The sequence below is a fragment of the Mytilus edulis genome, chromosome 13 (assembly GCF_963676685.1).
Source record: "Mytilus edulis chromosome 13, xbMytEdul2.2, whole genome shotgun sequence".
NCBI classification, from domain to species: domain Eukaryota; kingdom Metazoa; phylum Mollusca; class Bivalvia; order Mytilida; family Mytilidae; genus Mytilus; species Mytilus edulis.
Window position 1 is genome coordinate 34,792,569 of NC_092356.1, and position 72,089 is coordinate 34,864,657.

General features: G+C 32.7%; 5 protein-coding genes and 2 long non-coding RNA genes across 7 annotated transcripts in view; all 7 read left to right on the forward strand.

Annotated features, from left to right (window-relative positions):
* Positions 1–6,489: 6,489 nt before the first annotated feature.
* On the forward strand, positions 6,490–8,039 carry LOC139502347 (acetylcholine receptor subunit beta-type unc-29-like). The gene has a single exon (XM_071291797.1). It carries the CDS (start codon positions 6,491–6,493, stop codon positions 7,682–7,684), a length of 1,194 nt encoding a protein of 397 aa, XP_071147898.1. The 5' UTR covers position 6,490; the 3' UTR covers positions 7,685–8,039.
* A 17,417-nt stretch (positions 8,040–25,456) lies between these two features.
* Positions 25,457–26,668, forward strand: LOC139500259 (acetylcholine receptor subunit alpha-1-B-like). The gene has a single exon (XM_071289000.1). It carries the CDS (start codon positions 25,457–25,459, stop codon positions 26,666–26,668), a length of 1,212 nt encoding a protein of 403 aa, XP_071145101.1.
* A 5,996-nt stretch (positions 26,669–32,664) lies between these two features.
* LOC139500260 (acetylcholine receptor subunit alpha-1-B-like) lies at positions 32,665–33,876 on the forward strand. The gene has a single exon (XM_071289001.1). It carries the CDS (start codon positions 32,665–32,667, stop codon positions 33,874–33,876), a length of 1,212 nt encoding a protein of 403 aa, XP_071145102.1.
* A 6,105-nt stretch (positions 33,877–39,981) lies between these two features.
* LOC139501594 (uncharacterized) lies at positions 39,982–44,158 on the forward strand. Its single transcript, XR_011658611.1, has 3 exons — positions 39,982–40,704; positions 42,490–42,599; positions 43,094–44,158. It is a non-coding gene; the product is annotated as an uncharacterized lncRNA (long non-coding RNA).
* A 1,791-nt stretch (positions 44,159–45,949) lies between these two features.
* On the forward strand, positions 45,950–46,351 carry LOC139500261 (uncharacterized). Its single transcript, XM_071289003.1, has one exon. It carries the CDS (start codon positions 45,950–45,952, stop codon positions 46,349–46,351), a length of 402 nt encoding a protein of 133 aa, XP_071145104.1.
* A 1,310-nt stretch (positions 46,352–47,661) lies between these two features.
* On the forward strand, positions 47,662–48,222 carry LOC139500262 (uncharacterized). Its single transcript, XM_071289004.1, has one exon. It carries the CDS (start codon positions 47,662–47,664, stop codon positions 48,220–48,222), a length of 561 nt encoding a protein of 186 aa, XP_071145105.1.
* A 23,275-nt stretch (positions 48,223–71,497) lies between these two features.
* LOC139500641 (uncharacterized) overlaps positions 71,498–72,089 on the forward strand; it is a 1,799-nt gene continuing 1,207 nt past the window's right edge. Inside the window, exons 1-2 of the long non-coding RNA XR_011658324.1 lie at positions 71,498–71,548; positions 71,813–72,089. The exon at positions 71,813–72,089 is cut by the window's right edge and continues 1,207 nt beyond it. This is a non-coding gene — a long non-coding RNA (uncharacterized lncRNA). The remainder of the gene's footprint in view (positions 71,549–71,812) is intronic.

Sequence of the window (72,089 nt, forward strand, 5' to 3'; positions counted from 1 at the left end):
TATACACGGTCGAATTTGTGTTTTACAAACGAGCTTATCCTTAACCGATGTACGTATTCAATTTTGAGAAGGGCGAAAAGATATTGATTTCAAAAGCCGAAGAAAAAAGTTGACGTCGCCATTTTTATCAACGAAAGACTACGCGGCTTCAGATAACTAGTTAAAGTTGATGTATTTCCTACATGAATAAGGGGATATAATTGACTTCTCGTTCCAATGTATCAATATCAAAGCAGTACATGCGCATATCTACATAATGAATTAGTATTTCAACACGCTAGTTACCGAAAAGTAAATCCTCCTCTTTATTCCAAATTTGAAAAAAAAATCCATGTCATTTGGACTTTAGTAGAAAGTTGTATCACTGCCAATCAAATAAATTTCTAGCAATAAATCCAATAGTGATCAATAGTATCATTTTCAATTTTTACTTTTGAGACGACCCCTACCATCTTACCTGTCGTAGTAGTGCTCAACTGTAGGTGTAGACAATTGTTGAAAAGGTCTATTGGCACCACACCTTCAGCTCTGTTCCATGATGATGGTACCATGTGGAAATGTTGTAAATGTGATATAATTCCTCTCCTTGAAGAGGAAATTAGCTCTTCTTTCAATCTTCCAAGTTATGATAATATTTATCAAAGGTACCAGGATTATAACTTGATACGCCAGACGCGTGTTTCGTCTACATTAAACTCATCAGTGACGTTCAGATCAAAATAGTTAGAAAGCCAAACAAGTATAAAGTTGAAGAGCATTGAGGACAAAAATTCCATAAAAGTTGTGCCAAATCCGATAAGTTTTCAAACGGGAAATTAGGTATCGCCGTTAACATTAGAAGTGCATGTATCGCCTCATTGTATGATCCGAAGGGAAAGTTCAGGTATCTTCATGATGAACTTAACAAGCTAAGGGTGGAGTTTGCCGCCACAAAGGATGCCAGACTTGTGAAATTTCCCATTGTGAAAACACGTTTTTACAGCACATCACACATGCAATGCTTCAAACACAAGTTTGGATAAACTCTCATCATGCTCATATTGCTAAACTTGTGATCATACTTTCCGAAAACTCTGGTTGGTAAGAGTGTACAAACGGCTTGCTCTCGGTTTTTGTTGCGGGACCTTTGTCAGTAGATTTCCGTCAAAACCTTGTTTGTTCGTATACGGACAAGGGTAAACAGCTTGCAATAACAACTGTATATGCAACCAATAGAAATCCGCGTATACCAATATTTGTTCATGTGAAGGGTCTGATGGTTGTAGAAATTATCTAACTCACCGAGCAATATTGGATGAAGACGACGATATAAACGATGACTGATGTCAGGTTTTCGAAATTTGTCATGCCCTGTGTTTGTTAAAATACCCCATACAACCACTCTTTCTTCACATAAAACCTAAAAAAATTCATAGAGCTAAAATATATGCTGAAACTTTAGTCCATCATTAAACTCATTTCATTAATTGCCTTGGGAAATATTTGTGATTGGCAATAAATATACATCAAAGCAAAAACCAAATTGACTTCGATTCTTTTTATAAATGCCGTAAAATTCAGAAATATATCTTTAGAAGTACATGCGATGTATAAAAAAATGAATTGAGATTCGATTGTTCCATCTTCTATTTTGTTGCTAGCCTGAATTCCCTTTAAAATGTGCATTTGGTGGTTTCGTTATTTTCAAATTAAGTTGAAAATGAAGTGTCAAAGTTTATTTCATTATGAATTTCTTGTTTAGTAACAATTCAGATATTTTTGGAGACTTTTTATAACCTCTTGTGAAATAAATTGACAATAGTGAAAAACTCAATATCTAACCTTTGACCTTACTTAAAAAAAGATTGCACCACATTTCAATTCTACGACCAGGCAAAAATTATAGAATAAACATTTTTTTCCCAAAAAGTCATAATTTTGCCTTTACGTAGGGTGGTCCATTAAAGTTGCAAAATTGTTGGCTTGGTCACTTAACTAATAGCAGTGGTCATCTATAACACAGATTTACATTATAGTCAACCTACTCGTGATGGCTTTCGTTAACCTTTCGAATGAATGAATTCAACTTTCCCGCTTTGTAACCTTCATTAGATTTGCAAGCACCAATCCTCTCTTATGAAATCATGACAGGACATGCAAGCCACCGAATGTCGTACACATATAGACCTACTTCATATGTAAAGCGTACAAAATGTTGGTATATTGCGAGAAAACATTCACTATTTGAAAGGCTGTAAGACAAAATATAAAGCTTGACTGTAATTGGTTTTTAATATTAACATGTATGTCATGAATGAATAAATGCAACATATATAGTCAATATAAACTTTTATGAAGAAACAAAAATTGAAAGGAATATGCTAGCATCTTTTTAATTCATAAGACTTTTCTGCACAAATTCAGCCTAACATGAATAAGAGAAGAAGTCGTTAACAAGAGGATTGCATTTTGTTTCCATAAGAATGGCGTTTGTTAATAAAACACGTCATTAAATCACTTCCTCTAAATAGGAAAATATAAATATGCATATTTTGATTTGACTTCCTGTACATTTCTAAATGCATTTTATAGACGACTACACTGTATTTTATTTAATCGATGAAGGCCGTGTGGTTGACAATAATGCCAACATCCACTTCATCTGAACTTTGGAAGATAGTTGTCTCATTCCCAATCATACCACATCTTCTCATTTTTTCTATAACCAACAGCTTTTAATCCTAGTTCCAACTGCCGGGAAACAAGTGGGAAAGTTGACCATAAAACAGTTCACAACTGAAATTTGTTTTCCCTCAAATAATTTGTTATAACTATTCTCTAATTTAAACAGAAAATACATATTTTTAGAAATCTGATCGGACTGATTGAAGTAGCCATGGCGTTGTCAGTTTGTTTTAGTTTTATTTGTTTGACTGTCCTTTGGTATCTTTCGTCCCTCTTTTAATTTACTAAGATTGTATGAATTTATTTTCCATATCGGTAAAAATCAGGACATTGTTCAGAACATTTTCTAAATAGAAAAGATTTAATTGGTTTTGTTCTCTATTAAAAGGAGATTAATATTTGTATTATATTATGTTGGAAACAATGACTACAAGTTTGAAATTGATCTCAAAAGGTTTACACCAAATATGTCATGAATAAATAATAGATGACATCATAATCCGTACAACAAACACAGCAATATTAAACGAGTAAGATTTAAAACAGTTAAAAGGTAACACGTTCTAAATGACGTTAACAAATATAACAATAACACGAAACAATAACAAATGTGTTCCCCACCATAGCATAAACTTTGTGTTTGCTTTACAATAAAAATAAGACAATATGCGATGCATATTAAGAGTATAGAAGGTCGACAACAATAGCTCGTTTCCGTTTAAAATTTTTATATATCAATTGCCTTGCGTTAAAAGCATTCTTAAGTTAAAATTTTACTGAGAGCATTTAATGTTTCAACAATATTTACTTGATTACACAAAGATTTCTGCCGACTCTCTTTCGTTCAAACCAATTCTGCTTGAAATAAATAGTAATTAAATGTTATTTCGACCGACTATTCAATTGCATATAATGTGGAGTACTTTGATCTCCATACAAACTATAATATCGACTAAAGTCAACTTTTCCTAACGAGTTTCAACCTTAGTGTTAGCACAATTATGATGTATATCTTCAATTCTAACTTGAATTCACTATCTAAAAGCATCGACATCAATCATTTCAGACACGAATTTTGTATTTCTTTGGTGAACAAGTATTACGCCGATTTAATTGTTTTTTTATTTATTTTCAGAGGAATTGATTTACCTCAACAAACTACCAGTTTAAAATGATTTTACTCATCAACAAAACATTACACATCAATGTAAACAAACAGCATATTATATGTAATTATTATAACTCAGTAATCATTTTCTATATAAAATAAGTGCACAATATTTTGACTATTTTTTTCAAACTGTAAGCGTTGAACTATTGGACCGGTATGAGATTGGATGATTTTAGAAATACCGCGGGAGTAACGACGTCGTGTGTTACATATTGTTTCAAGAGTTAAGGTCAGGAGACAAGAGGTAAATACGTAGCCTTAGCATTTGAACATATTTATGAAGAAAACATTATGGTTGGGTTTCTGCTTTTCATATATTATAATAGTTGATTTCCATCGCAATTTATTGTCTGTTGTCTTTTTCGATATAATAAAACACTTTCCGACTGGATATTCGTGGAATAGTAAGTTTATTGTCCCTCGGATACAACTATTGCCCTAATCTACGCATTAAGGCAATAGTTGCTCCTCGCGACAATAAACTTACTACTCCACCCATACCAAGTCAATAAATATACAATATGACATCAGTATACGGATTACAGTTATATCTCATATGTTTAAGCATAATGCCTGTAATATGATTGAAAGTACAAATTGAGTCAACGGTAGTTAATCACGCACATTAATATTCGGAATTCTGAGCCAACAAAAGTTTACCAAATTAAAAGTTCATAAATCCATGCATCAAAATAATGCAAAAAAAAAGTAGAAATACAAATATATAATACAATTAACGGTAACAATTTTCTTGCACCAGATGCGCATTTCGACAATACATGTCTCTTCAGTGATGCTCGTGGCCAGAATATTTGAAATCCAAAGCTTATATAAAATACGAAGAGCTATAATCCTAAAGGTCCAAAAAGTATTGCCAAATCCGTGAAAGAAATCAGAGCTTTGCATGAGGGAGATACATTCCTTAATTTATAATAATTTCTATCATTTTGTAACGTAAATATTAATAACACAAAAAATCCGTATTTTCATGCCAGTACCGAAGTACTGGCTAATGGGCTGGTGATACCCTCGGGGACTAATAGTCCACGTAGTTATAAAAAAACCCAGCAACATTTCAGTTAAGAGTATCATCAGTTAAAAATCCTTTGCAGATTAATGAACATTTGTATAACTTAGAAAAATAAGATATGACATTTGATATATTAAACAGTGATTATTTTTATTATGAAAGTACAACATGTACAAGAAGGTCACAGAAACAGATAAGACAGAACAGTATTTTTTTAAACCGCAAATTTGAAACTTGAATAAAAAACTTGCAAATTAATTTGTTTTTATTGTAAAGCTAGACAGATTTGGGGCTTGATTGGGGTTAAAAAATACACACTATTAAATGAAATATATCATAAGCGTAATATAAACTTATTAAGACAGATCATACTGAATCAGATACAGATACAGGGTGTCAAAACACTTGTAATATCATCTCAAAATACTTCATATATTAATTTCACAATAGCAGATTTAAAATTACGGTATAAAAAGTATTTTAAGTTTCTGCAAGATACTTTCCGATATTTTCCAACTGATACATACTTGACTAATGTACATTTAATGTGTTCTTTCTAGTATTAAATGTAAAATGATCTTGTGTAATAACAACATTTAAACATTGATCAATTAAGCCGGATAACTCAGTAATAATAAATATATTTTAATTTTTGGCATATTATCTGTGGTCTGATTTATTGTAACACAGCTAATACTATTATGTATATCATTAGTTACGTAGAGAGTGACAAAATTCGAAATACATAGGACCAATAAATTAAACATTTGGTGAGAGCAAATTTAAGGTCACTTGCACACCGTGTGACGAATCTATTCTACCCACTATCTTAACATGTGGCAATAAGGCTTCTAAGACTACGTTTATTGGTTTAGACAGACCAAATGCCAACAATTAAAATTTTTTGGCTTGTAATTCGGGAGAGACAGGTTCACCTAAGACCCTCTTTTCAATATTGTACGCCTGAAATATAACAATTGTTGTGACCAATTTTTCCAATGATATTTCTAATAGAAAACTGAAAGGATATTACAATGTGTAATTCCTTCAACAATGACAAAAACCCATACCGTACAGTTAACATCATTTCTGTGTTTATCATGTCTTTACGGCATCATAGAAGCGAGCTGGACAACAAGGATTGTTTTCTTTTTACTTTTACTTATTGCATAACTATTGCACACACTTGTGACTTTATGTTTTAGTGTTGTTTGGGTAGAATCTGTACATCATACACATTTCATGTAGCCGAGTTAAAAATGTTGTTTATATGATGTCTACTTTTCTTGATAATTACCTCTTTAGACGTTTGTCCTCGGTTGACATTTTTAAATATTCCATTGATCGAAAGTGGTTTCATGTAATAAAATTTGATATAGTAAGCATAATATTTTATCCTAGTTTCTTTAAATCGTCTATATATATAACTGTTAATACTTTTATTTAGATAAATCGTAAGCAGATTTGATTGGATTAATATTAAACACTTACTACAAAAATGTAGGTCGTTATCGAGACACCATATTTAAATGCATGAAAATCATTGAAGGCTGCATTATTTAAGCTGTTTTCTAACGTTTATTCGTATATTTGTGAACATAACTTGTGTTGGTTGCTTAATTATTATGGATAATTGTAACATTATCATAATATTTCTATTTATTTTTTTGCTGAACCATGTTCATGGTCAGACATCGTCACATATGAGACAATTATATACTGATATTTTTACAAGTTACCAACCATCCATTCTTCCAAATTCTGATTTTTCAGCACCATTACAAATAACACTGTCACCCTATTTGATGACCATTACTCAATTTCAGGAAGTAGAAGAAACTCTGGACGTGGCTTTAGGACTTATATGCACCTGGGTTGACGATGGATTCTCTTGGACTCCGTCATCATACGGTAATGCGGAATATATTATAGTGCCTCACACAGATGTGTGGACTCCGAAGTTTGTTCTTGTAAATTCTGTTGAAACATATGAACCTTTAGCAGGAGATAACGATATCTTCGCTACAATTTATTCTAATGGAACTATGTCAATAGTTTATGGCGATGTTTTGTCATCGAAATGTACAGCAAATATTTACAAGTTTCCATTTGATTCTCAAACATGTGATCTGCAATTTGCCGTCTGGGGAATTACATCAAATGATATAACGATAATAGCAAACCCTATTAGCCTAGCGTTCTACACTGAAAATTCAAATTGGGAACTAGATTCCTATAGTACGAAATCTACAGTTATGAACGGATACTCTATGCTTATACTTACAATGACGATAAAGCGTGTACCGTTGTACTACGTAATAATGGTAGCTTTGCCAACAGATATGTTCTTTGTATTGAATCCGCTCGTATTTCTTCTTCCGGTAGAGTCTGGTGAACGCTTAGGACTTGCGATGACAATATTATTATCGTATGCTATATTCCTGACAATGGTCCAAATGTCCATACCAGCCTCTTCAAATCCAATGAGTGTTTTACTGATTATAATGATAGTGACTATTGTAATAAGCGGTAGCACAGCTGCCGTAACTATTTACATAGCGGCACTTTATCATAGAGAACCACACGTTAAAATGAACTCTTTTTGGAAGTTCATCGGAACAAGGTTACCATGGAGTAGAAGGCATACACCTGTACGGCCGTTGACTAAAAATGGTGCAAAGGGGGATATTATATCTTCGTCTATAGAGGAAAGCATAACCTGGCAGGAAGTTTGTCATGCTCTAGATACACTAATGATGGTAATACTATATGCCAACATTTTCATTATCAATTGTGCATTTTTGATAGCTGTAGCCTAGTGATATGAAACAGATTGATAAATAAATACTTTGATGTGTGTTATCTACATTGATTACATGTACATTAATTAATATATGAAATCTACACAGCTACGTGTAGCTATGTTATCAGTTATGTTGTAACTATGTTTTTATCTTTACACAAAATTTTATTTTTCATTTTGGTATTTCGGTGTTAATCTGAACAGTTGAATGTCGTGTTTTCCATTGTAAGTGGTAATTCTTGATAGATATGTAGTATATCCTGCTGAATTATAAAGCGTTTCGTTCTAAATGAAAGCACAATATCATTGAATGATGCAGTCAAATTATGTCAGATTTATCATTATATTAAAAACGGTTTCTCTTTTAAAAACTTGCTAAGATTATTTTAGTTGTTCTATCATGTGTAATATAATAAAAAAAAAGAGCTCAAATTAAAAGAAGAACCAGAGATGAATGCAATCTTTACAGTCAAATCTCCCATTCTTATTTTAATATACTGCGGTAAAGTTCTCAATTGTTAAAACGTTCGTCGAATATAAACACTTTATTTCTTCTATTTCAATAAACCCAACGCTTAAAATGAATTAAATCGATATCAACATATGAATGGAATTTCAGGCCGTCAGCGGCTTATATCATTTACGTGTTAAATCCTTTATAAATTGCATATGTACTTATGATTGTTATGTATCAAATTAAGTAGTTATAATGGAGAAAATATATCTAACCTAAGATGACCTTCGATCTTTCTTTTAGAACCATTTGAAACTTTGGGTTTTTAATTATTTTAAAATTCTTATTTAATTTGACTTTTTTAATTGTTTGAATCGAGCATCATTACTAAGTTTTATAAGACGAAACACGCATCTTGAGTTCAAAATCTAAGATAAGGTAATAACATTCAAAACATAGCTACGAACATAATGGTTTGAAACCCTGTGCTCTAAGTAAAACTGTTACAATAAAACGTATATTACAGATATATGTGTGCATCAAACGTATTTCTACGATAACCTTCATGAAATACAACTCATCAACATAAAGATAAGGAGATGTAGTATGATTACCAATGAAACAACAATCCACTAGTCTAGACTTACATCATAGATGTCATCAGCAATCATTGGTAAACATTCGGCTTTCAACAATTAGCAAAACCAATATAATATATTAAGATCAGACACGAACATTTCAAACTGGAAAATCAAAACGCCCGACTAATGTTCACAACAATAGGAAAAAGACAGCTATTCACGTCAACTACTTAATTACAGACTTAACACAAGTTGTGGTTGTCTGTAATATGCTTGCGCTCTTACCTTATAAATCTGTTACTAAGATTTTTAAGACAGAATATTCAAAATGATCAGAGGCTAAAACGTTATTAGGTCAATTTAGTTAGAGGGGGAAACAGTCATAGTTTAAGTATCACTACATACTGTATTGTTTATGATTGTTTATAAAACAGCTCAATTTCTGTATATAATAAAAAGTACACTTGCAAAAAGTCACTATCTTTACATGTTAATTTATAAAATACCAAAATTACACATACATTGCTTACAGTATCTTACAATAACTTTTGTAAGATTGCAAAAAAAAAAGGTCAAATGTGAACTGGTTATATTTCGTTTTCGTATCTTTGATGAGTTTTACAATTTAAGCGTATACTTTACGCCATAATTAATCGAAGACGTTTACGTAAAATTTAATATGCAGTACGACAGACCAACCAGCAATGCACCCTGAAGTATTATACACGATAAACCTAAATTATTAGAAATAGGAAGATGTGGTATGAGTGCCAATGAGACAACTCTCCATCCAGGTAACACTTTATAAAAGTAAACCATTATAGGTCAAGGACAGCTGACACAGAACAGCAAGCTAAAAAGGGCCCCAAAAATTACTAGTGTAAAAACATTCAAACGGGAAAACCAATGGTCTAATATATATAGAAACGAGAAACACTTATGAACCACATAATCAGACGACAACCATCGAACATCAGATTCCTGTCATGTCTTAGGACAGGTGCAAACAATTGCAGCGGGATTAAACGTTTAAGACTGACCCGCATTTCAGTATCTGGTATCTAAAGTATACGATCATATAACGAAACGATACACGATATATAGAATAATAGCATTTTCGCTTTTGAATATGACTGTATCAGCAAGATTAGCAAGCGCGCTGATGAAGATAGTATCAAGAATAAAAATGTTATTCTTCTTTATTTTTTGTTGAGAATATGAAGTAAAATGAAACACTAGGTAAAATCACTTTTACGCGTGCAAAACGTTGGAATAATTATTCGGGTGAATGATTGAAGTGACTTGGATTTTGTTGAGATCGACTTAAGCACGTTACGTAGCTGAAATGCTACATGTCATGTTTGCCATTTATTTTCGAGTATCAAGTCCTGGCAATGATCCTAAATATATTATGCAGTATGATCAAAGGGATAACGTACAAGTTGCCGATATGAGATATATAAATACGGTATTATAATGACACAAACACTATTGATGTTTGCAGCAATTTAAACCATACCTAAGAATACTTGCTGTAATGTTTAGTAAAGATATTGCAATAATTGGTCTGCAAAACTAGATAAATATTTTATGATCCAAGACTGCGATATGTCGGCGTACATTAAGTGCATTCTCGTTGCTTTCAATCATTTTATAACTTGTAAGCATTATCGATAAAAATGCCATTCGAACAAGTCGGTATCTATCCTTGTTTGTCATAAAAAAAATGCAGTTTATTTTCTTTATTCGTATAATTAATCCCATATTTCAACTATGTAAATCTGTCATCATTACTAGCTTCGGCAACTTCAGCTCTTTTGCTCTTACAACTGGCCATGACTGCTTAAACGTATCTGATAATTACAACATAGCAGACAATTTTACCATATGTTTTTGAAAATTATGATAAATTGCTGAAAGAATCCCGCTAAAATTTTTAGAAACCACCATTATGCATTGACAATAATATATTGGTGTATAAACTTTGATACACCAAAATGAGGCTAGCACAATCAATGCCCATCTAGTAAATATATTTTAATGTCAAAAATTATAAGTAACAAAACTATAAGTAAAATTATAAGTAACACACATTATAAGTAAACATAACTATTTTAAAGAGATAGTCAAACTCGTCATTCGTAAACAAACTAACAATGCAATGGCAAAAGCGAAAAATGACAAAACTGTCTACAAGACACAACATATACAAGCCAAGTCTGAGCAACACGACTATATCTTGTCGCTCTTTTTATTATTTTCACATTTTAGTCAAAGAAATGGCATGAACAGTTGTATATGTCCGCGATAGAATTAAGTTTTATTCAGTGTTAAGAATGATGATTGTTTTTGAAAAAGAAAATTACCTACAGAATAATTAAGATGAGATTTTAAACTGTTAAATCATATCAACTTTTTGTTTATCTCAGGTAAAAATGTGTAGAAAACATGCTACCATTAGACATTCTGTAGTGTGCAGGAGGTAACTATCGATAGCCATTACATGTGCAAACTATACGGTTTTAGGAAAGAAAATACTCTCACAAGTGAACAGACGAAAATATCAGCACATTTAAGAAAAAAAATATTCGTTTTTACAACAATTGTCCTGACCATTTTAAATATGTTTTAGCAAGTTATCTTGTAATTATGAAACACAATTGTAATTGATTAAATGCCTTTGGTAAATTTTGGTGTTGTGCCTTTGTCGTTTTTATAATCGCACTTTGAAGTTATTCTCAAGGTTAGTTAAGTTGATCGGGCAACCTTGGATTATATACTAATAACTTAATCACTCCAATCACGACACCAATAACTGCAAGTTATTAACCTCTTATAAAAAGTGACAACAAAGTTTAATCCGCTGGTCATAAATCAGAATATACACATGTACCCTGATATTTGACCTCAGAATGTCAGTAATTGGGCTAGTTCAGAAAATTACATAAAATATCATTTTGCATGTATAATGACCAATTTAACTATTAGGGTCTAGGGATTTGATTTCAAAACCCCCAATCACGTTCCTGCGATTACTATTGACGTTCTACATCAAAATTCTTGATTAGTTTGGAATTTTTCCATTCACATTTGACAACCAAGGAATCGCTAGATTTATAATATTTTTACTAATTCCACCTTATACATTAACATGTGAATTTCAACAAGCTTTTACGGAAAACTCATGTTAAATCATTAAATATGAGTTTCACGTGAATTTTTTTTTTGAATCTGACATGAATTTCACGGGAAAACCATATGAATATTTGTTCAATTGAAATTCACTTGAATTTTGAAAATTAGCATATTCAAATAACATTTAAATTATCAAACTAAATCAAAATAATCAAAAATACCAATTTTTCCTTTGGTAAAGTTCAGGTGAAAAACAACAGCTCAAACACATCAACAAATAGAAAACGACCGTCAGATTCCGGACTGGCACATGCATTTCCTTATGTATATAATGATAGATTAAGGTAGCAATACACAGTTAGAAGTTAAGTTTCGCATTATGGCCGTGGTAAATTTGTTAAATATGAAAGTTTTTGTACAATCATTTGTTTTGTTTAGATAATAAAAGAATAATATAGCCTTCTTAGTGGGTTTATATGACCATTTATATTGTATTTAGCATGTTTTATGTGCAATTTTTCTGTTTGACAGTCCGTATTTCCCTATCCGTACCGCCAATAGGTTCATAAATGATTGTAGTGTTGATCAACAAAGATTTGACGCTCGATTTTTTCAATTCAATTTTAAGGAAAAAACGAGCAGAAATGTATATGATTTTTCTGGACCTGTTGATAGATGTATGTCTATGGTTTCAGGAGAGATATCACTGTAATTGAATGAAATTTTGCTTTGGACCAAATTTTTAGAGACTTTTGTGACTTGTTCACCCTCCTTTTTTGCAATATTTTGTATCAAATAAAGGCAGATTGTTGCCATGGTTACACCAAAAAGAGATTATATTTCACCATTATAACTATTAGAAATCAAATCTATGGAATATTTTCTTTCTATAAATATACACATAGTACGGCGGCTTTGTGAAAAATTGTGCACATCCTGCTACAAGCATAGGCCTGTCACAACTATTTTTCTTTTATTTCAGATAGGGAAGCATTTGAAAAAAAATGTCTGACTTCCGGTAAAATCCAAAATGGCGGACCTCATACTTAAATTAGCCCAATATCGAAGGCTAGTATGTGAAAAGGTGTTATTAACATGCTACTATCATAATATTTCGTACACACCTTTGTTATGTACTACTTTTAGATATATGATATAGATTAGATGTCTTCAAAAACCCTACTTCCGGTAAAATCCAACATGGAAAAATTTAAACTGGTCATTAAACTTTTGGCTTTAAGTCATCCTCAAAACCACTAATTCTATTCAGCTTTATATGTTTAAATACAAAGTTAACACTTCCGGTAAAAAAAACCAATATGGCGTAAATTACAAAGATGAGTCCTCAATCCATATCTTCGATGTAGAGTTTTGGATAGATTGATTAAACCACAATAGAATCACTAAAGTTCTTAAACATCTTTAGAATGACTAATTTATGGCTGCAAATACAAGTTTATTCACAATAATCGGAGAGCTTATTTTCCAAATTTACAAAGATCGTGGTATTGTTTCAGACATTTATAATGTACAAGCTCCTGATAAGATGAAGAGGCCTTACAAAAAGTTTTTTTCCCTTCGCCATTCATAAGCGATGGACTAGTTAGCATAGGAACCAATACCAAGCTTGTTACTCATTCGCACCCACCATGGTATATTGCACGTTTTACTTGCTGAAAAAGACTAGACCGAGTCGTGGGAATAGCCTCAATAACTATTTCCTCTTCCAAAAACACATGCTTTCTTGCATCGTTAACCCCATCTGATAAGTTTGTTCGATCTTAAAACAAAACCACGTGTCGTTCTATCAGTGACTTTGTCAAATCCATATCTGGTGATGTTGGTGGATCAATCATCATTCTAAATGATAGAGTCACATCTTTAAACACCATCCATGTCACCAACGCAGTTCCTTTTCCAGCAAACGGAAATCTCTCAATGCCTAGTGTATTTGAAAGGTCATGGATAGATATATATCTGAAGCTTTTCCCACTTCCAAATGCAAGCCACAGTTCGTCTATGTCAATGAAAAGCGAAACAGCAATGACAGCAACATCAGTATCAACTGTTCGAGTCATGACTCAGTTAAGTTTGTGTTTCACTGCATAAGACACATGCATCTTGATTCAAGTGTCAGCCTCTTCATGTGAACATGGTGCTAAGCTTGAAACATCATCATGTTGTGGATAACACAGAACATCCTGAGTCATTGTTGCTACAACTACTTTTCCCCCAAAATCTATTGAGCAAGCTGTTGCGATTGAAAATCTAAAAGTTCTTTCTTATTGTCGTCATCTCTCAGAAAACTTTGTCAATTTTGAGGATTTTGATTTGACTCTGGATTTGTCTGTGTATTCCTTTTCCCCTAAATGTAGCTCTTGCTTCTTATAACAAATGCTCAGGATATTCTATCTTTTCTACCTCGAGATGTATTTCAAGTTTATCACCATGTTCACAGTAAGAGACTGACAATGAAACACGAACTTGCACGAGTCATGATTCGAATAGTCATTACTGATGATACTGTCATTACTGTTTCGCTATTCCGTTACAGGGGTAGACGAACTATGGATTGTGTTTTGGAGGGCAAAGAGCTTTGTATAACTACATATCAATGACCTTTCAAATGTACCTGGCAATGAGTGATTACACACACTTATTGTGATCCATGTCTTTACCGGTTGTGATATGGTTCTCTGATTGTTTGAAAAGGAAAAGAAAAAGACGTGGGAGACATTGATGACATTTGAAGATGTGACTTTAACATAAAGAATGATGATTGATCACGTTAAATCAGCGAGGTTTAACTGTAAGATCACACAAACTTATCAGATGGGGTTAACATGGTTAACGAATCAAGGAAATAACATGCATAACACAAATATTAAGCCTTCTTTGTTAGAAAGTAAGGGAAAGAGGGTGTTTTAAAAAATTATGAATGTCAATTTTAGTTTTTTCCTAACTGTGTATTGCTACCTAAACTTAATTCGATAGCTTGTAAGCATAGCTGTCTATGTAGTATTTTGGACTTTGATGTGGATTTTAATTTTTTAAGTTCTTTATTAATTGATTGACCGGGTTTATGTTTGATACGAAACATATGGATATTATGGTTGTTGTTAGGAGTAAAAACTAATGTTCATAAAATGTTGTATACCGTTTTAAAACGTATATAAAGGAATTAAAAAAAGGGTCTTAGGATTTTTTGTCAGTTTTTCTCGTTTAATCCATGTCAAGCAGTTACAACAGATTGAGTAGTGAATGATGTTATGGCACTTATTCCAATATTACAGTCCTTGGATGGTGTAAACTTCCCACTAACACCATACACCATAACACCATACACCATTACACCATACACCTTGTACCATTACACAATACACGTTACACCTTTGCACCATACACCTTACGCATTACACCATACACCATTACACATTCTATCTACACGATCCGAAATTACCCATAATGCAATTAAATTTCCAATATTAAGATTATTATTATTGTTTATGTTTACAATTTGAAAAAAAAACTAAATAAAAAGAACTTCGTTTTCAACTAATGAAATGTCGTACACCATCATTCATACCATTCCCGATCACACGTTACACAATCACACCATTCCTCATACACCATTACACCATTCCCATTACACCATACACCATAGCATCATACACCTTACACCATTGCACCATACACCTTACACTATTACACCATACACGTTTTTTTGGAGAGTTAACACCATCCAAGAGCTGTAAGTATCTGTCTTTGTAAGAATTAAGCAGGTTCCTATTGATGGTCGATTCATGACCCCTCTTCAAATGTCTTCATATTTTGTTGATGAAGAAGGTATGGTATGAATATAAGTTCCATATATTAATTTATTTATTTTGGTTGCCATGGAAACCATCCTTACAAAATTAAGAAATTTCAGTGAACGATATTACGGCCCTTTACGATGGAAAGATTTCAAATCTTCAACTGTCGGTCACGAAAGATGTTAATGTCTCCTGTTATATGGATTCCGGGGTCACAAATGGTTTCAAAAATAACTGCAATTTGATGAGACTATCATCAAAGTGAAAGGGTTAGCGCTATAAAGCCAGGTTTAATCACCATTTTCTACATTTGAAAAAGTCTGTACCAAGTCAGGAATATGACTGTTCTTGTCCATTCGTTTATGATGTGTTTTTTTATTTGATTTTGCCATGTGATTATGGACTTTCCGGTTAGATTTTCTTTTAAGTTTAGTATGTTTGTGAATATACTTTTTTTTATAACGTAGGTGTATTATCACTGATATTTACATGTTTACACACGTGGATATAATTAAAAACATATATCCGGGTAGATTTTTTGTAAACGTAACAAATATAGAGAGAGTTCAGTATTACCGAAATATTTAGGATACCTATTCTTACATCTTAAACATTTAAACCTTTTAACTAAATTTTACTGTGCGTTTGGGCGTATGCTTGTTTATTCCACATTATCGGGACACATAAGAGTGGGGTTGATATTTCACAAAACCTATCAATCCTTGCTGCAGATTTTACCTTATCACAAGTCAGTTACCTTTAGAGGGTATACATTTTGTGCAACTTTCAATTGGGATTCATTTGTATGTTTCGGAGTTAATGTGACGTACATTTGAACTAGTATGAATTATTGTATAAGAACCAGCTGGAGCCAGCCTCCGATTGATGGATTGTTTGCTACGTTGAAACCCATTGGTGGCTTTGGACGGTTTTTTGTTTTTAGTTCGGGTTGTCTCTCACCTCCTGTTTCCTCTTTATTCTATAGGGATTGTTGGCTTTTCCAAAATTATATATATAGTTTAAATAAAAGATATATATATATATACAGCCATGTATCACCATCATTTATGGCGATCCGATGGATACATCTGTTGTAGGGTTGTCACTGACTCAGACGTACTTATATATATATATATATGTATATATATATATATATATATATATATAATGTTTTTATTCCCTCAAATATGTCAATTAATAATTTCGTTTGGTGCGAATAGCTAGTAATTCATATGAAAACAGGAAGAGTGCACTGGTATGTTAGTATGGTAGTAGGCATAAGAAAATGTATACGGCATGGTTTTACATTATATGGTGAAATGGTTTATGGTGAAATGGTTTATGGTGAAATGCTGTATGGTGAAATGATGAACGTGAAATAGTGAATGGTAAGTATGTTAATGGTGCATGATTAGTAACTGTATGGACTGTACCATAATAACTGTTTTGTTCGATTGAATATTCCATAGCTTTAAAAAGTAAATATAAACATAGATCAGAATATTTCAATTTTGAGAAATGAAAAACACAATGTTTAGAGGTAAAATCATTAACATAAAAATTCATTAAAAGAATAACAATTGTGAAATGTTAACTAAGGAAGACAGATGTATGTTATCTGAAAAAAAAAAGATATTAAAGTGCCTTTGTCATTTTCAAAATCGCGTTTCGATGTTATTCTCGAGGTAGTAAAGTCTATCCCAAAATTTTGAATTATATAGTAATATCTTAATCAATACAATCACGACACAAAGTACTGCAGGTAATTAACCTCTTATAAAAAGTGATCCGCTGGTCATAAATCAGAATATACTAAATGTAACCTGATATTTGACCTCTTAGAATGTCAGTAATTGGGATAATTCAGTTGGTTAAATTAACTAGTATATATATATATATATATATATAAGACAAAATATAACGATCAGTGTCTTGGGATTTTTATTTCAAAACCTACCTACACGTTCCAATAATTGCTATTGACGTCATATATCATAATACTTGATTAGTTTGTAATTTGGAATGCCCATGTGACATCCAAGCAATCGCTAGTTTGATAATATCTGTACAAATTTTATCTCATACACTGACAAACATTGTATTCCGTTTGTGTTATACCAATTCTTACAGAAGAGACAGGTGATACCAATGGGTCATTGAAAGTTCATTTAATAAAGAAAAATATTCATTTAAGTGAAATAAATAGCCGGAAAACTTGATAGTAGGTTACACGTCTAAGGGTATACAATTATACACAGGCAAATTTTAGTCACATGGATTTCACGTTATCTTTAAATTTATGTTAATCTCACGGGAAATCCATCTGAGTTTCAACTTAAACAAGCTTATACGTGAAAATCACATGAGTTTTTGTTCACGTGAAATTCACGTGAATTTTGAAAATAACCTAAATCAATTAACATCTAAACTTTCAAGTTTTATCAAAATAATACCATTTTTTCTTTCAGTAAAGTTCATGAGAAAATCAACAGCTCAAACACATGTGATTGGAAAACGACTGGTACATGCATTTCATTGTGTAGATAATGATAGATTAAACCTAAGTTATTTTGTTTTGATTAACATAGACTGTTTTGATAACATATAATAAATCATGTCAATATCAAATCACAAACTACTGATCTTTTGTTTTGGATACCAGGGACTACTTTGCGCCTAACATTACATCAGCTTTCATTTTTCATTTGCTCGACATCAGCCTTTTTATGTTGTTCAAATTAATATTCTCCTTTCCGTTATCATGACAACCAGACAAGTTTCAGTATACTTTCCACGATAACATGAAAGTTAACATTTTCTGTTGGATAATGTACTGATTAAGAAATTAAAAAAAACAATACCTGTAACTAAAATTAAAACACATTCGCAATAAGGAGAAACATTGACAGATTTATGTATTTGTTCTGACTGTATTTAATTTAGCGGTTTTTATGTAAGAACTTTCAAAATTCTAAGCATAGTCATACAAGTATTATAGGAAATTTGAAACAAGATAAATTGCACCAGGTTAGACTACAGTTTCATTGATCAGGTGTTTGTTTTGTTTAAAATTAGACTAAAGTTTAACGCTTTGTAAACTGATAAAAATACATTTACAGATACAACACTAAGTCTTTATATTAATTGATAATTTGAATAACATTAAAATAAAAAAAAATACTGAAATCTACGGAAGCCGATAAGGGCCATTGAAAAAAAATTCATGTCGTAATTACGACATAGCATGTCGTTATAACGACACCACTATGTCGTTATTTCGACATAACATGTCGTTATTACGATATCGCTATGTCGTAATTTCGATCGTAATTTCGACATAAGATGTCGTAATTACGACATCACTATGTCGAAATAACGACATATTATGTCGAAATAACGACACCGCTATGTCGTAATAACGACATATTATGTCGAAATAACGACATCGCTATATCATTATAACAACCTTAGCTTTGTTACTTCGTGAGCATTGAAACAATACGAGAAAGAACATTTCCATCTTTATTTTCAGATCAAACTTGATATACGTGTGCGTTATAAGGTCCTATTCAAGTGTTGTAACTTATGGTTTTAAATTGGATAAAACACATGACAAAGTTTTCAAAATATTCTTCTCAAGAACACTAATTAAAGTGACTGAGTTAAAACTTAGTATAAATATACATTGTGTTCCTAGTATCCGATGTCTTTAAAAAGAGATGTTGCGTTTGACATGATCCGAAGTTAAATATGGCCGCCAGTGAGGACAAAGTGTGTATCAAAACCCTATTGTAAACATATTCATTTTCTTTTCGAGAATGTTAAACTCTGAATTCAATCAAGCTTGATTGATATTAAAGTTATTCACTTTATATGTCTACACATGATAGAACTTTATTTCATAATCAAGTCGAATAGGACCCTTATAAATGGTGATCAATTCAGGCCTCTATTATATTTGGCATGTATGTAGCAAGAACATGTGTTTAGTACTCGAGGGATAATGTGTGCCTTTGCAATTGCTTGTCGTCCGTCATCGTCTGTAGTTACCGTTTACTTTTATTTTTATTTTTACTACTATTACCTTTACTAAGTATCAGTTTCAATATTGTTCGTTGTCGATCATAATCGACGGACTCAAAGTGATGACAATACATGTAGCTATCCAAAAAAATGGTTTCGAGGACACAACTCAGAGATGGGTCAAGCTGATCATTCTGAAATTTTCGAAGATCAGGCGATCCATAAGCCTCGAGTATTAGGGTCCAAAATTTAACATACTAGGCTCTAATGAAAAAAGCTTTGAAAATCATCTTCATAAGAACTATCAGGCCATTTTGGACTAATTTTAAAGAATGAAGGATTCTTATATAATGAGGAGTAAATATAAAAAAGAAGATATGGTATGACGAGACAACTCTTCACAAGAAACCACATGACACAGAAATTAACAATTATAGGTCACCTTACGGCCTTTAACAATGATCACAGCCCATACCGCTTAATCAGCTATAAAAGGCCCCGAAAGGACAAATGGTATACAATTTAAACGAGAAAAACTAACGGCCTATTTTATGTACAAAAATAAACGAAAAACAAATATGTAGCACATCAACAAACGACAACCACTGAATTAAAGACTTGGGACTGACACATACATAGAGAATATGGCGGGGTTAAACATGTTAGCGGGATCCAAACTCTCTCCCTATGTGGGTACGAATAGTGTTCCTGGGGTACAGTTGTTAAAAGAACTAGGGGTACAAAGTTTAAATAAGGCTTCAATGGGGAGGACGCTTGAAGAACCTCATTAAGAACCAACAATAGCAATGCAGTTATAATTTGCATTAAGTCTAAGTAGTACATTAAGATTCAATTGTATACAAATGAAGGTACAGAGGTCCGTGGGTCTGCGCACTATGACCCCAAAGCTTAAGATATTAGTCTTTATTGGGAAAAGATTAAAATTCATCTTATTCAGAACCTGCAATGGAATTGGAGGACTTCATAATTTACACTAATCTCTACATGCCAAACATAAGTAAAGGCCCCGCGGAGCTTGAATTTCTCCCCTATTCAATTCGGTCTCATTTGACTTCATTACAAAATAAATTTCTTGTATGTGCAAGTCTCGAGGTGCAAGTAAATAACTTTAATTGAGCTTGATTCCATATAGTGTTCATTATTCTCTCTAAAAAAAGGTGAATTTGTTTACGCTACAAACTTTGCCTTTACTGACGACTATTTTGAATTACCTATCTCTTCAAAAAGTGAAAAGTTAAACTCTAAGGTTGTCGTTATTATCACATTGCGGCCAAGAGTCCGTAATTCAGTGGTTGTCGTTTGTTGCTGTGTTACATATCTGTTTTTTCGGTCTTTGTTTGTACATTATTAAAACCGTTACTTTTCTAGTTTGAATTAAAATTGTTAAACATCTGTCATTTCGGGGACTCTCCCTCTGGTATCGTTCGTCCCTCTTTTATAGCTGACTATGCGGGGGCTGTTCTTATTATTGAAGGCCTTATGATGACCTATAGCTGTTAATTTATGTGTCATTTAGTCTCTTGGCAATAACAAAACATATTCTTTTATATACATATATATATGGGTCATTTTCAAAAAATGTCGAATTTTGAAATTGATAAATTTATTAAAAGTTACTTATTCAAACAACCCTCTAAATAAGCAAATCAAAACAAACAGTACTTTAAGAACACCATATTAAAAGATGCAATCTTAATGATGTCATACAAGAATATCTTGAAACATTTTTTGATCGGCGGTACAATATTTTGTCTATTCTGTTACCATTTTCAAAAGAAATTTTGCAATTAGATGGTAGTAAGAGTATAAACTTCTATATATATTCATTCTGTAAAATAATAGATTATTTGCCAATTTTCCAGGTTGTACTGAAAAATGCCCCTAAAAATTGGTTTTCAAAGGTTGTAAAAATTACCACAAGTAATGCAAGTCTAAGATAGCAATTTATATTGTTCGGCATTTCTTCACCCTTTCAAACAAACCCAACATCAAGTAAATCCCTCATAAATTAGTTTACTTTTTCTCTTTATTTCATTGGTAACAGGAACGTACGTTTCTGATATATCACTTTATAAAAGTCTATCATGTTACCTTTTTGTGTTTCTGTTACTGGTATCAGTATTGCACATGCAAATGATTGATTGGGAAGATTATGACGTTATAACCTTAAGATGAGTTCAAACAACGAAATATTTCATTCCTTTTGCACCTATATGTTAAGATAAAAAATTTAACGACGTTTTGTCTATCCTGTAACTGTAACCATAGCAACCATAGTAACAGGATAGACACATTTCTTCGTTTTTGATTGCTGTTGTGAAATAACTACTCCCTTTGGTGAAGTGATTATGGTTTTCTATTGTGAATTTGGTTTCAAACACGTTATTGCACTTTATACAAGCATACTGTTGGTGTAATTAATCAAACATGTTTGTAACAGCATAGACATGAAAAAAAGTACACTCTATCTTTTTCGCTAAATGTCTTAAAATTTCTTTTCTCTACACTGTCGTTGAAGAAACAAGGCGTTTTAAATGTTAAGATTACTTTGCACTTTTGAAATCAACTCTGACTGATTCAATATTCAGAAAATTTAACGGCTGATTTAAGTAGCGGTAACAGGATAGACATGAACCTCCCGTACGCTGATCGAACTTAGTTTGCAGATAATATGTAACATACAATGATAAAGAAGCTACAAGTTTTCGTTAGAGTAATAATTAACGTTCTTAAAAAATCCCTTTTGCAGATATCAAGGCGATCAGAAAATCGGAAAAGAAATTATTTGAAATGTGTTTTTCTGATATGACACTGTACGCACATAAATACCCCCAAAATCGGACTTAAATGCAGTTTAATCTCATCAAAATAGATGTCAGTTGTGTTTATTCTTAATGTTCTGAATCACAAATCCGACAAGCTTTCATTTAAACCATTAAAACTGAAATTTCAATTAGAAATAAAAAATTTAGCATGAGTGTACTGAAAATTCGACATTTTTTTTAAAATGACCCATATATCGATGTCGTTATTACGACAATAGCGATATCGTTATTACGACATATTATGTCAAAATAACGACATAGCGATGTCGTAATAACGACATGTTATGTCGAAATTACAACATGCTATGTCGTAAGTACGACATACATTTTTTGTTGAATGGCCCTTATCGGCTTCCGTAACTCCGATGAATATTCAAAAAGGAAAGTCCCTAATCAAATAACGAAATCTAAAGTTCAAACACATCAAACGAATGGATGACAACTGTCATATGCCTGACTTGGTACCGGCATTTTCTTATATAGAAAATGATGGATTAAACCTGGTTTTATAGCTAGCTAAACCTTTCACTTGTATAAGTCATTGACAGTCGCATCAAATTCCATTATATTGACAACGATGCGTGAACAAAACAAACAGACACTATATATAAATGCAAAAATAAAGATACAGTAGTCAACATTGTGGTATCATTTTAATTACTATAAAAACAAACAAATGTAACAAAGAAGCACAAAAAGACATACATCAAATTTTAAATTCTTCATTTTGCTTTTGTATGAACGATTTTCTTTATCTATGTAAGATCAACCCATAAAGAATTTTAAAAATGTAGGCACCTGCGTAGAATTTGACTTCACCCAGGTAAATATAGAATAATTTTGTCGTTCAAAGTAAGACGAGATACATTAGAACAGAGTCACGTCAAACGGATATCTCAAAACATAGACTGAACAGTGAAAGTAATGTAAATAAAATGAAATAATTTTGTAATTTAAAGTACGACGGGATGCATAAGTACAGAGTCACGTCAAATGGATATCAAAAATAGTGGTTGTCGTTTTTTTATGTGTTGCATATTTTTTTTTCGTATATTTTTTATACTAAAACTATGCCGTTAGTTTTCTCATTTGAATTGTTTTAAATTGTCATTTCGGAGCCATTTATAGCTGACTATGCGGTTTGAGCTTTGATCATTGTTGAAGTCCGTACGATGACCTATAGTTGTTATTTTTTTGTCATTTTGGTCTCATTTGGGAGAGTTTTCGCATTGACAATCATACCACATCATCTTTTTTTTTATATCAACAGTAAAAGTAATATTAATAAAGACGAATAAAATAATACTATTACACCTTATTAAGATAATAAATAATGTCCGTACGCGGAATCTTTACCCCAAGACCATCGTGTATTATTTGTGAGGTTGATACGGAATATTTATCAACAAGGTTTTGGTATCTTCCCATGAACGTTTATTTTAGAAAAAGGACGAGACACTCTTTTGCATACCCCTGCTTCATACACTTTCTGCTCAGACACAGATGACGTTTAACAAAGTCTGAGTAGGAGATTCAAGCACTTGAATACTTAATAAGTTGGGAAATGTAAATCCCGTTTGCAGGTGAAGTTTGTGTGTTGCTACTAGGGTTGGGGAATTGATAATTTCAAAATTAAAATCGTCTCGTTTGTCATAGATTATTGTACTGTGACTGTGCAGGTCAATTTCGATGTATAAGTCTAAGAATAAGACCGGAATGCCGTGTCTGTTGTTTCTTTAATTTATAGTTATTGGGGGTATGTTAATGAAATCCAATCAGAAAAGTAACACTTTTTTTTAATTTGGATTTACTATGGCTTAAAATTAATATTTATACGACAAACGATAACTTTTAATGTTTTAAAAGCATTTTAAAAAAGAGTTGGTATACAAATAAGAGAGTGGGGTATGATAACTAATGAGACAAAATGACGTGGATTTCAAAATTAAATGTCAGCATACGGTCTTCCACAATGAGCAACGACAAGGCCCACAAATGTTTGATTTTGTTTAGCGTTATTATTCGTACATACCTGCATCTTTATTACACTAATTTGTTATATGCACAAACATATCTACAGATAAACATACAATGTACATTGATTATTTTAATTCCAATATATAAATAAACTCATCATAGATACAAAGATTGAAATTTAGTTTATTCGTCAGACGCACGTTTCGTCTACAAAATATTCATCAAATCAGAAAGTCATTGTAATTAAACACAACCACCACACTACCAGTATTACGAACCTGCTGGAACAAAATACTGATCAGTACACCCAAAGTGTTTTCGGCACTTCAGTGCTTCTTTATGAATAATGCCGACTTCAGAAGCATGTTCTTTCATTAAACAAAATATATATGCAAGTACCGTGTCGTTGCGAAAGACGAGTCAATAATTTTGTTTTACCTCGCATTCATGATATAATTGCATATTGTTTGTTCAATTCAGAGATATATTTTGTTATTGGTGATTGGTTTTTCAAAACATTAGACAACAGTTTGATGATTATTATTCATGGGTACCAGTTTAGGTTAGATTCATTACCGATTTTTATGTGTTGTTTATTTGCATCTTGTTTGCCATTTTCGCATTTCAGAGTCATTAAACATGGTAGAGCTTACTTATATTATGTAAACTTTTTATTACAGGTTTCTCTCTTCTAAACATTTTAATTACGTTATTAATAAGGTTTATAATGAAAATGTTTAACATTAAAATATATATACCAATCGCAAGTTAATCCAAAAAATTATATAACTTAAATCATACATAAAATATATGCAAATAAGCAAACAAGAAAAGGTCATTTTTCAGGTCATCTTACGTACATATAAATTACAAAGCCAATTATTACCTACTCATTCTGCAAAGAATTGATGTCACTGCTGGTAATACATTAGATTATTGCTTGTCGCTTTAATAAGTATGGACGATCAGATAGCAATCAGATATATGTCTTCATGGATTTTATTATGTATATCATTTAACGTTGCTAATGGTCAGACATCTACTGATATTAACAAATTATATACCGATATATTCACAAGTTATCAAAAGTCAGTTGTACCAAATTCTGATTTTTCTACAGCTTTGAATGTAAAATTGAGAATGTATTTGATGACAATATCTCGATTTAATGAAGTGGAAGAAACTTTGGACACTGCGACTGGAATGATAGCTACGTGGACTGATTCTGGATTCACTTGGGATCCTTCTTCCTACGGTAATGCAGAATATATCATAGTGCCACATACCGATGTTTGGACACCGAAGTTTGTACTAACAAATTCTGTTGAAACATACGAACCAATAGGAGGGGGTAATGATCTATTTGTAACGATAAATTACAACGGCTCTGTTTCTATTGCTTATGGCGATGTCATGTCATCCAAATGTACAGCGAATGTATACAAGTTTCCTTTTGATTCTCAAACATGTTATCTTAACTTTGTTGTATGGGGGATTGCAGCAAGTGACATAAACTTGATAGCAGATTCTATCCCGGTTGATCTATCCTTCTATACACCAAACTCTGACTGGTCACTAGAATCATATAAAGGTGAAACTTTACTTTGGAATGGATATTCTAATTTTAAAATGACTTTTACAATAAAACGTGCACCTTTATATTACAATATAGTAGTTGCTTGTCCTACCCTTTTGTTTAGTATACTGAATCCACTGGTATTTCTACTTTCGGTAGATTCTGGAGACCGAATAGGATTATCAACGACAATTTTACTATCATATGCAATATTTCTGACCATGGTCCAAATGGCTGTTCCGGCATCCTCTAATCCTATGAGTCTTTTATTAGTCATGATGATAGTAACTATAACAGTCAGTGGCATATGTGTTGGTGTTACGATCTATATATCATCACTTTATCATAGAGATCCTGAATCAAAAATGAACAAAGTTTACAAATTCATTGGATCAAAGACACCATGGAGACAAAGATTATCAGCTATTCGACCAGCGTCCTATGATATAGAAATAGTACACGTGAAATCCGCGACAGAGGTAACCATTACCTGGAAAGATGTTTGCGATGGGCTTGATAAATACATGATGTGGCTCTCATACTTGATGGTTTTTATTGTTAACGTAACATACTTCATTGTTTCTTCAGTGTGAATATTAACGATAAACATATGATATCATTTGTATTTAAATATCATGACTTGTTTGTACAAACCAATAATCGAAGACACATTGAAAATGACATTGTGTTCCGGTGTCGAAGTTATCGTAATCTTTGATCTGATGTTGTGTTGTTGCAGATGTAACGCACTTCAACACATGTTACTCTTACATTTACTATTTATTCTCATCGCATGTCAAATTAAAGGACTTTTATTCAGGCAATTGGTTGTCGTTAAATACTTTCAGTTATAATTATTTTTCGTTCATCGTTATAGCGCAGAGAAGAAAAAGTTAGATTTATTATTTACAATGTTTTAAATTCAGGGACCTTTATAGCTTACTTTGCGGTAAGAGTTGTGCTTGAATCTACATTTATTTATATCACCATTCTTTGTACTCATTAGTGAACGTATGTTAGTATCAATTATACCATATTTACATAATTGAATTATAATAGAAGGTACATTTCCAAATTATTAAATATCAATAAGCGATAAATCGATATAACTGCTGGTTTATTTCTGTTTTTAAGGTAATGGGTGTATTTTTTTTGGGCTCTAGTGTTGTCTCCTTATGTTTAACCTGATTTCCGATTGAATTCTTAAATATCTCCTGTCTCCTATATACATTTTAACCTACGACATGTTGATGAATTCTTATTCACACAGATGCATTTACATAGAATAAGGTATTAAATAAAACTGGAAATCAACATCAAGTTTAGAAAATCTGCATTACTTCTTGCATTCAATTTCGTGATGTAAGTTAGATTATTTTTTAATTTGAAGTATCTAACATTTTTTTTCTTCTTAGTGTTTTTTTTCAAATTCAACCTATTTATTTTGCCTGAAAGACATATCGTGCATTATAATTTACCGTAATATATAAATTGATATGACTCAACCATATCATGTTATGTAAACATGAAAGCATGGACGAAGTTAACGTTAATTGCCCTCGTCCATATATGCATGGACAAAGTCTGTTGTGTTACTCCATGCAAGCCTGGACTAAGTTAACATTAGTTGCATTCGTTCATGCATGCATTGACTAAGTTTGTTGTGTAAGTACAAAGTTAACGTTAGTGGCCTTTGTCCATGCATGCCTGGAAAGCTTATTTCCCAAGTTCTCATGTTTACATCTTTTCTTATATCATGAAATTAAGCGGTAGGAAGAAATGGAAGTTTTCTAAACTTGATGTTGATTTCCAGTTTTATGTATTACTTCTTATAGATACCTTTATACAACGTGCATAGTCAATCATTTCAGTTCAACAATAACATATAACCATGGTTATCAACACCACCACCTAATATGCAAACCCGTGTTTTATTTCGGAGTGTTGTAAAAAAGAGAATAAGACCAATACAGTAAATAATTTATGAAATTACAACTGCAATGATACGAAACTATAAAATTACAAAAATTTAATGTATATTTAAATCACTTTTCAAGAAGGGACAATCAAGCCAAACAAGTATAAAGATGAAAAACATTGAAAACCCAAAACTTCCAAAAAGTTGGGTCAAATACGGCTAAGGTAATCTATGCCTGGGAGTATTTTGAATAATTTATACCTTACAAACAGTATGATATTCATGTCATCACCGAAGTGCTGACAAACTACATTATAACAAATCAAAAACAAAAAACAGCGGTCAACTTAAAATCAACAATAAGCGCGACGAAAAACAAGCATTAAGCATTGGGAACTACATTACACTCTACGATGAACATTTGATTGGACAAAAGAAACCGTAAAATAAAATACGGAAAAAAAAGTTTAAACTTTATTTTAATTGCTATATCATAAAGCCGGTGATCAGTGCGAAATTGATAGTTGATTGATAACTCTGAAGTAACAAACGTTTGCGTATATCTGATATTAAGATGATTACATGTAACAAATGTAATTTGAAAATAAAATATACAGCTGCAGCATATTGTGAACATTACACCTTCATAACCTTAAACTATAATTTTTTTTAATTTTTTTTGCTTATTGAGAGATGTTTCACTGGCAATCATACCACATCTTTATTTTATATATATTGCAGGATTTGCTATCGTGCTGCGTGGGTGCAGTATAACGTGTCCCCGTGAGTGTAGTGTATGCCTTTATATTTCTTTTACAGTAAGGGTTTTTGTGCTTGTTAGAGAGATGTCTACATATTCAATTATCTTTTTGTGGAAAGTTGTCTCATTTGTAATCTTACCACATCTTCTTTTTATAATTACTGCAGGATTTAATACTCTTCTTGTGTTGACGAGTATAATGTATCCCCGTGCGCTTGTAGTGTATGCCCTTATATTTTTACAGCACGATTTTTTGCTTGTAAAACAACTGTCTACATGTACATGTTCAATATCTCTTTGTTGAAAGTTCTCATTGTCATCCACACCACATTTCCTTTTTTATTACTTTACTGCATGGTTTGTTACTCGTGCTGTGTTAATGTAGTTTACTCGTTCCCCGTGCATATTGTGTATGCCCTAATATTTTTACTGCTAGGTAGGATTTGTTTTTACATTTGAAACAGCTGTCTATATATTTGAATCATTAATCTCTTGTGGAGAGTTGCTTTTCCATCTTATCGGGTATGGCCCTATATTTTTAAAGTTATGTTGTTTTGCTTGTGAGAGAGGAAAGAATGAAAAAAAACATTCAACATGCTAATTAAACACAAAACTTACCAAAGAGGGATACATTAAGCTATACGAACCCCTACAGTTCGACATCCCTCCACAAAAAATGCGCCCAAAACACAACGTAGCGGGATTAAACGTTTAAATGGTACCAAACCTTCTCTCTTTTCTTAAACAATAGTATTACATCACAACATTGAAAAACAAACTATAAAATATCAATTGGAAGGCTTAACTCAATCAAAGTACGGATATTAGCACACAATGAACCAACAAATTTGATCTGTAAGACCTGTATGATACCACTGTCAAATGTTAAATATAATAATATTAAAAAAAATCATCACTATTGAAAGAACCTGCGTATATTATACACAGGTAAATTAAAATAATTTGGTTGTAAAGTATACGTCATCGTCTGTGTGTATCAAATCATCGTCTAGCAATACCAAGAAATTTCTATAATTATATTAATCTGTTACAGATCTTGAGATGTATAGTTAATCTAAGCGTTCTCAGTTCATCATTCGTTGATTCTGCACAATAGATGGATGACGAAAACTTGGAGTTACATTTTAAAAGAAAATAAAGATACAGTATCAATATATTTCGTGAATAAATTTGTTCCGAAAGAACAAAACATAGTTATAACTGTCTCTCTACTTTTCACCTTTTTATTCTTTTTTTTTTCACCTATTATTATTGTTTTTTAATTCATCAACGTGGAGTTCGTTTGATCCCAGTTTGCTCTTGGTTTTGATTCGATTATGACGTCAATTGTTCCTGTGTCACTATGAAAAAGGCGACCATGTCTGATGATGTCACATAGAAAGAACCCATTCCGAAGGCAGATCATTTTAAAAACTGGCAGACAAGTCCTTGAAAACAACCGTTGTCGTCAAGCTCTATCAACAACAAGAGCAGAGGGAATTAATTAAGTCGTGCATCAGTTGTAAATAACACACAAACGTCTGTAAAATTAATCGGTTAAAAAATCGACGTTGAAACTATTTTGTCATGCTTTTTTATTATTGATTTTTTAACTAAACTTTGTAGAATGTGTCAACAATATAATTTCAAAACGACATTGACACATTGCCTAAACTATCTATTATTTGATATTGCTTTATCTTGTCCGTTCTAAAATCATCAGCAATCTTTTGTGTTTTGCCAAAGCTATGTGAAGCCCATCATGCTTTACTCTAATACAACAATTTGAGTGACCACCAGTCATGTCAGTTTGTAGCTGTTTTTGACAGATTTTCTAGTTTGTAACTGTGAATGTACAGCTTCTTTTCATTGTACCCTTTTCCAAAAAACTCTTACATACTGATTTTAGTAGAGATATGAAGAAATTGTAACTAAAAATTGTTGTTTTTCACAAATGAATGTTACCTCCATTACAAATTGACCAAAACCCTTAGGCTACACAAATTAACAGTGACATGGTTTTCTTTTTTCAACAGACGTCATATAACGTTAAAAAAATATGTGTCAGAGGCATGAGTTCAGTGAAAATGTACACATAAAAAAAGAGAAACAAAAACTATCTTTATAAAATTGTGTTTGAAACTTTACGTCTTAGAAAAGTTTCTTCCTACTGGAATAAAAATCTGACAAATCAATAAATAGACAAAAACACATAATAAGCAAAAGAGATGTCTTTCAAATTTCTGGGTGGAAAATAAACATTTGAAGGTCAGTAATTATAAAATTCAAAAAGGGGTATGCCCAGTAAGATCCCTTTTTGTACCCAAAATACAGCAGTTTTACAAAATTGTTAAAATGAAAACTATGTGCTATTTATTTGGAACTAGAATACTTCTGTTCCACAAATATGGGCTGTTTTTTACAATACAATGCACATGTTCGGGTACTAGTATAATCAAGTTATGCTAAATTACTGAAATCGTAACAATTTTAGTACTTCAGGTAATATTACGATCACCCCCAGTTTTTTGGTTGGGTTTCTGTTCCTAAGTCTTTTGTTTTCTATGTTTTGTCTTCTGTTCTATCATTTATCTTGGTATTTTTAGCCATAGCGTCATGCGCGTTGTCAGTTTACTTTCAATCTATGAGTTTGACTGTCCCTCTGTTATCTTTCGTCCCTCTTTTCCGTATAAAACAGAAGTGGCTGCATTTATGTTCATTATTGATATTAAAATGTAAATTGTATGTTATTGTAATCCATAACGTATATAAGCTGAGACTGAACTTGAATGCGACAGCTTTCATTTTTCACAGAAACCATATGAGAAGTGACATCTTATGGCATATTTGGTAGATTCTGAGCGTCTTTTTTTACTAAATCAGTTCAGATCTTTCAGATTCACCAATTGAAGTAGACATGTAAGTTTTTAAAAAGTGTCCAAATTCCGTCATCAGATGAATTTGAAGTTTGAGAAAATCGGTATATGTTTACAGACTTTTTTTCAAAATCTATGGTAAACATATCCTTTTTCTGAAGGATTGTTTTCTAGGCAGCATTGTACTGCTCAACTAAGAAAGACATGATAGACCAACAAGTTTGTTGTACTTAGAAAAAACTAATGTAACTTATTTTTTGGAAATATAAAATTGAAATGATCAGTTATAATTACTATTTTTATTTCAGAAAGATAAGTGAAATTATATAAAGTATGTTTTATTGCTTTAAACAGTGTTAGAAATAATTAAGCAAAATTTCTAATTGGAGTGATTGCACATCCAATTACAAAAATAGCATAGTAAATTTCATCACCAAGAGCTTATTTATATCAAAACTACAGAAGGTTTCTGGGTTACATTTCTCATTTTTTCTATAATTTATTCATTTTTTGTCTTCTTATTTTGACCGCTTATCCTGGCATTCTCTGTATGTTTAATGATTATGGTGCAAGTGTACCTGTTACGATGTAATGTATTGTCCATTTCCATGGCGTTTGAATGTCCCTCTTTCATGTGTATTTTTGAATAGTGTTAGGCGTAATTTATATTTATTTCAGTATCTATGTTATACCATGCTAAAAGTTATTGTCCTTGTCATGTATTCTGATTACAAAATGTTTCTCTATTCAAACATGGTGTACCAACATTTTCATACAGGTATATGCATAAGTTTTAATGTCATTGTCTTACTTTGTATATGATTAATCGCATATATAAACAAAATTGACCTAATCTTAATCATGTATTAAGTAGCTGTGATTACGAAACAAATAAAATTCATTTTTTCAAAATACTGTTAGTAGATACAGATTTAAATGTAACCTGTGCATACTACCAACACATTTCACAGGCCATTATTTTCACTGCTGGAAAACATTAGTTGTTTCGGATTGTTGATTCAAGCTTTGATAATAATGGCTGAAGGTTTAGCATTCAGATGTATGCCTCGATTGATTTTAACATGTTTATTTTTTTACATTGTTAATGGTCAGACGTACACTGATATGAACACTTTATATACCGATATCTTCACAAGTCATCAAAAATCATTTCTTCCAAATGCTGATTTTTCAACAGCTCTGAATGTAACATTGAAATTGTATTTGGTGGCAATTGTTCGATTTGATGAAGTGGACGAAACTGTGGACGTTTCGACTGGAATACAACTTACATGGGCTGATGCCGGAATTAGTTGGAATCCTTCTTCGTATGGTAATGCTGAATTTATCATAGTGCGTCACACCGATGTTTGGACACCGAAGATTGTTTTAGTAAATTCCGTTGAAACATACGAATCAATCGGAAAAGGTTATGATGTATTTGTAACAATTTATTACAATGGCACTGTTGTCATTGCTAACGGCGATGTTATATCTGCAAAATGTACAGCAAATGTCTACAAGTTTCCATTTGATTCTCAAACATGTGATCTGAATTTTGTTGTATGGGGAATTTCAGCAACTAACATAAACTTGATAGCAGATTCTAACCCGGTTGACCTATCTTTCTACAGACCAAACTCTGATTGGTCGTTGGAATCATCTACAGGTGAAACTATAATTTGGAATGGATATTCTAATTTTAAAATGACTTTTACAGTAAAACGAGCACCTTTATATTACAGCATGGTAGTTGCTTGTCCTACTCTCTTGTTTAGTGTACTGAATCCACTGGTGTTTCTACTTCCGATAGATTCTGGGGACCGAATAGGATTATCAACGACAATTTTACTATCATATGCAATATTTCTGACCATGATCCGATTGGCTGTCCCGGTCACCTCTAATCCAATGAGTCTTTTATTAGTCATGATGATAGTGACTATAATCTACAGTGGAATCATTGTTGCCGTAACTATTTATACATCCTCACTTTATCATAGAGATCCAAAACCAAAAATGAACAAAGTTTTTAAATTCTTTGGATCGAAGATACCATGGAGAAAGAGATTATTAGCCATACGACCAATGTCTAAGGATAACGAAATAGTAGTTGTAAAATCTGACGCAGAGATAACCATTACCTGGAAGGATGCATGCAATGGACTAAATAAATACATGATGATTTTTTCATATTTCGTCGTTTTCATTGTTAACGTGGCATATTTCATTGCTTCTTCTGTGTGATTATTTTACAAACTTATTTTTTTAATTCGGCTGGTTTGTATAACATATATGTGTGAAGATATTTTAAGTATTCTATCATTTATCTTTTAATTTATGGTAAAAACATTTCGACGTTACACAGTGTTCACACTTATATTTTGTCATTAATCAAGTTATTCTTATTTTCAGATTTGTTTTAACTTCTTGACCCTTAATGATGAATATGATGAAGTAAATCTTTTTAAATCATTTTTTACATTTTTAGAATTTGAATTTTTGCACATTAAAGCTAAAATGACTTGTTTTGTGAATTCTTTAAATTTTTAATTTTAGAAATGTTTGCACATAAGTCTACATATTACTGGATAGTTGGTCAATTTATTTAGTGTTGTTTATGCAATTGTATATATATATATATATATATATGTCTGTTCAAATATGTGATACTACAATCAAATAAATCATTATAACTTGGCAAAACCAAATAACAAAACACATAAAAAACGAATGGACAAGAACTGTCATATTCCTGACTTGCTACAGGCATTAACAAATGTAGAAAATGGTGGATTAAACCTGGTTTTATAGCGCTAACCCTCTCACTTTGATGACAGTCTCATCAAATTCCGTTATATTTACAATGATGCTTGAACTAAACAAACACAATAAATAAAATAGGAAACATATGGGTACAGCAGTCATCGTCGTGTAACAATTCTAAAAGCATCAATTTAACAGAACACAAAAACATCTATGTACAAACATATTCATTGATTTGCGTGAATGACGTCAGAAAATTTTATACGTCACATATATTTGTCGTTCAATGTACATACAAACAATTAAAAAAATTCACATCTGCAAAGTTAGCATACAGGGTAATCAGTGACACTGTCTTATTTGTAAGATTACGAGGGTTTATTTGGAATACTATTAGATTGATACTGTTTACATTTTTAAAGTCAATTTTGTAATCATTACCAATTTCCGGAGTTTAACCATATAGGTTGAAAAAAAAACTCCGAAGAAAATTCTTCACGGAAAGTCTGAAATCAAGCGTAAAAATGTCAGTACTTTAGAATCAGTCGTAATTTATCAGATCATTTTTAATAAGAAAGAAAGGATATCCATGTAAAAAAACTATAATCAAGTTTTCAACTTTTTTGAAAAAAAATTACCTCATGCACTTAAAAATATAAATATCTATTTAGTATAATGCCTTGTTCATATTGCGTTACATTCATATAAATGGGAAAAAATATTTTAATTGCCTTTGAAATCTTCTGTCTTCTTGTGCTTGTGACGTAAATCATTATATAAATGTTATGGACACTTGTCTATGTGAAATGATGAAAAAACTGCAATTTCAAGCGTTCATATATTTATTTTGTTGAAATAAAGTGACATACAGTTCATTTTAAAACTATACTTTATCATTACTTGTTGTGAACATTTATCATCTATACTATTAAACGAGAAGACATCATTGTCTGTATCGTATTTCTTCCTTCCACAATACATTATTTATCATGCCTACGTTTTTTTATAGGTTCCATACATAATCGCATTTGTCATCTATTCTTAAGATTATTAAGTTTGGGTTAATTTGGGAAGAAAATAAAAAAAAAAGGCGTCCGGATATTGTTTCCGTCATCAGACCAACTTTTAAGTAATACAAGACTTCTGGTTTTAAACTTGCACATAATTTCAGAAGAGGAATCGGAAAGAATAACAATTTACAAAATAGAAAAGTTTTAACAAAATCAGGATGACGTAAAGAATGAAACATTAAAAATTTTACGGACGCCATCACGAGTTGGTTGACCGTTATGGAATAACCGTTTCACAAATGATATCGGATATGTTCCTTACGTCTTAACTACAATCCCCTTCCCTTTCATGAATTTGATCTACCGAATTAGACTTTTTACCGGATTTGTAATCACATAAGCAACACGACGGGTGCCGCATGTGGAACAGGATCTGCTTACCCTTCCGGAGCACCTGAGATCACCCCTAGTTTTTGGTGGGGTTCGTGTTGTTTATTCTTTACTTTTCTATGTTGTGTCATGTGTACTATTGTTTTTCTGTTTGTCTTTTTCATTTTTAGCCATGGCGTTGTCAGTTTGTTTTAGATTTACGAGTTTGACTGTCCCTTTGGTGTCTTTCGTCCCTCTTTTAAATAAATAAATTAGTTAGGAACAGAAAAGAAATACAATCTAACAAACTTATAAATTTCTTTCACAGTAATTTATCAATTTTAATACAGTGAACATTTCCAAATACTTAATATAAAAATAAATAAAAACAACAACAACAAAAACATTAACAAAAAAAACAGATGGTCATTATTCAGAAGTATGTGTTATGATTATTTACCTTTGCACGTTAATATAATCTTAATCTGGCTTGCATGGTCAGAAAGTGAGCATTTATTAATTATTGACACACTTTCCGCTACATTTCCCCTTTGATTCCAATGCAAAACAGGTGGATCAATATAAAGGGTGGGACATTTCGACTGCCACTGATAGATTAATTTGAATTGGATAGGAACTGAAATAAAGCTTAGTACATGTATCGGATCGATAAACATTATAACTTTGATTGATAATTAATTTTGGATTGTATGGCGATTATTTTAATCTGATAACTTTTCCGATATTAGTATTGATTTTATGACGGATTTATCCTGAATTGTTGATGTGATAAAGTACATTATACGTTAAGAAAGTGGTGTTCCAAATTATGGAGGTATAATCATGAGTAGAAAGTACTGTATACAGACTCGTTTTTCCCCTTTCTCGATTTAACACTGAAATGGTTTTTGAACTTCTTTGTTCATTCTGGAAAACCTACAAGTTAATAGCAAATGATTGATATGATATAGGCCGTCAAAGCGTAGTGATATGCACATTATTATTTAACGAATGTTTGAACTGCTTATTGAGTCTAATTAACTGTCATCAATCGCAATGTAAACATATTGTCATATTGTTTATTTTTAGGTTGAAACATCATTTACAATAAAAAGTTACAGCTTTTGACGAATTATCTTCATACATTTCAACGCAAGGCAAGATGACTGTTGAAGCCGATCACACAAGAGTAACAAAGAAGAAAAGAAGTACGGCCAAAGGGAGATTTCATAGAATATATGGTCGCTTATTAGAACGAATACAGGATGATTCGGGGACAATTGTGGTTGAAAAAATACTTCAAGTTTTGGAAACAGCTTACACAGAACTAGAAGCAAGACATGAGGTATTTTTAGAAACATTTGATTCTGAAAATGAAGAAAATAAACCAAAGATAAACGAACTTAATCATGATTTAACTGGTATGTACCGAGAACTTTGTAAATCAAGATCATTGTGTGAGAATATAAGACAGAAGATAAAGCATGAACAAGACAGTAAGTTAAAGGAACAAAACTCAATGAAGCATGCTAAGAAAAATGAAGATACTGAAACGTTTGAGGTGAAAAAAATAGAGGCTCCTATTTTTGCTGGCAGTATTCGTGATTATCCAAGTTTCAAAGTTGATTATGAAAGACACATGCTATCGTCATACGGTAAAGATCCTTATGCTCTGAAGCAATGTTTAAGTTGTGAAGCCTTAGCTGTTGTGAAAGGAGTTGACAATGATTTCGAGGAAATGTTTTGTCGTCTTGATATGAAATATGGCAGAGCAGAGAAATTGATTGATCACATATTAAATGAATTGAAAAGATAAAAGAAAGTTCAAGAAGGTGACACATGAAGTTTATTTCGGTTGCAGATACTTTCAAGAAATGTTGGCTTGATTTAAAACGTATGAACCTCGAATCCGAGATAAACACAGCAACTATGGTGAGTCAGATAGAAAAACTCCTACCGCCTTTACAAAATCGTGAATGGGCATTACGAAAACAGAAGACAGAATCGATAAGTATTCCCCTGAGTTTCAAAGAGTTCTTAAATTTTTGTTAGAGGAAAAAAGTGCTCTAGAGTACATGGAGTCTTGATTTGCGTGAAAATGGAACAGCAAAAGGAAAGATAAATACTTTGGATGCAAATGAATCCGAAAGCGACGAAAATAATATTTTTACCCCCTTACAAGTACAATTACAAGCAAACCAACAAGTGATGAAACAGGTTGTTGAAGGTCTTGCACAGGTAGCGCAAGCAATGTCAAACAAACCAACAAGTCGATACAATTCAGAAACACATACCGATACAAATAGAAATACAGAAGGGACGTTTCAATGTTGGTATCACAAATCAGATAATCATGAAATAGGTGATTGTTCTATATTTGCGAGATTAGATAGTCAGAAAAAGGTTGATTTAGTGAGAAAAAATGGTGGATGTTTCAGTTGTCTTAAGATAGGACATTTGTCAAGACATTGTCACAGCCGTAAACCTTGTGACATATAAAATGAACTTCATCAACCATGTGGAAAAATGCATAACAAAATTTTGCACACTGCACACATGGATGGCATATCCTTTCATAACTCTACACAGGTGATAAACGATGACAAGAACAAGAGTGGGGGTACTATTGATGATCAGTTCAGTTCAGTGTAAGGACATGTCTTTGACAACACTTTGGGTCCCTGGAGCAAACATGTCACTAATCACACACAAAACTGCTAAACGATTAGGATTATCTGGACAAGATATAACATTATCTGTGACAAAGGTTGGAAATGTAACCGAACATGTACAAAGCAAAGAGTATGTAATACCGTTGACTGACCTTGGAGGTAAGATATGGACAATAAAAGCATATGGCATGGAGGAAGTTACGGCCGAGGTTGCAAGAGTTGATATGAGTAGAGTCGAACAACTGTTCAAATGTATCAACAAGAATGATATTCAAAGACCAACTGGCCAAGTAGACATATTGATCGGCACAGATTGTTGTATTTTAATGCATAATAAAGAAGAACAAATTGGAAATCTACAGTTAATGAGAAATCAGGTTGGGTACTGTATTCGTGGCAGTCAGCCTCTACTAGAAGTGCCAAAATTGTCAAACCATGGCATAGTCCGTACTTAGTGGGCATCTGGGAAAATGATATTCATGTATTGGACAGAGACAGTATTAAAGACAAAGTAGATTCACTTTTTGATATAGAAGGGTCAGGGAAACAAACCACATTAAAATGTGGTTCATGTAAGTGTGGCAAATGTGCTGTTGGACAATCGCAACACAGCTTAAGAGAGGAGAGGGAATTAAATATCATTAAATCAGGCATGATACATGATGAAGAATCACAGCAATGGATAGTAAATTACCCCTGGATAAAAAATCCAAACAATCTACCAAATAACGTAAATTCAGCCGAATCAAGACTTGGATCTACCGAAAAACGACTACTCCGAAATTCATTAAATTATGCAAGTGCCTACGATGAACAGATTATGGATATGGTGAAACGTGGCATAGCACGGAAATTGACCAAGGAGGAGATTGAGAGACATAGCGGTCCGATACATTACATACCACATCATTAGGTAAAAACCCGAATCAAAATCGACACCATTAAGAATTGTATTTGTATAGTTTTTAATACTAAAAACGCATAATTATATGCGAAGTTCGTTTTCTTCGACATTTCGTAATTCTCTACTATCTATAGTATATGTTCAGCGAGTACTTCTAAGTAACTTTGTAATCATTATTTATTAGATATATTTTCGATAAGTTACCCTCCCACCCATCCCTAATGTTTAATTATTGTACTTGTGAGTTTAATATTGACAGATATAATTTGTGCGGTTTGTTTTTGTAGGGCCCTCAATTGTGTATACTCTATGTCATGTATGTGTATAAATTATTTGTTAAATGAACTAGTACAATAATTTTCGGCCAAAATAAAAGTTTTATTTATCTTGTTTTATATTATGAGCCCAAGATAATTAAGAGGCAATGCCAGAGAAAACCAGGCAGAACTTGGAAATTTTGTTCAACAGCCTTTTTGAGATAAATGTGTTTTTGTAATGTATCCACCTTGTTTTGTTGGGAAATTATATTTTTAAAAGTCATTTTGGGTTATTATGTATAAAAAAATTAATTTGATTTTTCAGTTAATTTGACTGCTTATATAGGGAAATATGGGTATTAAAAACAGCCTACAGTATAACAACTGATATGTATTCTAAAAGGTGACCATGAATAAAGCAGGAAATTATTATAACATCTCTGGTATCTGTTGATATGTAAATGTTCTAATGCAGTAAACTGTCGGGAAACAGCAGTTTGTTTTCGACTTTTTGGTGTTTAGACATACCAAAAGTGATGCTCTTCAATTTAAAAACCGATAAAGGTTGTAATCAGCTGTTTTGTTAAATGAATTTCTGCTGCATATTTTTATACATAATTGACCATTTTGATACGATTTAACAAAAGTATATAACTTTGTGGTGTTAGGAAACTTATTTCCCTCATCAAGAGATTGAAGGATCGCTAGAAACCTAAAGAAGAAGATTGTTGCGTACATGTACGGGTGGTCTATTCCTAGACACATTGGTTTGATAAAGGCAGTTACAAATAATTTCTGTACGGGAATGAGGATTATTTATAAGACTGAAATTATTGTACTATTTGCTGGAAATGTGGAATATGAGGAATGTAAAGCCATCTGTGAGTAGTTTTGATGATTCAGCTGGAAATGATACAGTTTGCTCCCACCTTAAAAAAAGTACATGATATATCATGGACAGGACACCAAAGACAAAGAATGATCTAAATGCCATAATTTTTGGCATCTTGAAAACTGGAAAGGCGGATCTCTTTGAAGCAGATGATAGTTATAATGTATAAAAGAATTTTTTGCGACAGTTATACCAGTTGGAACAGGTAATAGTTTAAATTATGGAAGTTTGAACTTACTTCTGGGATAAATTGATACAAAAAGGCATCCATCAAAGCTGGGACTCTTAAACTAGTATAAATAAGTCCCAGATCAAAGCATTCAGAAGATTAAATTAATTTGACTAAACATACTTTTCAAAATGTCTTTTTTATATTGAATTAAAATCAAATTATTGTTTGAATTTTCTAGACACATTCATTTGTTTGATGCTGCTTTATTTTGAAAACTAGAAGTCATTTACCAATTACAATGTTTTCCCAACTGACAATCATGAGGCCTCTTTAATAATCTCAATAAATCCCCACTTTCCCCCATATTTTTAGTTACAATGTGAAATTATTATCTGCAAATTTATGATCTGTGCTGAATGTAATTTTATACAATTTTATTCATCATGTTCAAACATTATTTGAACATGTTGAATAGGATAATAATATAAAATAAAAAAAAACAACTATCAGACTCAAAAGTTACAAAAGAAGAAGATTTTGTATGATCATGATGATTGCCAATGAGAAAATCACATGTACAACTACATGTATCCTCCATATACACAACAGACCATGTCATCTTATTCATTATGTTTATCATGTTTATCATTAATATGTACATGTACATCTTGTACATGTAAGCAACTACAAATGAATACATTTGTATATACATGTAGAATAGATACATGTATTGTATAAAAAGATGTGGTATGAGTGTCAATGATACAAATCTCCATCCAAGATTCCAAGTCACAATTTATAAAAGACAATCCTACAGTTATCAGGATAGTCATATATGTTTATGTCAGATATACATGTAAACAGTAAGCTTAATTTGTTAAAAAGCAGGAGCAAATTGTTGCTTTTTAAATTATGAGAGTCAAATTTTGTTGTTGTTGTAATTTTGATTGCTACATATACAATGTACCTATATTTTACATGACCTTATGACATACGAAAGACACATATATTTTAAAGTGGTAATTGCATATATTTATTTAAAAAAATAAAACTTGTATATCAAATCTTAAATAATTGTATTGTTAATCCACTATTTAGATGGGTTCTTTTGGGACGGCAATACCTTTGTTTCATAAATTTATTGTTTATTGTCCTTCATCATATTCATGTCCTTAGAAACAAAATCTAGACATGATATACACAATGGCGGATCCAGAAATTTTCATAAGTGGGGGCCCACTGACTGACCTATGAGGGAGCCTGCTCCAGTCATCCTTCAATGATTCCCTATATAAGCAACCAATTTTTTTCCCAAAAAGCCCCCTCCCCCTAAATCCGCCTCTGATACATGATACAAGGATTTCAAACTTTTCACATTTAGTACAAAACTAAAAAAAAAAAATAGCTTATTTTGAGATCTTGTCATTAGTATTTACAGATACATCATTGTACATTTGTACATGTACATGTATGATCATGGTGAGCATATAAGGTTAGTTTGACTCAAATATATCAAGTTAACTTGTAAAGTAATAAGAAAATCACAATTTACCTTTCTGTTCTAAATTGTTCATTTATATCATTTTGTACATTAACCTGTCCATTTAAAAATAGAATTAATCATACAAAAAAGTCTTGTTACTTTGAAAGGTTGAATAAGTTTTCTATGTTTTAATATGGTAAGATGTTAAGAGATCATTATATATTTTCCACAGGTTCTTAGGATAATAAAATAACTAATTTGATATTAAATACAATATTCCAAATTTAATTCAAAGAATAATTGATCACCTGATAAGCTGTTATTTCGTTAAACAGATAAAAGATACATCAGCTGACAGACTTACATGTAGAGGAGCCTTTAATTAGAGAAATGGATCAACTTGATTTTGAAGTTAACCTACTGCATTTATATGAAAAATTCAGAAGTGAGTACCAGTATCTCTTAAAGTACATTTTTACATGTTAACTTCATTTAGATAGAGTACCATATAAGATAAAGTATGTGTAATCTTAAATCCAGTATATATACTAGACATTATACATCAGTACATACATGCATGTACATAATGCAAATCATAATAAGAAGGCATAACAATTGAACTGTTAAACAATTATTAGATGACCCGTGTCCTCTTAATTTAAGAAAAAATTAAAACACAGAGAACACACAGACAAAAATTAATGAGGCCATGTACTCCAGATATGCAAGAAGGGTTTTAATCTCCCACTACAAATGAATATGAAGTCCTGAATGTGAAATCTTCTAAAAAATTATATTAAACTTCAAATATGTGTACTTGAATACATGTATATATAATATTCAAATTCATCTTATTTAATATAATTAATTTAAAACATTTTCAAGCAAAAAACTGATGTATAAATGTATAGCTTAACTGTTCCTTTATTTTTTTTTCAGGTGACTGAGCTTAAAGAAAAACACACATGAAAATGTAACCAGTTTGGCACCATCAAAGTGACCAACATAACATTTGAATACCTTTTAAGTTTTTTATGTATATGTTTGACTTTTGGTAATATTTCGGCAGTTTCTTCAGTAAATGAGACACATCAACGTTGAAATTGACAATTTTGATAGAGGACAATTATAAGACTACCAACTTTATTGTTTATGAAATTTTATCTTTTAAAATACTACTGGATGTCTAAAAGAATATTTCAATTTCTTCTGAAACTATTTAGATATTTATTATGTTTCATGTGTTAATAGGCAAATATTTATAAATTTCATTTATGTTAAGCAAGGGTTAATATCATGTATATGAATTAAAAAAAAAGATGTGTATGTGTTGAACTTGATTAAAAAAATTCCAAATTATTACAGAGTAACAGAAAATGGGGTCAATGTATATTAAAACAAATCTGTTAAAAGGAAAAAAAAGTCAAAAGTTGTATTTTTCAAAATAATTGTGTTAATATTCTTGTACTATTTAGAAATATGTGCACCAAAATTTTTTTTTTTTTTATATAAGTATTATTGTGGTATGCCCTTGTTTATTTTTTGTTTTGTGCAGTACATGCATTTGAATCTTGTTCAAAATCCATCGATTGAATACACATGATAAACTAATTGTTATGTTAATACTGTAGCTAAGTATATGTCACATTTAATCAGGCTAAGTTATCCATCTTATAAAAAAGGGGGATTTGATATGATTGCCAATTTCACAGCTACATGTACGGTACCTATCATAGTTATCTTTACGTCAGAATCCTTGTGATGTATGGGAAGAATTATCTGTTGTCTTATTCTGACTTTTATACAAACCAAGTGATGAAGATAAACAATGCTTCTATTTCCAAAGGTTGTGAAGAAACTGCTATGGAACACAATAAAATCAGAAGATGTAGTATAATTGTAATGAGACAACTCTCCATTAAGAGACCATACAATGTAAAAGTTTATAGTAATAGGTACAGCCTTTAATAAAGAAATAACCACTCTGCATATCATATTTGATTTTGCAAAAACCAAAAGCATGCTTATTTTGTCACTATCAAGTATATATGTGCATATACTAATGTATTCATCTTGTGTCCGTCCTCTATAGCTAACTAAAGCTGACCTTGGAAAAATGATTTTAAATCCTCCCCCCCCCCCCAAAAAAAAATGGACAAGATCTATGGTCATAATGGTCATGCCAGTTGGGAGTTCAGAATATATGAGTTAAAAAATGAGGATCTAATCAGTTTTCATATGACTGCAAACAATTTTTGGGATCATATAATGGTATTATGTCGTCATCGTTGTCGTCTGAAGTTACATTGGTTTCCGAACATTAACTTTAGTTTTAATGAATGGATTTTCTATGAAATTTAGTAAGAAGGTTCAATACCCCAAAAGGAAGGTTGGGATGAATTTGGGGATGATGGTCCATGGAACACTACCCATTATCTTGAGGTGCTGCACACATGTGCCAAATATCAAAAGATTTTGTCACAGGGCAAACAAATGATGCTCCCTACACAAAAGTGTAATCAAAAATCATCTTTTTTACTTTGAAGTCAAAGGTCAAAGTACAGCCAAAAATTGTATTGTAGGTATCTGTGGCAGTGACTTATGATCTACAATGAAAATGTTCTTGCATTTTCCAACTAAGTACTTTCATGGTGAAAATTTGTACAAAAAAGGACAAGAAATGTATAGTGTACATTTTATGGTTGCTATGGCAACCAAATGAACAAAGTGGTGATGAGACTGCAACTTTTTTCTTTATTTTTTTCATAAAAAACTATCACTTTAAAATTTAACATGATAAATACAATAAAGATGCAAAAGTTTATGATATTTTGCAACCTAATCGATGTAATACCATTTTGGTTTGCCAAAGCATAATTTTCTAATTTTTACAATTTTCTCTATTTTTGCCTTTTTTTTTATCTTATTTTTTTTTAAATAAAAAAGATACCAAAAGTTTTATTTCGATTATGTGTTACACCAACATAGAACTAGACTTCTATTGAGGTAATTTAGTCATAAGTGGTGTTTTCCTCTGGTAATGAATAATTGAAAACGGTTGGAAACTGGTTTTTTTTCTTCAATTTTCCTTATTTTAGCATTTTTTTACCTTATTTTTTTTAAATAAATCAAAGAGATACCAAAAATTTTATTTTTATTATTTTTAACACCAACATAGTACTAGACTTTCATATAGGTAGTTTAGTCATATCTGCTGTTTTTCTCCGATGACGGATAATTGAAAACAGTTATAAACTGGCTTTTCTCAATATTCTCAATTTTCCTTATTTTAGCATTTTTTCACCTTATTTTTAGAAAAAAATCCAAAAGATACCCAAAATTTTATTTTCATTATTTTTTACACCAACATTATACTAGACTTCCATACAGGTAGTTTAGTCATAAGTGTTGTTTTTCTCCGATGATGGAACATTGAAAACGGTTAGAAACTGGCTTTTCCCCTATACATTTCAATGAAAATTAGCAGTTTGAGGCCTTATATTGAATTTCATTAAAAAAAATGTCAAATTCACAAATTTAAAAAAAAAAAATATTTTCCCAGTCAGTATGTTATACTGAAAGGGTAAAATATTTGTTTGACCAAATTAATTTTTTTTAGTTGAACAGTCCTGCCTGGTGCTCTCTGACATTGCCTCTTAACTCCTCGTCATCTTATATGGGACACACTCTTAATGACTATTGGGCGAAAGGGTCCAATGTGATCAATGATTTGTTAGCGGTCTTTTAAATCGTTTAAGACAAGAATCTATAGCTTAGGCTGGTGACGTTTCAAAAATGTACAATGCGATAAGACTTTCACCGTTAGATCAGCACACACATCGATTTGTGTGGAGAAATTTAGAAACACACAGAGATCCAGATCACTTTGCATTGTTGACAGTTACTTTTGGCAACAGACCGAGTGGAGCTATTTCGACGCTTGCATTACATCAAACAGCAAAAATGTATCAACACATCTACCCAGATGCATCAAAAATGGTAATAAGAAATAGTTGTGTAGATGATATATTACAGTCAGTTGAAAGTGTAGATAATGCTCGTTTAATAACCCAGCAGACCGAGAAAATGCTAGCATGTGGAGGTTTTCGCATTACTTATTGGATTATATCTGGAAATGAAAAATGTGGCAGTAATCTACAATCCCAAAAAAGTGGTGAATCCGTCGAAGTTGATTGAGATAAATTTGCACATGAGAATATTCTCGGAATGAGGTGGGATCCAAAACAAGACTTGTTCGATTTCAAGGTGAAGATTAATTTTTCTCCTAAGTACAAGAATGTTCGGAAAGGAGAAAATATAACTAAGTCACATATTGAAAGTAGCGTACCTACGTCATTAACTCCTCGAATGGTACTCAGTCAAGTTGCTAGTGTATATGATCCGTTAGGACTTGCTACTCCGTATACCTTAGCAGCTAAGGTTCTCATGCGAACGCTATGCATAGAAAACAATACAAATGACAAGACTCTACACAATTCCCGATGGGATTATACCTGTCAGCAGAATCACGTTCAGAATGGATGGATTTTTTCAAAGAGCTTTTTGACATAGAACAGTTGAAATTTCAAAGATGTTTAAAGCCAAATAATGCTGTTGGGGATCCCATGCTAGTCATATTTTCGGATGGAAGTAAATAAGCTTATGGAACATGTGCATATGTCAGATGGCGAACAGCACATGCGGGATTTGAATCACGGTTAATGATAGCAAAGAACCGTATAGCACCAACTAAACAGATGTCTGTTCCTAAACTGGAAATATGTGGAGCTGTATTGGCAGCTAGAATTAGACAAAAGTTAGTCGAGGAGATGGATTATAAATTTAGTCGAGTTATACACATAGTCGATTCAATGATTGTTAGGGCACATATTCAACGAGAGAGTTATGGATTCGGCATATTAGTTGTTACAAGGGTAGCAGAAATTCAAAATAAGACTGAACCGTCTGATTGGTGGTGGGTGCCAAGTGAATTCAATGCAGCGGACCTCGCAACAAGGATAACATCTCCTTATGAATTGGTTAAGAACTCAATATGGAAACATGGACCTAAATTTTTGAATGATCCAATAGACCAGTGGCCTTTAAGGCAAGATTGTAATTTAGGTAATGACGAGTTACCCGACACGATAGGTATTGTTATGTCATCTGATATCAAGAAGATGAATGACACAATGTCTGGTTTAAATTTCGAAGATGTTAAACTGGAAAACATTTCATCATATTCAAAAGTTTTGCGAGTAACATGCATACTGATGCGAATCGCCACTACATAATCATTCAACGGTGCTTCAATAGGTGTAACTGCCGAATTTGTAAATGCTGCAGAATTTGAATGGATAATTAGATATTTACAAAGAGACATTTCGGATAATTGGACAAACACATTTCGAAGACTATCTCCAGAAAAGAATGACACGGGTATAGTTGTTGTTGGTAAAAGATTAGCTGATTGACTGAAAGCCACTTGGAACAGAACTAATTTAATGATGTTACCTAATAAAGGGCATTATGTGTGGTTATACTTAAAGTCAGTACATGATCAGAATCACGCAGGAGTAGCCGTAACATTGGCTAATGTGAGATCCAGATTCTGGATTCCAAAGGTGCGCAAATACATTTCTATGATTAGGAAAAAGTGTATTATATGTCGAAGACGAGACAACAAGTGTAGTGGACAACAAATGGGACCATTACCTTTTGAACGACTTCAACCGTCACCAGCGTTTTCGTACTGTTCAGTAGACCTCTTCGGACCTCTTACAATCAAGGATACCGTTAAGGGGCGACCTCATGGAAAAGCTTATGGAGTGTTGTTCAACTGCATGAGCAGTAGTGCTGTATATGTAGATCTTGCTGATGGATACGATACTAATAGTTTCATAATGTTTTTACGACGATTTACATCTTTTAGAGGATATCCTAAGAAGATAAGGTCGGATCTTGGATCACAACTAGTATCAGCTAGTAAGGAACTAAAGGAAGTGGTAAAAATTTGGCATTGGGATACGATCAAAATGTTTGGGAACGGTAATGGCATGGAATGGTAATTCACGTAGGCAGCTGACGCTCCGACGGAAAATGGATGCAGTGAAGCATTTATTAAATCCGTCAAAAAAAGTTTGAGTCTTGCCATTGGACAATCATTCATGACATTTTATGAACTACAAACCGTGTTACTTGAAGTAGCCACACATTTTGAATGAGCGACCTATAGGAACTTCAACGTCTGATCCGAACGAGGGAACATATTAACGTCCGAATGATCTTATTCTTGGAAGAGCATCTTCGAATGTGCCAGTAGGACATTCGGATGAATCAGACAATTTAAAAAAAACGTTGGAAATTCGTGCAACAAGTAGTTAATACATTTTGGAGAAAATGGCACAGAGATTATTTTCCATCGTTAATTATTAGACAGAAATGGCATGTGAGTAAACGGAACCTTCAAGTTTTGGACCTTATTCTTGTACAGGACAATAATTCGCTTCGTAGTAATTGGAAATTAGGACAAGTAGTTATAGCAAACTTAAGTAGAGATTGTGTTACGAGGGATGTAACCGTTCGATACAAGAACATTGGACCAGGAACTAAATACAACGGAATTCAGGACTTATTGATCCGAATATCTGCACACAGAATTGTAGTGTTGCTTCCAGTTAAAGAACAATGTTAGTAACAAATGAGAGTTAATTTCACACAAACTTTATGGCGGGGAATGTATCGGATCGATAAACATTATAACTTTGATTGATAATTAATTTTGGATTGTTTGGCGAATATTTTATTCTGATAACTTTTCCGATATTAGTATTGATTTTATGACGGATTTATCCTGAATTGTTGACGTGATAAAGTACATTATACGTTAAAGAAGTGGTGCTCCAAATTATGTTGGTAAAATCAATAGTAGAAAGTACTGTATACAGACTCGTTTCTTTCCCCTTTCTCGATTTAACACTGAAATGGTTTTTGAACTTATTTGTTCATTCTGCAAAACCTACAAGTTAATATCAAATGATTGATATGATATAGGCCGTCAATGCGTAAGTGATATGCACATTATTATTTAACGAATGTTTGAACTGCTTATTCACTGGTATTAAAGAGATAATCGTAACTGCAATTACGATTATCCCAATATGGCGACGGTAGATATAGGTAAAATCTTTACACTCGTTTTTCATAAATGTAGCATGTTTTTGTCAATAGTTACTCAGCTGCAAGGTTTATCTATACCATTTCATCATATTTGAATCGTAACGGTGCACTGGAATTGTCTAAGCGCTGTGAAAATAGCCGTTGAAAAATTCGAGATGATAATCGTAACTCTATGGTATTTTTCTTCTTTGATAATAGTAATTTTCTTAATCGGATAATAGTAACTGAAACATAATAAATGTGTCTTTCAACGTTTCAATGGTATTTTGTGTGTTAAAAATGTAAATGCCCTGTTGAACGATGACATTTACGCATATAAAAATAAACGAAGAAATTTACAGGTTAATTGCTAGGATAAATCTACCTAAGATATCTCTATTTGATGAGAAAAAGGATGGATTAGCTATATCCCATATTCCAAAAGTGCAATCCTTTCAATTCATTGCTCAAAATGTAAGTCACTTAAACCACATTTGCATATGTTATATGTTTTGCCTCTTATATCACGTTTATACTAAAATTCTGTGCAAAATGAACAAAAGTTTCTGTCAATAACTTTATAACTGCATTATAGGATTTAGTGTTCATATCTCCCTTTTCCGTATAATTCAATAAATTCAGCCGTCCATATTGTTCCCTTGGATTCACTTTTTCTATTTTATACTGATATAATATATGATTTTAAAAATTAAATTCAAACGTTTTGATCAAATACCCATGTATTTTAGGACGTTTTTATAAACAGTGTGGATGGTAAAGGATCTAGAATCTATTGTTACTATTGTTTATTGTCACTTTTGTTTTTTGTTACTTTTGTTTATTGTTTTTATTAGCCTTACCTATGGTCTTACGAAGCATTTGACAGACGGAAAAAAAAAACCCACAAATATGTATATTGATAAATTACATCAAAGGGCATAACATGTAGATCATCACAGTCGGAACTGGTTTAATTACAAAGATTTTTATAGATTTTAAAACAAATATTTTGAACTTCAGAAAATTGCATGAAAATTAGGTAAGGCTAATTTTTGATTTCATTTAATAGAAAAGTACTTATTATATGGCAAGTATGCAAATACAAAAATGTTCCTTGTTTAGTACCTTCAATATTTTTCTCTACAATATCTTCCATGCATATGTATGCAGCATACTTTTCATATACCGAGTATTTATGAATTTTTAATAAGTTTGTTTCTAATTTTGCGGAATATGCGTTATTTTTATCTTAACTTTGCAGTCATTCTTTGAATAAGTATTGCTTGTAAGAAAATTTAAAGCTACACCAATTTTATTTCTTGATTTTCGGGCTTTTGGCCAAACTATAAAAGAACACAAATCCATGTTTGTCAATGAACTCCACGTTACTTATAATTAATTTCATAATACACAAAGAATCCCATTTAGGGCCAATCTTTCTCTAGTCTTATATAGCATTAAATGTTTTAAGGATGTCATATTATCATAATTCAAAATTAAATTTGTGTTGTTTATAGTTTATATCTGAGATACGGAAATTTCAGTGACAGTTATGAAGTAGCTAATATAAATAAGAAGATGTGGTATGTTTGCCAATGAGACAACTTTCCACAAGAGACCAACATGACTCAGAAATTAACAAATATAGGTCACCGTACGGTCTTCAACAATGAACAAAGCCCATACCGCATAGTCAGCTATAAAAGACTCCGAAATGACACTGTAAAACACTTTTCAAAGTTATCCCTTGTTCATCATAAGTTATTCATAACTTTAAGTTGTGCTATCATCAATGAAAAATGATCGAAGTGACATGAAAACTGTAGCCACTAATTTCTCGTCAAACAGTTTTTGACGAATACTAAATGTCTTTCCTACTTCGTTATGGCATAATAGGGTATGTTCTAGAATTAAATCAGCAGTGGTTTCCCGGGGGCAGAAATAGCACATATACATTGTAACCACCTGCAATAAATGAATTTAAACAATATCAACTATATTTACTATTTACTTCAGGATAAATTAATTTTTGTTGACTGTCTTAATCAGAAATCGGATGTAGGGTGACACATGCGTGTCGCCGGACATTTATTGTCATGTATCATAATTTCCATCGCTCATTCACATATTTTGTGGCATACCTAGTTCTTGGAAATTTCTGTGTATTAACAAAGTTCGTGTTTTCCCATTTTCAAATTTCTTGAAGCTTGTTCACCCTTCCAATTTTATGATATACTAGTATGTAGCTGTTTTCATAAGAACTATTAATTATATATGCATAAAAAGAAATGTCATAAGATGTTGGGACGTTTCGTAAATAATTCATCGCCATAATTTCATAATATGCTATCAGATATACGTTTTTAGTGTCAATATCAATAAAACAGTTTCCAGTTACGATTATCTTTTTTATTTTTAAATACCATAATTACGATTATCTTTTTTCCGAGTTACGATGATCATCCCGAATTTTTCAACGGCTATTTTCACAGCGCTTAGACAATTTCAGTGCACCGTTACGATTCAAATATGATGAAATGGTATAGATAAACCTTGCAGCTGAGTAACTATTGACAAAAACATGCTACATTTAAGAAAAACGAGTGTAAAGATTTTACCTATATCTACCGTCGCCATATTGGGATAATCGTAATTACAGTTACGATTATCTCTTTTATATCAGTGTTATTGTGTCCAATTAACGGTTATCAATCGCGATGTCAACATATCAAACGTGTGACTTGTGTGTTAGTTGAATATTGTCATATTGTGTATTTTTAGTTTAAAACATCATTTACAATAAAAAGTTACAGCCTTTGACGAATTATCTTCATACAGTACATACCAAACTACGTACTTCTCAACTAGTTTTCGTATGGGTTTATAAAGCGCAGAAAGCACGGGACTCTCCATACAAGATCGAGGTTTGCATTTCACGTTCCTATTCTGATCAAACTTTACTGCGAATTTATACAACCCGCACAACCAAACTGACGTTCCTCTTTGAGAAGTGCTGTACTTCCAGTCGGAAGATATTGATCATGTAGATAAAAATTGTAAACAGACCCTCGCTAACGTTAGATTCAAGATTGTTTTTAATGTACTATTAGATACACATGTATGATATGCACCGCACCTGTATCTGCACACTTGCTTTTTTGGAATTACAAAACACAAGGAACACATTTAATCGCAGTAGAACAAATTGGTTTTATATCAGTCAAAGAATAAAAAAAAGTGTTTTCGTGCTTTTATTCTAGACTTCATCTGGTTAAGTGGAAGTTTATAGTGACATCAAATTCATTTTGAAGAGTGCAAATCAAACCATTCAATTAACCTTGGTGTTTGTTTTCGTTCATTTAGATAAGAAAAGGCCAACTGTCGTAACAAATCGTTATTACTAGATAAATAGATATTTAGGTAAATGTGCAAACAACTAATGTCCCGACTCCTTCATGCAAAATTAGTCATAACAAGTTTGGTTATTCTCTTACGTTCTTTTTAGTCATTTGTTTTCATACGTGTCAACGTGTTTATACATGTATTCTGGCTTTCAAAAGATTCTGTTGAAGAGTTTTTGATCAAAGTAAAATTAAGATATGCGCTTCTACCACAATCAAATACATTAAAAATGGCTACATTCGATTGGCCTTATTAAAATTGAGAATGGAAACGGGGAAAGTGTCAAAGAGACGACCCGACTAAGGAACAGAAAACTTCCCTAGGCAACCAATGGGGCTTCCGCACATCGAGAAAATCCTGCAATCAGAGGCGGGCGTCAGAAGAAGCTTTAATGAAATAATTTCTATACTGGCATGCAGATTATTTATTCAACAGATATAGAAAGATGTGGTTTGTCAGTGCCAATAAGACAACTTTTCATCCAGTCTAATTTTGCATACTTTTATTTATGCAATTTGCAAAGGTTTGCAATTTATACATATAGTTATACAGAATAGCTTTATTGTGTAATAGATTTAAATTTAGTAATTTCGGTTTGACTAATATCCGTATTTACAACATTTAGTGGAGTTACATTTTGAAATTTTGACATAGGTTTTATATGTTGGAAATTGTATATGTGTGAGAGAATTTATCCTCCAACGAAAAGAAATACTGCCTGTTAATCAGTAAACATTCTATATGATGTAAATGTAATTTCATGGTAAGTATATTTAACCAAATTCATATAAAATGGTTATTTTTGAAATCTCAAGAAGAGTTTTTACCTGAATTTATAAGGTTAAATATGCTTACATCACAAGCACAGCTCCTTTGTTATTACCGGGGTTATCTGATCTGGATCACTCCTACCAGATCACCCTAGTTTGAGTTTCTTTGTTATGCATGCTTTCCTTTGTTGTGTAACATTTGGCGGGAATGTCAAATCCACTATAAAACTCATAATTAATTATACAGAAAAGACTTTCTACCAAAACTCACGTAGCAAAAATCCAGTGTATATGCTGAGATTCGAACTCAAGACCTTTAGCTTATCAAGCCACGACACAAACCACTATAAAAGGACAACTGGATACAATTTAACATATTTAAAGGAAACAAGATATATTCATAAGTGGGGCGAGTTTGCAGACCTTAGTTCAGTGTTGCTTAAACCCTTTTCGTTAATAAGTGACTTGTCAGACTGATTGTTCAATTTGATTTCACACTTTTCAAAAGTGGGGCGAGATGGTAAACAAGAGTGGGCGATTTATTTACAATGTGGCGATGTAGTGTGGGCCGATTGGCGTGTGGGGCAAGTTGAAATTATTTGCTATCTACTCATCGTGGTCGGGGGTCATAAAGGGTATATATCATATGGTAATAAATAAAGTATATAATAATGGTTGTGTGGCGATCTAAAGTAGATTTTATGAATTGTAAATGTTTTTCGTCTAATCTTATCCAGCTGGGATGTAAAATAGTTATCTCACTCGGACTTGGTGTGTTAGTGATAGGTCACCCTCTGGCCTCCGTCCATCGGGGTGATCTTAAACTGACAAACCGCGTTCTTGTGGGATAACTATTAATTACCACAATCCAGCACCACCTCTTGAATAAATTCAGTTTTTTGTTCACATAATTGAAATTGTTCAATTAAACGACAAATTAAAACTAATATCTTACTCTACCTTACACAGTTAAGTTATGACATAGGTGAGTACATCTTAGGGATTGAATCTTTAATCACCTAGTTAATAGCGATGAGAACATGTTGTGAAAGCAAACATATATATGCTAAATGCATTTTACAATTCATTGATTAAGTTTTGTATCTTTTCTATGAGGAACCATATAGTGCAATGAATTCTTACACCAGTATACAAGTGTTATAAAATAAACACTGATCGAAACAAAAAATACAGGTGGAGAGTTGAATCCTTTCCAATTAACCACATTTTCTTATTTGTAATCGGCTATCGACCACTAACGCATATACATTTTTGGTAAGTCTGCTCTTTAGTCGGAATGTTCTCTCTTTGACATATTCCAAAGTTGAGAACTTACAATACATGCCTTGGGATATTGACCCCGCCACCTTATTTATGTGTGTGCCTCTCCCAAGTCAGAAGCCTGTAATTCAGTGGTTGTCGTTTGGTTATTTGTTACATATTTGTTTTTCGTTTATTTTTTTTTTACATACATAAGGCCGTTAGTTTTCTCGTTTGAATTGTTTTACATTGTGTTATCGGGGCCTTTTATAGCTGAATATGCGGTATGGGCTTTGCTCATTGTTGAAGGCAGTACGGTGACCTATAGTTGTTAATGTTTGTGTCATTTTGGTCTTTTTTGGATAGTTGTGTCATTGGCAATCATACATGATCTTCTTTTTTATATGATGACTCATTGTTAAACCATAGATCACTTATGGGTCCTCTTTTGCATTTAAACAATTTTATTATTATCAAAATACAGCTGATAGGATAAAAACTAAGCGGCCTAAGTTAAAACGAATAGTTTTACTTCATAGGAAAAGGGAAAAAAAAGATAATCAGTTGGAAATGCGGCAAAAGAGGCGAACCTTGCATGTCACTCCGTTTCAAAAGCTTTATTAGTAATTAGTAATTATAAGTAATAAGTATTTAACGTTTTTAAAGACATAAATCTTCAATGATTAGGTTTTCATTTGTTTTACTTCTTTTTAAGTGTTTTCAATCGTTTTCTTTAAGTATCACTTTCTACAATTATTTCTGTCTTTATTTTGTCACATTCAATCTCATTGTTTCTGGTGTTCTAATTTTTTCAAATTTGTCTTTGGTGTAATGTGCGGTTAACGATTTGACACATTATTACAAAATGTAGTTATTTGGATTTATCGCATACACTGGATCGATGGTCTAACAGTATAATATTTGATCGTTTGAAACCCATTACTTAAATATTTGAATCAAGTACTAAGTACTTAGGAACCTTTGATTTATATAACTTAAAAGCAACGTTTTGTGCACAAGGACATTATATAAATTGAAATGTAAGTAGATTAAGGTTAAAAAAAATGTCTCTAAAAAGGCAACACATACAATTCATTTCTCATCGTATGAAATTGTTTTTTCACGTTCGGTTTTTGTAATACTTATTTATTATAGACAGGAACTAGTTAATGTATAAGTACCGAAAGTGCTCGCAGTTACGCCGAATCGAGGCTTGTCAGATTAATATATATACTGCTATATCTTGTTTGAATACTGGGAGGCCGAGGGTGATTTTAATAACATTTTATATACTTTTAATTGTTAACGAGTTAAAAGGTAAAAAAATAAAACAATTGTTTTATATACTTCTAACGGTTAACGAGGTCGGGATAAGGTACCGGTGTTTGATGTATCCACTAAAAAATGTGAAAACTATCAATAAACATGATTTACTACTGAAAAAAATTAAAACAATTCTAAAAAATCAAATATAATTAAAGATAAATATAAATTTATATACGTATATCTACCTATCTATAGGGACACCTATAAATTATAGCTTGCATGTCCATCGGATTTCTAATGATTAAGAAATTTTCCATGCGTTAGAATAATTATAAAGTGCGTAGAAATACAAGCTAACAATACAATCCAAGAGTAGATATGATTCTTTCCTTGCTCCCCAACCGGGCCTGGAACCTGAACTTTTTACACTAAACTTCTGCGAAAACACCGCTAAGCATTGCACGGAGTTTGGGTGACATATTGTTATTCTTTTTTTTTTTTTAATTTTTATGTCACCCTGACGGAGGTCGGGTGACATATTGTTATTGTACGATTCTTTTTTTCTTATTATTTTTATTCCACACTTTTTGTCCGGCTTAGTTCTCAGAATTGAATGGACCAATGTTGATGGAACTATAACATAATATTAGTCACCATGTGTAGTTTTGCATCTTACCTTGGAATTAAAAAATTGGCTGCCATTGCCATGGAAACAGCAAAAATGTGAAAAATAGAAATGTGTTCCAATTTATATGAAACTTCTATGATATTAAGAGACTCATGCACACTTCAACAAAGTACATTTTTTTTTCAACTGGGGGGTCTCTAGACATAATTTGAGGGGGTGAAATTTTCATGGAACATTCCAGAACATAAGTGTTAAATTTATTCTAGAGACATTAAATGGTATATGATTGTATATAATTATGGAGTGTTCAATTTGCAGCAGAAGTTAGACTTTGGAATTTTCAAAATGGCAGCCGTTACCATGGAAACAGCAAAAATATGAAAAACTCCAAAATGCTTCAAATTTAATGAAACTTAAAACAAATGTTGCCTAGCTAATGTAGACTTGACTTTTGAGTTCGGAATTTCCAAAATGGCCGCCGTTGCCATGGAAACGGCACAATTGTTGAAAACAGAAGACCGTACATAAAGCTATGAAAACTGACAGAAAGATCTTTTGTTATGGATATATCTGCATTTACTGATGGAACATTTCGAAATGGCTGCCGGTTAGTGGCAATTGGGGAACCAGGGTGACATCCGCTATTGCTTGCAATGGCAATTCTAGTTATGGCACCCTAAACGGAGTTTGGGTGACATATTGTTATTCTACGTTTCTTTTTTATGGCACCCTCAACGGAGTTGGGGTGACATATTGTTATTCTACGTTTCTTTTTTTTCTTTTTATTATTATTTTTATTCTTCCACACATTTTGTCCATGCTATTTCTCGGAATTGACCATACCCATGTTGATTGAACTATACCATAATATGAACCGCCATGTTAAGTTGTGCAATAAACATTAGAATGGTAAAAAATGGCCGCCGTTACCATGGAAACTACAAAAATGTAAAAAAAAATCCAAATTTTAAATCTTTCGTTATAAGAGGCAAAGTCTTGAAAGTTTATGTAAATGTTGGCAGTGGTGCCCCGAGGTACCAACAGTACTTGGAATTTCCAAAATGGCTGCCATTGCCATGGAAACTGGACAAAAGTTTAGCACTGACCCTATGGGAAAATGCATTTAAGCTGCATTTTCTTTTAAAATATAACAACAATTCCACGGAAATCGTAATTAGGAGTATGTGCATATGGTCACATGCAATGCTGTACTGCTAACATGTACTAGAATATTCTAGAATAAAAAATATGTAATTTATTTAATGTGCTTTATAGAGAAAATCGCCACCGAGAGAACGAGAAACACTCAGAGTACAAATTAATGACATTTCTGCACTTGCGTTAAAGTACATATCCGTGAATGACACACCTGCTAAAATATACACATTAGCTGAAATCAATCGATAAACATGTAATTAAATTGTACACGATAAGTTACATGTATTGTATGATACGCGAGCTATTGAAGAATAAATTGAACAGTTAATACGCCGCTCCGTCAATATATACACATGTTGTCTGTCCAAGGTCCCCTCTAAAAAGAATATTAATATATATATTACTATAATGTACTGAAATATTAATAAGTCCACGATAATATACTTCAGTATCACGTGACACCACCTTCCTACTCGCACGCGTGTCTAATTTTAGATTTAAAAGGATTCCCAAACTATGTATAAAACTGAAACGTAGTCTACAGAAAAGAAAAAAAAAGGGGGGGGGGGGGTAAGAAATGCTGATTCTGTCATGTATAATAGAGATATGTCATTTGACTTTTGTACACTCATAAGTGTTGATGCTACTGTGACAATGTGCAGTACGGGGTGCCATCCTCAGCTATTGCTAGCAATAGCAAATCTAGTTTCTTATTATTTTTCTTCCACTTTTTTTGTCCAGCTTATATCTTGGAATTGGATGAACCAAATGTTATGGAACTATACCATAATGTTAACCAGCATGTGCAGATTTGCAATCGGGGTATGGCATTTTCAAGATGGCCACCGTTACCATGGAAACAGAACAAATGTGAAAAATAAAATTTTTGTTTTTGGTGAATAATTTGAGTATGCATGAACATAGAATCATCTAATTTTTATATATTGTTGGTGTCCACTATATACAAGTTTTAGGGGATTTCGGGAATCTTTGGAACTACTATATTGCCATGGAAACTAAATACATTTAGCATTAAACCCTATGGGAAAACCTTAAAGTAGCATATACTCCGTTAACAAGGAAGTTCAAACTCAATGAAACTACATGGATATGTAACATGGCATGTTTCAAAGTGGCACCTGTCTTTGGAATTTTGGAATTGGTAACCGTTACCATGGAAACAGCAAAAATTTCAAAAGTTTCAAATTGCTCCAAACTTTATGAAATTTTACAACAATGTTGATAAACATTTGTAGATACGCTCTTTGACTTTGGAATTTTCAAAATGGCTGCCGCTCACCTGGCAATAGGGGAAGGGTGCCATCCGTTATTGCTAGCAATTACAAATCTAGTTATGGCACCCTCAACGGAGTTGGGGTGACGTATTGTTATTCTACGTTTCTTTTTTTTCTTATTATTATTTTTATTATTTTTCTTGCAACAAATTTTGTCCAGGTGATTTCTCGAAATCCAATGGACCAATGTTGATGGAACTCTACTATAGTAAGGACCCCCAAGTGCAGAGTTGCAGGAAGCATGGAATGGTTTAAGATGGCTACCGTTTCCATGGAAACAGAACAAATGTGAAAAAATCCAGTTTTTTGTTTTGGTGAACTGTTTGGATATGCTTTATCTCAGAATCATTATATTTTAATACAATGTAGGTGCCCACTATATACAGGTGTTGGATGATTTTGGTGATCATTGGAACTACTATGTTGCCATGGAAACTACTCTAAAAATTTCGAAATTCTCAAAATGCTCCAAACTTCAGGAACCTTCACAGTAACGATGAGCAACATTGGAAGATGTGGAATTTGGCGTTGAAATTTCCAAAATATCTGTTGTTACCTTGGAAACAATGCAAAAAGGTCAAAACTTTGAATTTTCACAGAACATTCCAGAACATCAATGTTAAATTTATTCTAGAGACATTAAATGGTATATGATTATGGAGGGCAAAAAATGCAGCAGGGGTTTGACTTTGGAATATTCAAAATGGCCGCCGTTACCATGGAAACAGCAAAAATATGAAAAACTTCAAAATGCTTCAAATTTAAGGAAACTTATAACAAATGTTGCCTAGCTTATGTAGACTTGACTTTTGAGTTTGGAATTTTCTAAATGGCCGCCGCTCACCTGGCAATAGGGGAAGGGTGCCATCCGTTATTGCTAGCAATTACAAATCTAGTTATCTTTATTATTTTTCTTCCACACATTTTTGTCCAGTCTGGAACTCTAATGTGAATGGACCCAAGAAGATGGAACTATACCATAATGTTAACCACAATATGAAGATTTGCTTTTTGGGGTTGGCACTTTCAAGATGGCTGCCGTTCCCATGGAAACGGAACAAATGTGAAAAAATCCAGTTTTTTGTTTTGGTGAACTGTTTGGATATGCTTTAACTCAGAATCATTATATTTTAATACAATGTAGGTGCCCACTATATACAGGTGTTTGATGATTTTGGTACTCATTGGAACTACTATGTTGCCATGGAAACAACACCAAATTTTCAAAAATATCAAAATGCTCGAAACTTAATGAAACTTCACAGTAACAATGAGCAACATTGGCAGATGAAGCTTTTGGAGTTGGAATTTCCAAAATGGCTCCAAACTCAACGAAACTTAACAAGAATGATAAATTGCATGTGTAGATGCATTCTTTGACATTACAATTTTCTAAATGGCTGCCGCTCGCCTGGCAATGGGGGAAGGGTGCCATCCGCTATTGCTTGCAATGGCAAATCTAGTTATTATGTCACCCGATCGACAATGTCGGGTGACATATTGCTAATCCTCTGTTTCTTTTTCACTATTATTATTATTATGTCACCCGATCGACAATGTCGGGTGACATATTGCTTTTCCTCTGTTTCTTTACTATTATTATTATTCTTCCAATGATTTTTGTCCGGCAGTTTTCTTGGAGACAATGGAACCAATCTTAATGATAGTTGACAATAATGAGGAACACAAAATTTTGGGTTGCAGTAGGTCTTAAGACCATTAAAAATGGCTGCCGTTACCATGGAAACGGAACAATTGTGAAAAATTCCAGTTTTTGGTTTTTGTGAATAATTTGGAGATGCTTAAACTCGGAATCATTATATTTAAATACAATAAAGGTGCCACCCATATACTGGTTTCGGATGATTTTGGCAATCATTGGAACTACTATGTTGCCATGGAAACTACACCAAAAATTTCAAAAATATGAAAATGCTCCAATTTTTTTGAAACTTAAGCATAACGATGAGCAACTTTGGTAGATGTGGAATTTGGCGTTGGAATTTCCAAAATCTCTGCTGTTTCCATGGAAACAATGCAAAAAGGTCAAAATGCTCCAAAAACTTCAGGGTTTGGTGAATAACTTTGGTATGCTTGAACTTAAAATCATCAAATTTTTATACAATATAGTTGTCTACTATATCCAGGTTTTGAATGATTATGACAATCATTGGAACTACTCTGTTACCATGGATACAGGATCAAATATTTCAAAAATTTCAAAATGCTCCAAAATTGATGAAACTTAATATTATTGTTGACTGCCAAGTCTGGATGAGACTTTTGACTTTGGAATTTCCAAAATGGCCACCGTTGCCATGGAAACTGCAAAAAAGTCAAAAATTTTCAAAATGCTTTAAACTTAATAAAACTTGATATTATTGTTAACTGACAAGTAATGATGAGGCTTTTGACTTTGAAATTTTCAAAATGGCTGCCGTTGCCATGGAAACGGCAGAAATGTGAAATTTTTAAAATGCTGTGAATGTACTGAAAATTTACAGAAAGATGCATTGCCATGCATATATGTGCATTCACTGTTAAACAATTTTGAAATGGCTGCCGCTTAGCGGCAATGGGGGGAAGGGTGACATCCGCTATTGCTTGCAATGGCAATTCTAGTTATGGCACCCTCAACGGAGTTGGGGTGACATATTGTTATTCTACGTTTCTTTTTTTATGGCACCCTCAACGGAGTTGGGGTGACATATTGTTATTGTTCGTTTCTTTTTTTCTTATTATTATTATTATTATTATTATTATGTCACCCGATCGACAATGTCGGGTGACATATTGCTTTTCCTCTGTTTCTTTGTTATTATGGCACCCTCAACGGAGTTGGGGTGACGTATTGTTATTCTACGTTTCTTTTTTTTTTCTTATTATTTTTCTTCCACCGATTTTGTCCAGCTTATTTCTCGGAATCCAATGGACCAATGTTGGTTAAACTCTACTAGAATATGGACCACCATGATAAGTTGTGCAGTGGACTTTGGCATGTGCATGATGGCTACCGTTACCATGGAAACTAAAAAAATGTAAAAAAAAATCAAAATTCCAAATCTTTCATTGTAAGACCCAACTGGATGAAACTTTATGGAAATGTTCCTTGGTATGCCCTGATGTACCGACTATATTTAGAAATTCCAAAATGGCCATCATTGTCATGGAAACAGGGCGAAAGTTTAACATTGGCCCTATGGGAAAAAACATTAAACCTGCTTTTTCTTAAAGAATATGATATTAAACCCATAGAAACTTTATGGGGAGGTAACATGTAATGAGTCAAAGTGGAATCTGTCTTTGGAATTTTCAAAATGGCTACCGTTACCATGGAAATTACAAAAAAAATGAAAATGCACCAAACTTAATGAAACTTTACAGAAATGTTCACTGGCATGTGCAGAGTTGAAATATAATTTAGGAATTTTCAAAATGGCCGCCGTTACCATGGAAACAGCAAAAAATCCAAAATTTTCAAAATACTCTAATTTGTCTAAAATCTTTACTGTAATGACAACTGGCATGTCTTCATGTGATTTTCCGACTTTGAAATGCTCAAAATGGCTGCCGTTCACCTGGCAATGGGGGAAGGGTGCCATCCGCTATTGCTTGCAATGGCAAATCTAGTTATTATTATTCTTCCAACTATTTTGTCCGCCACTTTTCTCGGAGCCAATGGAACCAATCTTAATGATAGTTAACTATAATGAGGAACTCAAAATTTCGGGTTGCAGTAGGGTCTAAGACCATACAAAATGGCTGCCGTTTCCATGGAAACGGAACAATTGTGAAAAATTCAAGTTTTTGGTTTTGATGAATAATTTGGAGATGCTTAAACTCAGAATCATCATATTTTAATACATTGTAGGTGCCAGCCATAGACTGGTTTTGGATGATTTTGGCAATCATTGGAACTACTATGTTGCCATGGAAACTACACCAAAAATTTCAAAATTATGAAAATGCTCCAAATTTTTTGAAACTTTACCATAACGATGAGCAACTTTGGTAGATGTGGAATTTGGCGTTGGAATTTCCAAAATGTCTGCCGTTTCCATGGAAACAATGCAAAAAGGTCAAAAAGCTCCAAAAACTTCCGGGTTTGGTGAATAACTTTGGTATGCTTGAACTTAAAATCATCAAATTTTTATGCAATATAGTTGTCCACTATATACAGGTTTTGAATGATTTTGACAATCATTGGAACTACTATGTTACCATGGATACAGGACCAAATATTTCAAAAATTTCAAAATGCTCCAAAATTGATCAAACTTAATATGATAGTTGACTGGCAAGTCTGGATGAGACTTTTGACTTTGGAATTTCCAAAATGGCCACCGTTGCCATGGAAACTGCAAAAATGTCAAGAATTCTAAAAATGCTTTGAACTTAATGAAACTTGGTATTATTGTTAACTGGCAAGTAAAGATGAAACTTTTGACTTCGAAATTTTCAAAATGGCTGCCGTTGCCATGGAAACAGCAGAAATGTGAATTTTTTTTTTAAATGCTCTGATTGTACTGAAAAATTTCAGAAATATGTATTGCCATGCATATATGTGCATTCACTGTTCAACAATTTTGAAATGGCTGCCGCTTAGTGGCAATTTGGGGAAGGGTGACATCCGCTATTGCTTGCAATGGCAATTCTAGTTATTTTTATTCTTCCACACTTTTTTGTCCATTCTATTTCTCGGAATTGGCTTGAACAATATTAATGGAACTATGCCATAATGTAGACCACCACATTCTATAGTGCAGTGGGGTAAGGCACCATCAAGATGGCTGCCGTTGTCATGGAAACGAAACAAAAGTGAAAAAATCCTGTTTTTTGTTTTGGTGAACTGTTTTGATATGCTTAAACTCAGAACCACTATATTTTGATACAATGTCGGTGCCGGCCATATACAGGTGTTGGATGATTTTGGCACTCATTGGAACTACTATGTTGCCATGGAAACTATACTAAAAATTTCAAAAATATCAAAATGCTCCAAACTTCATGAAACTTCACAGTAACGATGAGCAACATTGGAAGATGTGGAATTTGGCGTTGGAATTTCCAAAATATCTGTTGTTACCATGGAAACAATGCAAAAAGGTCAAAAATTTCAAAAAAAATAAAAATGCTGTAAACTGGATGAAACTTTACAGGAATGGTCACTGGCATCAGCAAAGTTGACATTTGAAGTTGGAATTTTCAAAATGGCCGCCGTAACCATGGAAACAGCAAAAATGTCAAAAACTTCAAAATGCTCCAAACTTAATGAAACTTAACAAATATGATAATTTGAATGTGTAGATGCACACTTTGACTTTGGAATTTTCTAGATTGCTGCCGCTCGCCTGGCAATGTGGGAAGGGTGCCATCCGCTATTGCTTGCAATGGCAAATCTAGTTGTTTTTATTTTTATGTCACCCGATCGACAATGTCGGGTGACATATTGCTTTTCCTCTGTTTCTTTTTCCGTATTATTATTATTATTTTTCTTCCACCTAATTTTGTCCGGCCGCTTTCTCAGAGCCAAAGGAACCAATCTGAATGATGGTGCACTATAACAAGGAACCCTGACTTTCCTGTTGCTTTTCAATATTGGCACTAAAAAAATGGGTACCATCACCATGGAAACGGAAAAATGGTGAAAAAATATAATTTTGGAGTTAGGTGAATTGTTTGAGAATGCGTAACCTTAAAATCTTTAGATTTTAATACAATGTAGGTGCCCACTATATACCTCTTTGGGATGATTTTGGCAATCATTGGAACTGCTATGTTGCCATGGATACTACACCAAAAATTTCAAAAATATGAAAATGCTCCAAATTTTTAGAAATTCTAGCATAACGATGAGCAACTTTGGTAGATGTGGAATTTGGCGTTGGAATTTCCAAAATGTCTGCCGTTTCCATGGAAACAATGCAAAAAGGTCAAAATGCTCCAAAAACTTCAGGGTTTGGTGAATAACTTTGGTATGCTTGAACTTAAAATCATCAAATTTTTATACAATATAGTTGTCCACTATATACAGGTTTTGAATGATTATGACAATCATTGGAACTGCTCTGTTACCATGGATACAGGATCAAATATTTCAAAAATTTCAAAATGCTCCAAAATTGATGGAACTTAACATTATTGTTGACTGCCAAGTCTGGATGAGACTTTTGACTATGGAATTTCCAAAATGGCCACCGTTGCCATGGAAACTGCAAAAAAGTCAAAATTTCTCAAAATGCTTTGAACTTAATGAAACTTGATATTATTGTTAACTGGCAAGTACAGATGAGACTTTTGACTTTGAAATTTTCAAAATGGCTCCCATTGCCATGGAAACAGCAGAAATGTGATTTTCTTTAAAATGCTCTGAATGTACTGAAAATTTACAAAAAGATGTATTGCCATGAATATATGTGCATTCACTGTTAAACCATTTTGAAATGGCTGCCGGTTAGTGGCAATAGGGGAAGGGTGACATCCGCTATTGCTTGCAATGGCAATTCTAGTTATGGCACCCTAAACGGAGTTTGGGTGACATATTGTTATTCTACGTTTCTTTTTGTTTTTTTTATTTTTATTATTATTTTTCTTCCACACATTTTTGTCCAGTCTGGAACTCTCATGGGAATGGACCCAAAAAGATGGAACTATACCATAATGTGAACCACCAAATGAAGATTTGCTTTTTGGGGTTGGCACTTTCAAGATGGCTGCCGTTACCATGGAAACCTAACAAATGTGAAAAAATCCAGTTTTTTGTTTTGGTGAACTATTTGGATACTATTTAACTCAGAATCATTATATTTTAATACAATGTAGGTGCCCACTATATACAGGTGTTGGATGATTTTGGCACTCATTGGAACTACTATGTTGCCATGGAAACTACTCCAAAAAATTCAAAAATATCAAAATGTTCCAAACTTAATGAAACTTCACAGTAACGATGAGCAACATTGAAAGATGTGGAATTTGGCGTTGGAATTTCCAAAATCGCTGTTGTTACTATGGAAACAATGCAAAAAGGTCAAAACTTTGAATTTTTACAGAACATTCTAGAACATCAATGTTTAATTTATTCTAGAGACATTAAATGGTATATGATTGCATATGGTTATGGAGGGAAAAAATTGCAGCCGGGGTTTGACTTTGGAATATTCAAAATGGCCGCCGTTACCATGGAAACAGCAAAAATACAAAAAACTTCAAAATGCTTCAAATTTATTGAAACTTATAACAAATGTTGCTCAGCTAATGTAGACTTGACTTTTGAGTTTGGAATTTCCAAAATGGCCGCCGTTACCATGGAAACAGCAAAAATACAAAAAACTTTAAAATGCTTCAAATTTATTGAAACTTATAACAAATGTTGCTCAGCTAATGTAGACTTGACTTTTGAGTTTGGAATTTCCAAAATGGCCGCCGTTACCATGGCTACCGCTCACCTGGCAATAGGGGAAGGGTGCCATCCGCTATTGCTTGCAATCGCAAATCTAGTTATGGCACCCTAAACGGAGTTTGGGTGACATATTGTTATTCTACGTTTCTTTTTGTTTTTTTTATTTTTATTATTATTTTTCTTCCACACATTTTTGTCCAGTCTGGAACTCTCATGTGAATGGACTCAAGAAGATGGAACTATACCATAATGTTAACCACCAGATGAAGATTTGTTTTTTGGGGTTGGCACTTTCAAGATGGCTGCCGTTACCATGGAAACGGAACAAATGTGAACAAATCCAGTTTTTTGTTTTGGTGAACTATTTGGAAACTATATAACTCAGAATCATTATATTTTAATACAATGTAGGTGCCCACTATATACAGGTGTTGGATGATTTTGGCACTCATTGGAACTACTATGTTGCCATGGAAACTACTCCAAAAAATTCAAAAATCTCAAAATGTTCCAAACTTAATGAAACTTCTCAGTTACGATGAGCAACATTGGAAGATGTGGAATTTGGCGTTGGAATTTCCAAAATCGCTGTTGTTACCATGGAAACAATGCAAAAAGGTCAAAACTTTGAATTTTCACAGAACATTCTAGAACATTAATGTTTAATTTATTCTAGAGACATTAAATGGTATATAATTGTGGAGGGAAAAATTGCAGCGGGGGTTTGACTTTGGAATATTCAAAATGGCCGCCGTTACCATGGAAACAGCAAAAATACAAAAAACTTCAAAATGCTTCAAATTTATTGAAACTTATAACAAATGTTGCTCAGCTAATGTAGACTTGACTTTTGAGTTCGGAATTTCGAAAATGGCCGCCGTTATCATGGCTACCGCTCACCTGGCAATAGGGGAAGGGTGCCATCCGCTATTGCTTGCAATCGCAAATCTAGTTATTATTATTTTTCTTCCACACATTTTTGTCCAGTCTGGAACTCTCATATGAATGGACCCAAGAAGATGGAACTATACCATAATGTTAACCACCAAATGAAGATTTGCTTTTTGGGGGTGGCACTTTCAAGATGGCTGCCGTTACCATGGAAACGGAACAAATGTGAAAAAATCCACTTTTTTGTTTTGGTGAACTATTTGGATACTATTTAACTCAGAATCATTATATTTTAATACAATGTAGGTGCCCACTATATACAGGTGTTGGATGATTTTGGCACTCATTGGAACTACTATGTTGCCATGGAAACTACTCCAAAAAATTCAAAAATCTCAAAATGTTCCAAACTTAATGAAACTTCACAGTAACGATGAGCAACAATGGAAGATGTGGAATTTGGCGTTGGAATTTCCAAAATCGCTGTTGTTACCATGGAAACAATGCAAAAAGGTCAAAACTTTGAATTTTCACAGAACATTCTAGAACATCAATGTTTAATTTATTCTAGAGACATTAAATGGTATATGATTGTGGAGGGAAAAAATTGCAGCGGGGGTTTGACTTTGGAATATTCAAAATGGCCGCCGTTACCATGGAAACAGCAAAAATACAAAAAACTTCAAAATGCTTCAAATTTATTGAAACTTATAACAAATGTTGCTCAGCTAATGTAGACTTGACTTTTGAGTTTGGAATTTCCAAAATGGCCGCCGTTACCATGGCTACCGCTCACCTGGCAATAGGGGAAGGGTGCCATCCGCTATTGCTTGCAATCGCAAATCTAGTTTCTTATTATTATGTCACCCGATCGACAATGTCGGGTGACATATTGCTATTCCTCTGTTTCTTTTTCACTATTATTATTATTATTATTATTATTATTCTTCCACCTAGTTTTGTCCGGCAGTTTTCTCAGAGCCAAAGGAACCAATCTGAATGATGGTGCACTATAACAAGGAACCCTGACTTTCCAGTTGCAGTGCAACTTTGGAACTAAAAAATGGCTGCCATCACCATGGAAACCGAAAAATAATGGAAAATTCCAGTTTTTGGTTTTGATGAATTATTTGGAAATGCTTTAACTTAGAATCATTATATTTTGATACAATGTAGGTGCCGGGCATATACTGGTTTTGGATGATTTTGGCAATCATTGGAACTGCTATGTTGCCATGGATACTACACCAAAAATTTCAAAAATATGGAAATGCTCCAAATTTTATAAAACTTCACAGTAATGATGAGCAACATTGGTAGATGTGGAATTTGGTGTTGCAATTTCGAAAATGTCTGCCGTTACCATGGAAACAATGCAAAACAGGTCAAAATGGTCTAAAAACCTTCAAGTGGCATTTACTTTCTTAAAATGGTAGGTCAAATTGATTGAAACTTTGATGGTATGGTCCCTCCCATGTACCAATGTGGTATATGCCATTCAATTTTGGGAACGGTCTCTGTTGCCATAGGAACCATCCCAAATGTCAAAAATTTCAAAAATTTCAAAATGCTCCAAAATTGATAAAACTTAATAGGATTGTACACTGACAAGTCTGAATGAGACTTTTGAAGTTGGAATTTCCAAAATGGCCACCGTTGCCATGGAAACTGCGGAAATGTCAAATATTTTCAAAATGCTCCAAACTTTATGAAACTTAATATTATTGTTAACTTGCATGTATAGATGAGACTTTTGACTTTGGAATTTTCAAAATGGCTGCCGTTGCCATGGAAACAGCAAAAATATGAAATTTTCTAAAATGCTCTCAATGAACTGAAAATTTACAGAATGATGTACTGCAATGCATATATGTGCATTCACTGTTAAACAATTTTGAAATGGCTGCCGCTTAGTGGCAATTGGGGGAAGGGTGACATCCGCTATTGCTTGCAATGGCAATTCTAGTTATTATTATTTTTTTTCTTGCAACAAATTTTGTCCGGGTGATTTCTCAAAATCCAATGGACCAATGTTGATGGAACTCTACTATAGTAAGGACCCCCATGTGCAGAGTTGCAGTAAGCATGGAATGGTTCAAGATGGCTACCGTTTCCATGGAAACAGAACAAATGTGAAAAAATCCAGTTTTTTGTTTTGGTGAACTGTTTGGATATGCTTGAACTCAGAAACATTATATTTTAATACAATGTAGGTGCCCACTATATACAGGTGTTGGATGATTTTGGTGATCATTGGAACTACTATGTTGCCATGGAAACTACACCAAAAATTTCGAAATTCTCAAAATGCTCCAAACTTCAGGAAATTTCACAGTAACGATGAGCAACATAGGAAGATGTGGCATTTGGCGTTGGAATTTCCAAAATAGCTGTTGTTACCATGGAAACAATGCAAAAAGGTCAAAACTTTGAATTTTCACAGAACATTCCAGAACATCAATGTTAAATTTATTTTAGAGACATTCAATGGTATATGATTATGGAGGGAAAAGATTGCAGCGGGAGTGTGACTTTGGAATAATCAAAATGGCCGCCGTTACCATGGAAACAGCAAAAATATGAAAAACTTAAAAATGCTTTAAATTTAATGAAACTTATAACAAATGTTGCCTAGCTTATGTAGACTTGACATCTGTAGATGCACTATTTGACTTTGGAATTTTCAAAATGGCTGCCGCTCACCTGGCAATGGGGGAAGGGTGCCATCCGTTATTGCTAGCAATTACAAATCTAGTTATTATTATTATTCTTCCACCTAGTTTTGTCCGGCAGTTTTCTCAGAGCCAAAGGAACCAATCTGAATGATGGTGCACTATAACAAGGAACCCTGACTTTCCAGTTGCAGTGCAACTTTGGAACTAAAAAATGGCTGCCATCACCATGGAAATTTAAAAATGGCTGCCGTTGCCATGGAAACAGTAAAATGTCATGTTTTTAAAATGATCTAAATGTACTGAAAATTTACAGAAAAATGTATAGCCATGCAAATATGTGCATTCACTGTTAAAAGTTTTTTAAATGGCTGCCGCTTAGTGGCAATGGGGGGAAGGGTGACATCCGCTATTGCTTGCAATGCCAATTCTAGTTATGGTGATTGCATCGAAATCTCATCTTTTACGTCATTTTCGAAACTATACAAATTTTGATTGGCTAAATCGGACGTTGGGAGAATTTGCTATGGAGTGGTGATTTTTTTGGCTACACCGAGATCAAAGATTTATCAACTTGTTGTTTTTCGACAACATCATTGCGACATTAACAATATCTTCAAACATGACCGTTGTTCCCTTGAACACTTACAGTTTTGAGTAAGAAAATCGCCAAAAACTAAGATTCATCAACGTCCATGTTTAGCTTGTCACGTCACACTCATTATCATCAGCTGTTGAGCACCTTGTCAAAGAAGTCGGCATATGGAAATCACAATGGAAAGGTGGATTTTGCATATATTTTGAGGTAAATACGTTGTAAATTGTAACTCTTTATCATCGGTACCCATTTCTTCTTATTAAATTGTTGAAGTGAATCAAAAAATTCATAATTCGTCATTTATTTCGATAACCGACGACGAAAACCTTTGAGTCCTGACGAATCAATCATTGAAACAATAAAGTTGGCTAAACGGAAACAATGCTCGGAGAAATATTGTGTTAATATTAGTTATAGTAGACTTGATTTTTTCCAAGCCAACTGTTACATAATAATTACCCTCCCCCCCCTTTAATTCCCCCTTGGTTTATAGTGTATGCAATAAATTAAAACTATTCATTTATGTATACATAGCTCCTTAACTTTGTTAGTAAGGGGTGCACCCCCTATATTATCATAAAAATAAAATTGAGAATGGAAATGTATACCAAGTCAGACTGTCTACCTCTCCTTGTAGGCTTAGTCAATTTTTTTTATACTTTTATACGTATACACCACCCACACAAATGAGCACTTCATGTGACTATAAAATAAGTGTCAGTTTAATAATATAATATTTGAATGCTTACATGATAATGCAGACTGCCTACATGTCACATGAAGTGATATGAAAGCTATTTAAAGATTAATTGTTTATGAGTTTAGATTAATCTGTCTATTATATTTATGTGTTAAGAAAGTAAACAAACATGGCAATTATTTTATTACAAACATGTAAGTTTACTATTGGTTTTACCAACCACTGCTGATACTAAGGGCTTAGGCTATTAAGCTTACTAAATATTGATTATATTGAAGTTCTCTTTTTGTATCAGAATAAGAATAAGATAATTTTTATGTTCAAAATATTAATAACAGGGCACATTAAGAGCATATAAATCAAGTACAATGATTGAAGTAATAGATATTATGCATATATATAGCAATGGGGCTTATAAATTAATTATATTGTGTATAATAATATCCTTTTTTTTGCAGAATTTTAAGATGAATGAGAAACAATGGCCACTTCCAATACAATAGCACATTTGATAAAATGAGTAAGACTCAAGGACTGCACTTGTCATTCAAAGGATGATCAACAAATGAAACCCAAACAAGGATATTATTTTCATATTATCAGATTCCTGTACATTGAGATATAAAGAGAAAATTAATTTTCCTGAAAAGGCAACTCTTTACTTATACATATATATGTGTGACAAAATGAATGGAATCAAGACTGTTTTAACTGTGCTAAAAGGAACACAAATTA

Excerpts from the sequence above, each read along its gene's own strand:
- LOC139500260 (XM_071289001.1), top strand. The coding sequence starts at position 32,665 with ATGGCTGAAGGTTTAGCATTCAGATGTATGCCTCGATTGATTTTAACA.
- LOC139500262 (XM_071289004.1), top strand. The coding sequence starts at position 47,662 with ATGTTACCTAATAAAGGGCATTATGTGTGGTTATACTTAAAGTCAGTA.
- LOC139500261 (XM_071289003.1), top strand. The coding sequence starts at position 45,950 with ATGTACAATGCGATAAGACTTTCACCGTTAGATCAGCACACACATCGA.
- LOC139500259 (XM_071289000.1), top strand. The coding sequence starts at position 25,457 with ATGGACGATCAGATAGCAATCAGATATATGTCTTCATGGATTTTATTA.
- LOC139502347 (XM_071291797.1), top strand. The coding sequence starts at position 6,491 with ATGGATAATTGTAACATTATCATAATATTTCTATTTATTTTTTTGCTG.